Genomic DNA, 72,089 nt, shown 5'->3' on the forward strand with positions numbered 1-72,089 from the left:
TCTAATGTTTTAAGTACTTCAAGCTGGAGGCAGGGTCGGTGCTAGGGTATTTGGCGCCCCCCCTGTAAACTATAAATGTGCGCCCTCCCACAAATGGGAGGGGCAGTGGGTGATAGACAGTGGGAGACTCTGAGGAGAGGTATCGGGGGAGTGGCAGTGCGTGATGCAGGGGAGAATCAGTGGGTCACAGGCAGTGGTTGATGCTGGAAAGAGCCAGAGGGGGATGCTGGGGAGAGGCAGTGGGTGACATGCAGTGGTTGATGCTGGTGAGAGGCAGTGGGTGACACTGTGGAGAGGCAGTGGACGATGCTGGGGAGAGGTAGTGGGTAATGCTGTGGAGAGGCCGTGGGTGATAGTAGGTGACGATGGGGAGAGGCAGTAGGTGACGCTGAAGAGAGGCACCAGAGCACAGGAGAGGCACGTGCAAAGGACACCAAAGCACCCAAAACCAGGAAAGCAGCAGCATGCTGGGACTTACAGTCCAACACTAGCTGGAAAGCCACACATTGCTTACTCATGCACTGCAGGCCTCCCAGCATGCTTACTCTAGTAGTTCCACCATGTCACGAACCGGTCTCTCACCTTTGCGGGTTCTGGGGTTCATCCGTTGCCAGTGCGGTTGCTCGCGGTGCTGTGCGCCCGTGTGGGGACACGGCGTGATCAATGGCACAGGTAATGCAGAGTCTGGGAACTGTGAGTGCGGGGACCAAATGGCCTAAGGCACTGCGGTGTGTCTGCTGTATAGGAGGTGGCCATGTTGGAGACCAAATAGCTAATACTGAGCACTTGTGAAAACACCTGTGGGCAGGTGTAAGCCAATCCCGTGCTTGTGCTGCCTTTAAGTAGGCTGGGATTATGTCACTCTGGGCCAGTGCTTTGTTGTATCAAAACTGTGCTCTAGCTCTGAACTCTCTCCGTGCATTCCTGTGTGATTCCCGTGGTCCAGATATCGCCTCCGTTCCCAGAGGTCCGTTTTGCAGCCTTCACTGCCAAAGATCTACCGGCTCTCCATTGTGCTATCAGTCAATTGCACACCTATTGGAAATACTTGGATTCCCAGTGTCCTGCATGAGGTTACCCTGTCTGTCTGCCTATCATACAAAGTCTGGAGGATTCCAATTCCCTCAGCTGTTCGTTTGTTCAACTCTGCATTTAACCCATTCATCACCTTGCCATCTACTACAGTTTCACAGTGATCTCCGGAACCCGCAAGTAACCCAATTCAGTACTTTTTCTATGTTGTCATTACAAGGATAATTCTTCACAGTCTCTCAGTTAACTCTTAAAACTCCATTGCAAATTCTTACAGTTAATTCTCCATGTCTGCATTAACCAGTTAAACACAATCTGCAGTTCAGCATCAAAGCCTGTTTATATTTGGACAATTCAACATTTATTCTTCAGCTTGTTTTTGCATATGTTTCCATGAACATTTCTTTTATTTATTTCTGAGTTTTCTCTTGCATATTATTTCTGTCATTCCTGCAATACTTCAGTATAATGATGATTAACAACTAGTCATTTAACTCCTTACCGAATTGTTACTTTAATAAATATATGAAACGGAACTTCCTTCGTCCTCCCTGTTTTCTTCATACCCCAGCACCTACACCTGAGGTTGGTTCCAGGTTAACGGATTCACAAAAACACCCGGACCTGACAGTAAGCACTGGCCACATGGATCCGTCAAGTGACCAATTCGCAGGAGGCGGTGCTACGTCAAATATCCTTTCCCGTCTGGAAAACCAGGAGTCTATACAGACACAAATAGTGCAGTTTATGCAAACTATGGCAGACCGTTTAGAGACTCTTCATACAGCAATTAAAACGTCTCAAGTCCAGATTCCAACTCCGGTTGTCCCAGTTACCACTACAGCTTCTCCTGTGATGCTGCCTACGTCCCGCTTGCAGTTACCCTCTCCGAGTAAGTTTGACGGAACTCCAAAACTTTGCAGGGGATTCCTGAATCAATGCGAGATCCAGTTCGAACTGATGTCCGCCAGTTTCCCATCAGCTCGTTCTAAGGTCGCATATATTATTGCCCTCCTCTCCGGTCAGGCTCTGGAGTGGGCATCACCATTATGGGAGAGAGGTGATCCTATCCTCTCTAATTACAAAGAGTTTGTATCTTCTTTCCGGAGAATCTTTGACGAACCCGGCAGGACCACCTCAGCATCTTTGGAGATTCTCCGTCTACGTCAAGGTTTACGTCCTGTCAATCAATATATTGTTCAGTTTCGCACGTTGTCTTCAGAGTTAAACTGGAATGAGGAGGCCCTGATCGCCGCGTTTTGGAATGGACTTTCTGAGAGAATCAAGGACGATTTAACTATCCGGGATGTGCCAACTAAACTGGATGAATTGATTTCTCTCTGTAACAAACTTGACCTACGCTACAGGGAGCGATGTTTAGAGAAATCCAGGGCAGAGCGATCCAGTCCACGTTATCATCCTAGGCCTCGACAAGATTCTTCATCACAGTCTCCGGTAACGACAGACGAACCTATGCAGATTGGGCGCTCTCGCCTCACAGAAGAGGAACGACTTCGTCGTCGACAGGGTAACCTCTGCATGTACTGTGGGTCCTCTGAACACTTAGTTAAATTCTGCAAACTCCGACCGGGAAACTCTCGCTCCCAGCTTATTCAAGAGAGGTTAAGCTAGGAGTTACTCTAGAATCACGTTCTGGGGAAGAGCCGACTTTGTCTATTCAATTAGAAGTTCCAAGTTCTACAGTGAAAGTTTCAGCTCTCCTAGATTCTGGGGCAGCCGAGAACTTCATCTCCTCAGCCTTTGTCATGCGGTCTAAAGTTCAAACCATGCCTCTGGAAGCAGCAGTTGCCGTTACAGCAGTGGATGGAAGTCGAATTCCAGATGGTATAATTACTCATCGAACCGTATGTCTCAAGATGAAAGTTGGTGTGCTCCATTCCGAATACCTCTCCTTCTACGTGATTCCCAAAGCCTCTCAAGATGTGATACTTGGTTTACCTTGGCTGCAGAAACATAACCCTCAACTTAATTGGCAAACCATGGAAGTCCTTTCATGGGGTAAATCTTGTACCAAGGACTGTTTAGCCTCAATTGTACCTCTCCGGTCAATCAGCCTTCCCGACCTACCTCCGGTGTATCAATCCTTTGCGGATGTTTTCAGTAAACAAGCAGCAGACTCTCTACCTCCTCATCGCGAATGGGACTGCCCAATTGTCCTGGTTCCGGGTAAAACACCTCCTAGGGGACGAATTTATCCGCTATCCATCCCAGAGACGCAAGCTATGTCTGATTATATACAAGAAAATCTAACCAAAGGATTTATCAGACCATCTTCTTCACCTGCAGGAGCCGGATTCTTTTTCGTTAAGAAGAAGGACGGTGGGTTACGACCATGCATAGATTACCGTGGACTCAATGAGATCACTGTGAAAAACAAGTATCCATTACCCTTAATTCCAGAATTATTTGACCGGGTAAAAGGAGCTACTGTGTTTACAAAACTGGATCTCCGAGGGGCCTACAATTTAATCCGCATCCGAGAAGGGGACGAGTGGAAAACTGCTTTTAATACCCGGGATGGGCATTACGAATACCTTGTAATGCCTTTCGGTCTTTGTAATGCACCTGCAGTTTTTCAAAGCTATGTGAATGAACTTTTTCGTGATCTTCTCTACAAGTGTCTAGTAGTGTACCTGGATGATATCCTAATATTCTCTAGGGATATAAAGTCTCACCGTCACCAAGTTAAAGAGGTACTGACACGTCTGAGGAAAAATCAACTTTATTGTAAGTTAGAGAAGTGCACTTTTGAAGTATCTTCCATACCGTTCCTTGGTTACATCATTTCTGGATCAGAGCTATGTATGGATCCCGGTAAGGTACAAGCTATCCGAGATTGGTCCACTCCTACAACTCTCAAGGGGATTCAGCGATTTCTCGGCTTTGCTAATTTCTATAGGAGATTCATTAAGAATTATTCTACGTTAGCTGCTCCCATCACAGCCCTAACTCGTAAGGGAGCAAATCCTACGAACTGGTCTTCAGAAGCAATCAAAGCCTTCTCTGATTTAAAGCAAGCCTTTGTGTCAGCCCCCATTCTTCGACAGCCTGATCTGAATCGTCCCTTTCTACTAGAGGTGGATGCATCTACAGAAGCAGTAGGAGCTGTGTTGTCACAAGTCTTTGAAGATAAAAAGGTCCATCCCTGCGGATATTTCTCCCGTAAGTTCCTCCCGGCAGAACGTAATTATGCAATCGGTGAGCAAGAGTTACTTGCCATCAAGTTGGCATTTGAGGAGTGGAGATACCTTCTAGAAGGAGCTCAACATCGCATTACAGTTTATACTGATCATAAGAATCTTCTGTATCTGCAGTCAGCTCAGTGTTTGAATCCACGACAAGCTCGATGGGCGCTTTTCTTCTCACGATTTGATTTCAAACTCACCTATCGTCCAGGGTCTCAGAACAAAAAGGCAGATGCCCTTTCCCGGTCCTTTGCTTCTTCTCAATTAAATGATGCTACCACGAATCAAGCCATTGTGAATCCTAGGTCCTTTTTAATGACTCGAACCTCTCCAGTTCCTCCGCCTGGCAAGACCTTTGTCGCCACAAGTCTTCGAAAACGGCTGCTTACCTGGGCTCACTCCTCTTCCTTCATGGGTCATCCTGGGGTTCTAAAGACTCTCAAGTTTATTCAACAGTCTTATTGGTGGCCACGTCTCAAAGCCGATGTCCAAGAGTTTATAGCAGCATGTCCTAAATGTGCCCAACATAAGAGTCCAAGAAGTTCTCCACCAGGTTTGTTACATCCACTATCCATACCCAAACAACCATGGACTCATATCTCAATGGATTTCGTGACCGATCTACCTCCATCAAAAGGGCGAAATACCATTTGGGTGATAGTGGATCGATTTTCGAAAATGGCACATTTCATTCCATTAACTGGGTTACCATCAGCCCCTTTACTAGCCAGATTGTTCATCTCTGAAATCTTCAAGTTGCATGGCCTTCCTCGAGAAATTGTTTCTGATCGGGGAACACAGTTTGTGGCCAAGTTTTGGAGGTCGCTTTGTTCATCTTTAAATGTCAAGTTGAACTTTTCTTCTGCATATCATCCTCAGACAGATGGACAAACTGAGGGAGTCAACCAAGACCTTGAAACATTTCTCCGGCTATATATATCGTCCTCACAGGATGACTGGGTTGACTACCTTCCATTGGCAGAATTTGCTCATAATAATCTCTTCCATTCATCTTCAGAATCTACGCCCTTTTATATTAACTTCGGCTTTCATCCTCGTGTGCCAGAGTTTCATCCATTGCCAGCCCTAGAGGTCCCAGCGGCAGATCAAGAGCTTCAACGTCTATCTAGCATCTGGAGTTGTGTACGTAAGTCCTTGGTCAAAACTTCCGCTCGTTATAAATCTTTTGCAGATAGAAAACGTAAAGCTGTACCGAATTACAAAGTGGGAGACCAAGTTTGGATTTCTACGCGCAATCTCAAGTTCAAAGTTCCTTCTAAGAAATTTGCTCCCAGGTTTATTGGTCCATTTCCCATTGTAAAGGTACTCAACCCTGTGTCATACAAAGTCAAGCTGCCACCGTCTTTGAGAATTCCTAACGCCTTTCATACATCTTTACTGAAGCCTTTGATTCTCAATAAGTTCCGTACTACCCAGTCCAAATCTCCTAAAGTTCACTCTTTGCAGAATGAGGAATTTGAAGTTAAAGAGATTGTGGACTCACGTTCCCGATATGGACGTTTACAGTTTCTGGTCGACTGGAAGGGTTACGGCCCGGAGGAGAGATCCTGGGTTTTCTCTGAAGATGTTCATGCTCCAAGACTGGTACAGAAATACTTCTCCAAAAATCCTGACAAGGTTCAAAGGTGTTCGGAGACCACCCGTAGAAGAGGGGGTACTGTCACGAACCGGTCTCTCACCTTTGCGGGTTCTGGGGTTCATCCGTTGCCAGTGCGGTTGCTCGCGGTGCTGTGCGCCCGTGTGGGGACACGGCGTGATCAATGGCACAGGTAATGCAGAGTCTGGGAACTGTGAGTGCGGGGACCAAATGGCCTAAGGCACTGCGGTGTGTCTGCTGTATAGGAGGTGGCCATGTTGGAGACCAAATAGCTAATACTGAGCACTTGTGAAAACACCTGTGGGCAGGTGTAAGCCAATCCCGTGCTTGTGCTGCCTTTAAGTAGGCTGGGATTATGTCACTCTGGGCCAGTGCTTTGTTGTATCAAAGCTGTGCTCTAGCTCTGAACTCTCTCCGTGCATTCCTGTGTGATTCCCGTGGTCCAGATATCGCCTCCGTTCCCAGAGGTCCGTTTTGCAGCCTTCACTGCCAAAGATCTACCGGCTCTCCATTGTGCTATCAGTCAATTGCACACCTATTGGAAATACTTGGATTCCCAGTGTCCTGCATGAGGTTACCCTGTCTGTCTGCCTATCATACAAAGTCTGGAGGATTCCAATTCCCTCAGCTGTTCGTTTGTTCAACTCTGCATTTAACCCATTCATCACCTTGCCATCTACTACAGTTTCACAGTGATCTCCGGAACCCGCAAGTAACCCAATTCAGTACTTTTTCTATGTTGTCATTACAAGGATAATTCTTCACAGTCTCTCAGTTAACTCTTAAAACTCCATTGCAAATTCTTACAGTTAATTCTCCATGTCTGCATTAACCAGTTAAACACAATCTGCAGTTCAGCATCAAAGCCTGTTTATATTTGGACAATTCAACATTTATTCTTCAGCTTGTTTTTGCATATGTTTCCATGAACATTTCTTTTATTTATTTCTGAGTTTTCTCTTGCATATTATTTCTGTCATTCCTGCAATACTTCAGTATAATGATGATTAACAACTAGTCATTTAACTCCTTACCGAATTGTTACTTTAATAAATATATGAAACGGAACTTCCTTCGTCCTCCCTGTTTTCTTCATACCCCAGCACCTACACCTGAGGTTGGTTCCAGGTTAACGGATTCACAAAAACACCCGGACCTGACACACCAAAGCTGCAGGGTCATGGGTGTATTACTCTACACTGGAAGGAAGGGAAAGGGGTCGCAAACACAAGAGTACCGCTGAGAGGAGGGCCTGGCTTAGGGAAAACATCCTGCTCTTTGTTCTGCAACCTGGCCCCGTCAACGGTGTGCCCTTGAATGGGTTAAAACCTGGTTGCAGGATAGGAAACAGACAGTTGTACTAACAGGAGTGCAGTCTAAGAAGAGAAAGGGTACCAGTGGAGTACCCCAGGGATCTGTGCGCGGACCAGTGCTCTTTAATCTCTTTATTGGTGACATTGTAAATGGTATTGAAGGGAAAGTATGCATTTTTGCAGATGACACAAAGGTATGCAACAGGATAGACACACTTGGAGGGGTAAAACAAATGATTGATCTAGGATGGCTTGAGGAATGGTTATGAACGTGACAAGTACATTTTAACGCTAAAAAATGCAAAATCATGCACTTGGGTCTCAAAACCCAAATGTCAGCTCTTTGCTTGTGTCTGTTCCCTGAGGGGACACTAGTGGGTCAGTGGTGGTGCGATGGAGGAAACGAGGCTGAAGTAAGTTCCTGCGCATGTGCACAAATGGTATTTATTAAATGTACACAGGAAATATAGATAACTAGAGCAATATAAATGCAAATGTATGATTCAGCATAGAAGCTGATAGTCTCTGGATTAAACAGTCACTTAGAAATAATTTGGTTTTGGAACCAATGGTAACTGGGAGCAACCGATGTTCAGCCTGGAAACCGATGGTGACTTTGAACAACTGATGATCGGCCTGGAAACTGATGATGACTTGGAACAAATGATGATCGGCCTGAAAACAGATGGAGACTTGGAACAATCCATGATCAGTCTGGGAATCGATGGAAACTTGGAACTACCGATGATCGGTCTGGGAACTGATGGTGATTTTGAACGGAACTATCCAGGCAGTTAATGTATTAACAGCAACAGAACCAGGTTTGGTTTTAGAAGGAGACAGCTGAAACCTAGAGGGTCACTTCTCTCTGCTCATCCTTCTGGACCTCTATGCTGCCTTTGACACCGTGTATCATCCTCTCCTCCTCCGCACACTCCAAAACGTTGGCCTCTCTAGCACCGTCCTTGACTGGTTTACCTCTTACCTCACTAACCGCTCCTTCTCTGTGTCTGCCTCCGGAACCACCTCGCGCCCTTCCATCCTTTCTGTTGGTTTCTCACAGAGTTCTGTCCTAGGCCCCCTTCTGTTATCCCTGTACACCTCTTCCCTGGGTGTGCTCATTAACTCCTTTGGCCTTCAGTACCACCTCTATGCTGATGACACACAACTCTACCTCTCCTTTCCTGGTCTGTCCTCTCTCAGGTCTCCAGCTGTCTCTCCGCCATCTCCTCCTGGATGTCTGAGCGCTCTCTGAAGCTTAACATGGACAAAACGGAACTCATTCTCTTTCCCCCAGCCAGAGCAACACCCCCTACAAATATCTCTATCACTGTTGACAACACAATCATCTCCCCCGTTCCTCAACTCCGCTGCCTGGGTGTCACTCTTGACTCCTCCCTCTCCTTTGCACCCTACATCCAAGCTCTGGCGCTATTTTGTCGGTTCCAGCTACGCAACATTGCTCGCATCAGGCCATATCTCTCCCAGAGTGCAACTAAACTTATCATCCACTCACTGGTCATCTCACGACTCGACTACTGCAATGTTCTCCTCACTGGCCTCACTAGCTGCCATCTCACTCCCCTCCAATCTGTACTCCACTCCGCAGTTATGCTCATCTTCCTCTCCAGCCGCTCCACTTCTGCCACTCCCCTTCGACAAAATCTACACTGGCTCCCATTCCCCTACAGAATCCTCTTCAAACTCCTCACCCCACATACAAGGCCATCTCTTAATTCCACTGCTCCCTACATCTCCAACCTCCTGTCCCTTCATACTCCCTCCTGCCCACTACGGTTGGCCGATGACCGTCGCCTCTCCTCTACCTTGGTCACTGCTTCCCATGCACGAGTTCAAGATTTTGCCTGGCATGCACTCCTTCAGTGGAACACGCTCTCCCGCTCCATTAGACTCTCCCCGACCTTGCAAAGCTTCAAACGGGCACTGATAGCCCACCTATTTATCAAAGCATACCCCTCCGATGCATAACCTAGTCCTTAGGCTGCTCCTCCATCCCCCTGCCCCATACCTTGAACATCTCTGCTTTGCTTGCATACTGCCATCAGGCTTCCTTCCACTTGCTTGCAGCTCATGTCATCTGTCGCCCCTCCCCACTAGATTGTTAGCTCTTCAGAGCAGGGCCCTCTTTTCTCTTGTTGTCTAAGCCCTCTTCTCGACACATTTCACTCAGCGACCATATTTACCTGCTTTTTCTCCTACTGGTAAAGGCTCCTCTCTATGTCCACCAGATTCAAGTAGTACAATGATTACTCCCTTGCTACTTACATCTAAGCTGTATTATGGGGGTCATTCCAAGTTGATCGTAGCTGTGCTAAATTTAGCACCGCTACGATCATTCACACTGAATGCGGGGGGACGCCCAGCACAGGGCTAACCCGCCCCGCATGTCAGCCTGGCCCCCCCCTCGCAGAAGTGCAAAGGCATGGCACAGCGGCGATGGCTTTGCACTTCAAAAGTAGCTCCCGGCCAGCGCAGCTTTAGCATGCTGGCCGGGAGCTACTCATCACTCCCTGGCCCGCAGCAACTGCGTGTGACGTCGCGCAGCCGCTGCGGCCCACCCCCCGTTCGGTCCGGCCACACCTGCGTTGGCCGGACCAAACCCACGAAACGGCGGGCAAACGCCTCCGTTCCGCCCCCTCCCGCCCAGCGATCGCCTTTGCCTGTCAATCGGGCAGAGGCGATCGTATCCCTGCTACGGCCTTTGGCCGTCTGGCATGCGCCGGCGGGACCCGTTCGCTCTGCTGCCTTAAAACGCAGCGAGCGAACGGGTCAGAATGACCCCCTATGTTTTGAGAATTGTGGTGGTCTTTGTTACCTGTACTCTATTTTTGTTATTTATTTACTGTAATGCTAAGTGAGAATTGTAATGCAGCACCTGGAGAGAGTCTTTAACTGCAAGTGGTTGTAGAAGCTTAATGTAAGTGAAGCTGTAACCAAACTGGATTGCTGATGCCTCTTCCACGGAAGAGCTAACATAGGGAAGTCTCAGGAGACTGGAGCCAGGAGATGCTATGCACTGGATGCGGCACGTTGTTCAAGGCAATGATACTCAACCAGAACTCTTGCCTATATACCCCCTGGTCAGCAGCCATTGGATGAGTTAGTCATGTGTGCAGACACAGCGCAGGATTGGATGATACTAAATCAGCTGACCACCAGTGTCATGGCGGCACCCATGCAGTGCAGATGGCGGGGTACACGCCATGGGGAATTCAAGGGTGCAGAGTTCTGTGCCCCGCGGACAGGCCGCACACGCATCAGGCTGAAACGTAACCTCCGGAGGCCAGCGCACCAGCGTGCTGGTGAGATACTGCTGAACACTGATTCCTGACACCGAAGGTTGAATATAGTATCAAGGGTACTATAGACGAAACTACTGAGACTGGAGGGAAGTTCAGGGGAAATTTAAGGAAAAATTACTTCACAGTAAGGGTAGTGGACAAGTGGAATAGCCTCCCATAAGAGGTGGTAGAGGCTAAGACAGTAGAACAATTTAAACATGCATGGGATAGATATAAGGATATCCTTACAAAGACCTAAGGCTCAAATGGGGTTTGAGGTGACAATATGGTTAAAAAAGGGGAAGACTAGATCGGCCAAGTGGTTTTTATCTGCCATCAAATTCTATGTTGTTTGGTGGCGGCAGCTGTGGTGGTGGCTGCGGCGACTGCGCTCCTGTTCTCGCACGTGGCAATGGCCGACATATCCAGGTGTCTCCGGATCTGTACGACAGGGTCAGCAGCGGATAGCCTGAGGCGGCACCCGGGAGCCTGAAACGGGTGCTTCCAGGGCGTGACCCGCCTCAGGCCCCTCTCCGCTGCTGTTTCCAACCCAGCATATTGCCGGGTTGGTGACTTCGGCGGGGGCGGCACTTAAAGATCACATTATCTCCAAGCGCCGTCCGTCTACAAAGAGTGAACGGGAAACGGGTCGCTCCTCAGCTCCCATTAGCACAGCAAGCCGGGTTGAACACGTGTTCAATCCTGCTCGCCACCTGAGTTGGAATACCGGGCCCGCTCGACTCGGATTATTCCAACTGGGCCCTGTCAGACCGCACAGCAACACTGGTTATGCGCGCTCATGTGCAATAACCCATTTTAGAAGCTGGCGGTCTGAAAGTGGTATTACTCAACACTACACATAAGTAGCAACACTTTGTAATATACCTCTGAGCTATTACAGAAAAGTGGCAGTATTATTATCATTTTATGCAGCTGGGTACATTGGTTTCCACAGGGAAACATCGGGGGTGTAGAGTGGATCTGGATCCAGAGGCACCAACAGGTAAAGCTTTAGCTGTCCCAGGATGCACAGGGGCCTCCTCTATAACCCCGGCTCCAGTCACTGTGAGCTCAGTTTTTGAGTTGGTGCCTGTAGCAGCAGGTCACTGGCTGAAAGCTTTTCCTATGAAAGAATTTGTCTATGCTAACTGAGCTGGCTGCACTGTAAGTGTGACATTCAGTGCGGCAGCTCCATCACCTCCCAAGCGGCGCCGCACACTCCCATTGGCCTGGTACCTGCAGCGGAGGCGTCCCGGCACGGTTGCATACTGCTCTCCTGGATCACGTGGCTGCTACAGGGAGGAGGTAAGAGGGTCTCTTACGCGGGACCCGCCATTAAACCGAGATCCGTCTGGGTGAGACGGACCGCGGCACTGGTGTGGACAATGTCACTGGGCAGGGACCCCACTAGACCACCAGGGCATACGGAGCGCAGGTCACGTGTATTAACACCAGTTTAATGAGGCTCCATAGTACCTGGGGTGGAAGACCACCATAGGGGAGGCGGCGTTAGACCTGTAGCTTCTCCCCTGGCCCAGGGCGCCATCTCCTGCAGACTTCCCGCACTGGAGCTGCCTCACTCTCCCTCACAGAGACTCTTGGCACCATCATAGCAGTAGCAGGTCTTCGGGATTGCTGGGCAAGGTCTCCCATGTAAAGCCACCTGTGTACAGCGCTGTCTTTACATTCACTTGAGTATCCTACATATCTTAGAGATAGCATTTGTTGAAAAAATGTGCACATTGCAGAGTATATTGAGGGTCATTCCAAGTTGATCGCTAGCTGCCGTTGTTTGCTGCTTAGCGATCAGTGGCCCTCATTCCGAGTTGTTCGCTCGTTAGTTTTTTTCGCAACGGAGCGATTAGTCGCAAACTGCGCATGCGCAATGTTCGCAGTGCGCCTGCGCCAAGTAAATTTGCTAAAAAGTTTGGTATTTCTCTGACGTCCTAGTGGATGCTGGGTACTCCGTAAGGACCATGGGAATAGACGGGCTCCGCAGGAGACTGGGCACTCTAAAGAAAAGATTAGGTACTACATCTGGTGTGCACTGGCTCCTCCCTCTATGCCCCTCCTCCAGACCTCAGTTAGAATCTGTGCCCGGCCAGAGCTGGTTGCACACTAGGGGCTCTCCTGAGCTTCCTAGAAAGAAAAGTATTTGTTAGGTTTTTTATTTTCAGTGAGATCTGCTGGCAACAGACTCACTGCTACGTGGGATTTAGGGGAGAGAAGCAAACCTACCTGCTTGCAGCTAGCTTGTGCTTCTAGGCTACTGGACACCATTAGCTCCAGAGGGATCGAACACAGGGCCCGACCTCGATCGTCCGTTCCCGGAGCCACGCCGCCGTCCCCCTTGCAGAGCCAGAAGACGGAAGAAACCGGAGGAAATCGGCGGCTGAAGACTTCGGTCTTCATTAAGGTAGCGCACAGCACTGCAGCTGTGCGCCATTGCTCCTTATGCACACCACACACTCCGGTCACTGTAGGGTGCAGGGCGCTGGGGGGGGGGGGGGGGGGGGGCGCCCTGGGCAGCAATTAGAGTACCTTACATGGCAAAAAGCACATAATACAGTCTAATAAACTGTATATGTGCATAATCCCCCGCCATAAAAGTATATAAAAAAGCGGGAGAAGTCCGCCGAGAAGGGGGCGGGGCTATCTCCCTCAGCACACCGGCGCCATTTTCTCTTCACAGCTCCGCTGGAAGACAGCTCCCCAGGAAGACAGCTTCCCAGGCTCTCCCCTGCAGTTTCCAGGCTCAAAGGGTAAAAAAGAGGGGGGGGGGGCACTAAATTTAGGCGCAAACTGAGTATATTAAGCAGCTATAGGGAAAAATCACTTTTGTTAGTGTAAATCCCTGTTTATATAGCGCTGTGGTGTGTGCTGGCATACTCTCTCTCTGTCTCCCCAAAGGACTTTGTGGGGTCCTGTCCTCATTTAGAGCATTCCCTGTGTGTGCGCGGTGTGTCGGTACGGCTGTGTCGACATGTTTGATGAGGACGCTTACGTGGAGGCGGAGCAGGTGCCGATAAGTGTGATGTCGCCCCCTGCGGGGCCGACACCTGAGTGGATGGATATGTGGAAGGTACGCCCGCTACCTCAGATGGCTGACACAGATGTCGACACGGAGTCTGACCCCAGTGTCGACGAGGATGAGACAAATATACAATCCACTAGGGCCATCCGATGTATGATTACGGCAATGAAAAATGTGTTGCACATTTCTCTTTCATCCATCTGGGGGACGCTGCGCCATTACTTGTGGGTTAGAGGTGTGTGGTTGTGGAGTTTGGCACAGAACTATTAAAACCTGACTCCTCCCCCCTCTAACCCCTCCCATCTCCTTCCTGCCTAGCCAGTACCTCCGTTTTTGTTTTGTGCCTGTGGAGTACAGACACAGATTTTTTTCTCTGAAGATTTTAGTTAGGTTTTTTTCTTATTTTATGATTTGAGTGCCTAGTCCCTGTATACAGGTGACAGGTACTACTAGAGTGGGGTTAGATAGAAGTCCCACTCTATAATCTGCCGCTGGAGGTCACCATACTTCGGTCACTGGGGCTGGATTCCTATTTCTAAGAAGTCGGCAGTGAGAAGGTACAGGATAGACACAATCTGTCTCTGACAGTATTGGTCTATCCTTCCCTATATCTTTCTATATTGATAAAGCTAAATATTTTTCTTATATAATACCCTTTATGAGGTCTAAGAACACTGTACGCTAACTACGTATGAAGTACCGTAAGGGTACGCACGTTGCGTAACAATCGCTTAGCCGTGGTCGAGACGCTCAAGCGTTACGTTCGCTCACGGCCAAGAGATCACTGGCAGGCACGCTATTGGCTGCCGAATACCGTAATGATTCGCTACAGCGATGCGACCGCTCGAGACCACGAGGAGATCACCAGAGGCGCATACGCTCACAATGTAAAACCTTTATATCTAAACCATAAACAGTGTATTATGCAGTAAACCCTTTGTGTAGTGATATGGTGTAACTGCAACACAGTATAACCTTACTAGCTTAAAAGCAGTTTGAGCGTCACCGACGCTCTGAGAATACTTAACTCTATAAGAAATACACAGATACCTGGGCTTAGGGTCCAACGCCTAATATATATATATTTTCTCTAACGTCCTAGTGGATGCTGGGACTCCGTCAGGACCATGGGGAATAGCGGGCTCCGCAGGAGACAGGGCACATCTAAATAAAGCTTTTAGGATCACATGGTGCGTACTGGCTCCTCCCCCTATGACCCTCCTCCAAGCCTCAGTTAGGTTTTTGTGCCCGTCCGAGAAGGGTGCAATCTAGGTGGCTCTCCTAAAGAGCTGCTTAGACAAAGTTTTTTTAGGTTTAAATCTCAGTGAGTCCTGCTGGCAACAGGCTCACTGCATCGAGCGACTTAGGGGAGAGATTTCCAACTCACCTGCGTGCAGGATGGATTGGAGTCTTAGGCTACTGGACACTTAGCTCCAGAGGGAGTCGGAACACAGGTCATCCTGGGGTTCGTCCCGGAGCCGCGCCGCCGACCCCCCTTACAGATGCTGAAGATCGGAGGTCCGGAAGCAGGCGGCAGAAGACTCCTCAGTCTTCATGAAGGTAGCGCACAGCACTGCAGCTGTGCGCCATTGTTGCTACACTTCTCACTGTTCAGTCACGGAGGGTGCAGGGCGCTGCTGGGGGCGCCCTGGGCAGCAATATTAAATACCTTTAGTGGCGAAAAATACATCACATATAGCCATTAAGGCTATATGTATGTATTTAACCCAGGCCAGTTTTCTTAAAACCCGGGAGAAAAGCCCGCCGAAAAGGGGGCGGAGCTTATTCTCCTCAGCACTCAGCGCCATTTTCCTGCTCAGCTCCGCTGGTGAGGAAGGCTCCCAGGACTCTCCCCTGCACTGCACTACAGAAACAGGGTAACAAAGAGAAGGGGGGCATAAATTGGCGATATTTATATATATTAAAAGCGCTTATAACAAAAACAACACCTTTTAGGGTTGTTTATATACATTTATAGCGCTTTTGGTGTGTGCTGGCAAACTCTCCCTCTGTCTCCCCAAAGGGCTAAGAGGGTCCTGTCTTCGATTAGAGCATTCCCTGTGTGGCTGCTGTGTGTCGGTACGTGTGTGTCGACATGTATGAGGACGATGTTGGTGTGGAGGCAGAGCAATTGCCGGTAATGGTGATGTCACCCCCTAGGGAGTCGACACCGGAATGGATGGCTTTAGTTATGGAATTACGTGATAATGTTAGCACATTACAAAAGCGAAATGAGACGGCCGGAAAACCAGTTAGTACCGGCTCAGGCGTCTCAGACACCGTCAGGGGCTGTAAAACGTCCCTTACCTCAGTCAGTCGACACGGGTACCGACACAGATGAATCTAGTGTCGACGGTGAAGAAACAAACGTATTTTCCAATAGGGCCACACGTTATATGATCACGGCAATGAAGGAGGCTTTGCAGATCTCTGATACTGCTGGTACCTCAAAAAGGGGTATTATGTGGGGGGTGAAAAAACTACCTGTAGCTTTTCCAGAATCAGAGAAATTGAATGACGTGTGTGATGAAGCGTGGGTTAACCCAGATAGAAAACTGCTAATTTCCAAGAAGTTATTGGCATTATACCCTTTCCCACCAGAGGTAAGGGCGCGCTGGGAAACACCCCCTAGGGTGGATAAGGCGCTCACACGTTTATCAAAGCAAGTGGCGTTGCCGTCTCCTGATACGGCCGCCCTCAAGGATCCAGCGGATAGGAGGCTGGAAACTACCCTAAAAAGTATATACACTCATACTGGTGTTATACTGCGACCGGCAATAGCCTCAGCCTGGATGTGCAGTGCTGGGGTAGTGTGGTTGGATTCCCTGACTGAAAATATTGATACCCTGGATAGGGACAGTATTTTATTGACTCTAGAGCAATTAAAGGATGCGTTTCTTTATATGCGAGATGCTCAAAGGGATATTTGTACTCTAGCATCAAGAGTAAGTGCGATGTCCATATCTGCCAGAAGAAGTTTATGGACGCGACAGTGGTCAGGTGATGCGGATTCCAAAAGGCATATGGAAGTATTGCCATATAAAGGAGAGGAATTATTTGGGGTCGGTCTTTCGGACCTGGTGGCCACGGCAACTGCCGGCAAATCCACTTTTTTACCTCAGACCCCCTCCCAACAGAAAAAGACACCGTCTTTTCAGCCGCAGTCCTTTCGCTCCTATAAAAACAAGCGAGCAAAAGGACAGTCTTATCTGCCGCGAGGCAGAGGAAAGGGTAAGAGAGGGCAGCAAGCAGCCCCTGCCCAGGACCAGAAGCCCGCCCCGGGTTCTACAAAGCCATCAGCATGACGCTGGGGCTTTACAAGCGGACTCAGGAGCGGTGGGGGGTCGACTCAAGATTTTCAGCAATCAGTGGGCTCGCTCACAGGTGGACCCGTGGATCCTGCAGATAGTATCTCAGGGTTACATGTTGGAGTTCGAAAGGTCTCCCCCTCGCCGGTTCCTAAAGTCTGCTTTACCAACGTCTCCCTCAGAAAGGACGACGGTATTGGAAGCCATTCACAAGCTGTATTCTCAGCAGGTGATAGTCAAGGTACCCCTCCTACAACAGGGAAAGGGGTATTATTCCACACTATTTGTGGTACCGAAGCCGGACGGTTCGGTAAGACCTATTCTAAACCTGAAATCCTTGAACCTGTACATACAGAAATTCAAGTTCAAGATGGAGTCACTCAGAGCAGTGATAGCGAATCTGGAAGAAGGGGACTTCATGGTGTCCCTGGACATAAAAGATGCTTATCTGCATGTCCCAATTTACCCCTCACACCAAGGGTATCTCAGGTTCGTGATACAAGACTGTCATTATCAGTTTCAAACGCTGCCGTTTGGTTTGTCCACGGCCCCTCGGGTCTTTACCAAGGTAATGACCGAAATGATGGTTCTTCTACGAAGAAAAGGCGTATTAATTATCCCTTACTTGGACGATCTCCTGATAAGGGCAAAGTCCAGAGAACAGCTGGAAGTCGGTGTAGCACTAACCCAGGTAGTGCTTCAGCAACACGGGTGGATTCTGAATCTTCCAAAATCTCAATTGACCCCGACAACACGTCTGCTGTTCCTGGGAATGATTCTGGACACGGTTCAGAAAAAGGTGTTTCTCCCGGAGGAGAAAGCAAGGGAGTTATCCGAACTTGTCAGGAACCTCCTAAAACCAGGAACTGTGTCAGTACATCAATGCACAAGAGTCCTGGGAAAGATGGTGGCTTCTTACGAAGCAATTCCTTTCGGCAGATTCCATGCACGAACATTTCAGTGGGATCTGCTGAACAAATGGTCCGGATCGCATCTGCACATGCATCAGCGGATAACACTGTCACCAAGAACAAGGTTGTCTCTCCTGTGGTGGTTGCAGAGTGCCCATCTGTTAGAGGGCCGCAGATTCGGCATACAGGACTGGGTCCTGGTGACTACGGATGCCAGCCTACGTGGCTGGGGAGCAGTCACACAGGGAAGAAACTTCCAGGGCGTGTGGTCAAACCTGGAGACGTCCCTTCACATAAATATACTGGAGCTAAGAGCGATCTACAATGCTCTAAGCCTGGCAAAACCGCTGCTTCAGGGTCAGCCGGTGTTGATCCAGTCGGACAACATCACGGCAGTCGCCCACGTAAACCGACAAGGCGGCACGAGAAGCAGAAGAGCAATGACAGAGGCTGCAAGGATTCTGCGCTGGGCGGAAAATCATGTCATAGCACTGTCAGCAGTGTTCATCCCGGGAGTGGACAACTGGGAAGCAGACTTCCTCAGCAGACACGACCTTCACCCGGGAGAGTGGGGACTTCATCCAGAAGTTTTCCACATGATTGTGAACCGTTGGGAAAAACCAAAGGTGGACATGATGGCGTCTCGCCTCAACAAAAAATTGGACAGATATTGCGCCAGGTCAAGAGACCCTCAGGCAATAGCTGTGGACGCTCTGGTAACACCGTGGGTGTACCAGTCAGTGTATGTGTTCCCTCCTCTGCCTCTCATACCAAAGGTACTGAGAATTATACGGAAAAGGGGAGTAAGAACAATACTAGTGGCTCCGGACTGGCCAAGAAGAACTTGGTATCCGGAACTTCAAGAGATGCTCACGGAGGATCCGTGGCCTCTACCTCTAAGAAGGGATCTGCTTCAGCAGGTACCTTGTATGTTCCAAGACTTACCGCGTCTGCGTTTGACGGCATGGCGGTTGAACGCCGGATTCTAAAAGAAAAGGGCATTCCAGAGGAAGTTATTCCTACCTTGATTAAGGCTAGAAAGGAAGTGACTGTACAACATTATCACCGCATTTGGCGAAAATATGTTGCGTGGTGTGAGGCCAAGAAGGCCCCAACGGAAGAATTTCAATTGGGTCGATTCTTACATTTCCTACAAGCAGGATTGTCTATGGGCCTAAAATTGGGGTCCATTAAAGTTCAAATTTCGGCCTTATCAATCTTCTTCCAGAAGGAATTGGCGTCAGTGCCTGAAGTACAAACTTTTGTCAAAGGTGTACTACATATACAACCCCCAATTGTGCCTCCAGTGGCACCGTGGGATTTGAACGTAGTTTTGAATTTTCTCAAATCTCATTGGTTTGAGCCTCTAAAATCGGTAGATTTAAAATACCTTACATGGAAGGTAACCATGCTATTGGCCCTGGCTTCAGCCAGGAGAGTTTCAGAGTTGGCGGCTTTATCGTACAAAAGCCCATATCTGATTTTCCATACGGACAGGGCAGAACTGCGGACACGTCCTCATTTTCTCCCTAAGGTGGTTACGGCTTTTCACTTGAACCAGCCTATTGTGGTGCCTGCGGCTACTAGCGACTTGGAGGACTCCAAGTTACTGGACGTTGTCAGAGCATTAAAAATATATATTTCAAGGACAGCTGAAGTCAGAAAATCTGACTCATTGTTTATATTGTATGCACCCAACAAGATGGGTGCTCCTGCGTCTAAACAGACGATTGCACGTTGGATCTGTAGCACAATCCAACTTGCACATTCTGTGGCAGGCCTGCCACAGCCTAAATCTGTAAAGGCCCACTCCACAAGGAAAGTGGGCTCATCTTGGGCGGCTGCCCGAGGGGTCTCGGCATTACAACTCTGCCGAGCAGCTACGTGGTCAGGGGAGAACACGTTTGTAAAATTTTACAAATTTGATACTCTGGCTAAGGAGGACCTGGAGTTCTCTCATTCGGTGCTGCAGAGTCATCCGCACTCTCCCGCCCGTTTGGGAGCTTTGGTATAATCCCCATGGTCCTGACGGAGTCCCAGCATCCACTAGGACGTTAGAGAAAATAAGAATTTACTTACCGATAATTCTATTTCTCATAGTCCGTAGTGGATGCTGGGCGCCCATCCCAAGTGCGGATTGTCTGCAATGTTTGTACATAGTTATTGTTACAAAAATCGGGTTATTACTATTGTTGTGAGCCATCTTTTCAGAGGCTACTTCGTGTTTGTTATCATACTGTTAACTGGGTTCAGATCACAAGTTGTACGGTGTGATTGGTGTGGCTGGTATGAGTCTTACCCGGGATTCAAGATCCTTCCTTATTGTGTACGCTCGTCCGGACACAGTACCTAACTGAGGCTTGGAGGAGGGTCATAGGGGGAGGAGCCAGTACGCACCATGTGATCCTAAAAGCTTTATTTAGATGTGCCCTGTCTCCTGCGGAGCCCGCTATTCCCCATGGTCCTGACGGAGTCCCAGCATCCACTACGGACTATGAGAAATAGAATTATCGGTAAGTAAATTCTTATTTTGAATGATATACTTGCAAAAGAATTAATACAAATACAAATCATACACTACAATATAACATAGACTAACTAACCAGGTAACTACACAGTAAATACAATACAATTAAGTTTAAGAGAAAAATGAGAGAAAGAGAAGAGAGAGAGAGATATGGCCCATAATAACAAGAGAGAAACAGTATGATTACGGAGAAAAACTTACGCACAAAGGAAACGATCGCATGCGCCTCTGGACATCCAGCTCCCGATTTTCAGCAATGATAACCGTTGAAGAGTGAGAGCTGGATGTGATCGGCCTTTCTATTTATGCCCCACACACAATGCAATTCAATGGTCCCTACAATCTCATTGTTCATTGGACACAGGAATTCCTCCTCGCATTATAACAAAAGGTCATAGGTTGATTCATACAGGTGGGCTGTGACTATTTCCAACAGCTCAGGTGGGAGGGAAACTGGGTTTCCCGCCGCATGGGTAATAAAGTGCAAATAAAGTAAATGTTCATAAACTTCTTATGTCCATAACTATTCGCACGAGCGATTGATCTGCTTCAAACCAACACCGGAATATTTCTAATTAAATATTCTTCCGATGGATACTAAACACCACTGTATTACTCCTGTCTGACCCTTCGTATCAAACAAAGAGGGATTTCTCTGTTCATGAACATTCTATATTAACCAAACTTTCAGAATCTATCAAAGGGACCATGATCTAAAAAATACATTATATAGTGAAAATATGTAATGATTGAGTCGCACGCTACGATCACATAAACTCTACCGTAAATACGCATACCGTGCGCCTGCGGGTGCCCGCGACTGTGAGTATGCGCACGTACGGGAGAGCGTACGCATGCGCAGCACGGACCTGTGTGAGGTGCAAATATGGTAGTGTGCATAGAGATATTTTTCTGACTTTGACAGTCCACCCTTTGGCAGTCAACAATAACTGCCACTTCCTGAAAACATTTCAAAAAGAGAAAAATATATGTTAGGGGTTAATACATTTACATGGTTGGGTAAGGGAGGAGAGGAGATGGTAGGAAAAGGGTATGACCTAGTGAGATAGCAGAAGCATGTGTGTATGAATCCGTGCTTGGGGGTCATGTATCATTGTGCCGTACGTGTTTTAAATCAAGCTTCGAGGTATTGCGAAGTATACATTTGAATTCCTTCTTATCCCGTGGTACGGGTCTGTGGATGGGCTGTCAAACTTTACCGAGCTCTTTTCGGCTTTGGTTGTAACAAAATGGGGGAGCACATTTTAGTTGATGATACATGAATGGGGGAGATATGTGATTGCTGATATCTGTGCCTGTATTCCCTATCGACTATGTGTGTCATTACCTGAGGGTTGTAGAAATGAAGAAAAGACATAATTACGGTAAATGCGGTGGTATTCTATGTCAGGTAAATGTACATTCGTCGATTGAGGTCTTGTTTGGTGTCTGTTGAATGCAGTCTTCTTTGTGCTTTTGCTCATAAGGTGCGAGCAAAGCTGTCAATGTCCATAGATTTACAAAAGTGTTGGGCTAGCGTAATTTTAAAATTTCTAGGGAAACTGGGGATCCATGGCATAGTTCATCAAAATCTGTGTTTCAGGTTGTCAAAACTTCTTCTTTAATCCATCTGTTGTCTGTATATCGGCTCATCAAATTCCTCGTCCAAGTGGGTCTTTTTACCTTGGAGGAAACGGAAAAACAGGTGAAAGAAACGGACCGTAGAAATCGCATTTTCATCACATCATTGTTTCTACATTTGGGTCATAAATCAAGTCCATTGGAATTACAGTTTCCTCACTCCTTAAACTCATTACCCTAGTACGATGATTGCACCTCATTAAAGCCTGACCGCATCTAAATATCAAACCAATCGTTATGATAACACCTAAGATACATAGGAGAAACTTCCCAACATCCATTATAACTCCTTGGGCCCATTCTCCTAAACCGGAGAACCAATTTCGCGGGTTCAACCATGACACCCAACCAGTCAGCTCATTACCTACAGCAGCAAGAGTGAGATTGTGTCTCCTGCGAAATTCCCACTTCAATTGGAGAATATCGTCCATCTTTTGGTCTATGACCTCGACCGGGTCCTCGGTGCTATTCGTAATATATGTGCAACATTTCACGCCGTATTGTGTTGCCAGTGTGACACAATATCCGCCTGTTACTGCTGTGAGGTAATTAAGAACCATTCCTATGCTGGACTAGTTCTGTTTTGTAAGCCTGAAGTTCCCTTCCAGTATACCTAAACGTGTCATCATACATTTCAGTGATATTATCTAACAAATTTGCGAGCGCCGATATGTATTTATAATTCAGCACTCCTCTAGCGGTGCGGGTGAAATCTAACGCGATTAAGAATTGAATCCCGGTGGATTCACTTATCAGATCAGAGGCCGGATGCTCTGTCTTCTCTATCAGGTGCCTTTTAACAACGTGCTCGTAATGGGTGTGAGTATAAGGAGCTTGGGCACCACGGTGTATGTCTTTCATTTTGTCATGTGATACAGTCATTACTTCGGGCAGTACTTTTCCAATATAACACAATCCTTCAGAGTTTGGGGCAAGCCACTTGTACGCCTTTCTCCCGCATATGAAATATGCATCATCGGGGAGAACATATGGGACGGAGTAGGACATAACCATATTACACACCTTCCATGTGAAATCTCCTAACCCTAATTCTTCCATCTGCTTAGTACACGTATCAGGTTGTATGATATGTGCACAGTATCCTGGTGATACCTCTCCAACTCTCGTAATCCTATTTCCTAAGGTATACCTATACCGGAAAGTTTTTCCTCTACTGGCTATGTGGCGTACAAGCTCTGTATCTGTAGGCATTCTATCTGCTCTATGCGAAAAGGTCATGGTTTGGTTACTCCATGACACTTCCCAATTTCCCGGCTTTCGGGGATTGGAGATGTTGAAACATAATAGGGACCTATCCACATGGTATTGGTGGAGCTTCAAACTAGGAGGACTGGAGATATTAAACCTCCTGTCCACCGGTCTCCCACCACTTAACTCAAGTACCTCCCCTATCGTTAAAGGAAATGGTACTAGCCCTGATTTGCTATGACCTTGAGGTACTTGAGAGCATACCCAACAATCTGTTTTATTTAACACATTACCCACTAAGGAGTGATAGTCACTCAATGGATGCCGGTCCATATGGATATTAAAACTGGATTGGCATTTCTTTATGCACCCATCCTCAATGACATTGTTACAGAGCCGACAGATACAGTTTTCTTCAGCTAACAATCCTTCACAATTCCTTCTATGGTCAATGCTATCGGATCGTTTTCTGATACTCGCCTTTACTTGTTGGTTAAGTTATTCTTGGAAAACTACGCTTCCATCTTTATCATCAGAACCCATTCCAGAACCTCTCTCGACCTCCATGGTACTCTCGCCGGAACAGACTGCTCTGGTCAACATCATGGTCAACAGGAAAATCCGGATCACAGTCTCTTGGGGCAAGTCCATCTTGTAGGAGGAAACGGAGAAGAATGAGAAAAGGGGAAAAAAAATAATTTGAGGGAGAGGGGATGGGAAGTTGGAGAAAAACAATAAAAGGGAACAGGGGATCGACAACTGCTTTTGGTCTTGTGATTTTCAATGCTCAGGTGCCGCCTCAATCTTCCTGGAACAGACACTCCAGTGATACAACCTCTACCGTCTGTTCCTTATCACGGGACCTCTCTGGATCAGCAACTTTTTTACAGTGGGACGAATGAACCCAAGTCTCTCTCTCAGCAACCTTCAATGCTGTAGTGCTAGTCAATAAGACCTGGTATGGTCCTTCCCATCTGTCAATAAGGCAACCTGAGCGTAGAAAATTCCGTATCATTACATAATCCCCAGGTTCAATGTCATGACAATTACTATCTGGTAAATCAGGAATCACTAACTTCAGATTATCATTTTGATTCCTTAACTGTTTACTCATGTTAATCAAGTATTTTACAGTCACTTCATTGTTACATTTCAAATCATCCTGAGGGTTAATCATGACATGCGGTTGTCGACCAAACAAGATTTCAAAGGGAGACAGATTAAGAGGGGACCTGGGAGTGGTTCTGATGCTGTACAGTACAATGGGTAAAGCTTCTGGCCATGTCAATCCTGTCTCTGCCATCACTTTACTCAGTTTATTTTTAATAGTGCTGTTCACTCTTTCCACTTTCGCACTCGCCTGTGGACGGTATGGAGTGTGCAGCTTGCTATCAATTCCCATCAATTTACACATTCCTTGAAAGACATCACCTGTAAAATGGGTACCCCTATCACTTTCGATAATTCTAGGGATACCATATCTACATACAAATTCCTGCACAATTTTCTTAGCAGTAAACATAGCGGTATTTGTGGCCGCCGGAAATGCTTCGACCCAATTTGAGAAAACATCTATACAAACAAGTACATATTTCAAATTTCGACAAGGGGGTAATTGAATGAAGTCAATCTGTATTACCTGGAAAGGGCCGCCGGCAGGTGGGATATGGGATGGTTCTGTAGGTATTGCCTTTCCAATATTCTTTCTCAAACAGGTAAGGCATGACATGGCTCTTTTACTCGCATGAGAGGAGAATCCTGGGGCGCACCAATATGCTCTTACCAACTTGCACATCCCTTCCTTGCCTAGATGAGTCAGCCCGTGAGCTGCTTCAGCCAAACATGGAAGGTATGCTCTGGGGGCCACCGGTTTACCTTGTCCATCCGTCCAGAGTCCTGAGGACTCCTGGCCATATCCCTTTGCCCTCCAGACTGCCTTTTCCTGTGTGGAACACAAATTTTGCATCTCACACAACTTCTGTGTGTTGATGGTATTAAATACCATCAGTTGTGTGGTGTCTGTCTGTCTGGGGGTAGCAGCTGCTAACTTAGCTGCTTCGTCTGCTCGGCTGTTACCAAGCGATACTGGGTCTTGGCTATATGTATGTGCTTTACATTTGATAACAGCCACTCTGTCGGGTTCCTGTATCGCTGTTAGAAGCCTTTTTATGTGAGCTGCATGCGCTACCGGTGTACCAGCTGCCGTCATGAAATTTCTGAGGCGCCATAGGGCTCCGAAATCATGGACTACCCCGAATGCGTATCTAGAATCGGTGTAGATATTGGCTGATTTGCCCTTAGCCAATTCACATGCTCTGGTTAGAGCGACCAGTTCAGCAACCTGGGCTGAGTGAGGTGGGCCTAGCGGTTCCGCTTCTATGGTGCCTTGGTCATCTACGACTGCGTACCCAGTACACAAGTCTCCCGAGTCTGACTGTCTATGACAACTACCGTCCGTGTAGAACGTAAGTTCTGCATCTTCCAGTGGGTTGTCACTGATGTCAGGCCTTGCGGTAAAATTTTGGGTCAAATATTCCATACAATCATGAGTGTCTTCCTTTGTATTAAATCCTCCTTCCCCACCACTCTCATCTTCCACCCTTTGTGCCTGTCCAGGCACACCTGGGAGATATGTTGCAGGGTTTAATGCACTGCATCTCCTTATGGTGATGTTTACGGGGGCCATTAGTGCCAATTCCCATCTTGTAAACCGCGCTGATGAGACATGTCTGGTTTGGGCAGAATTTAACAAGGCTGACACTGCATGTGGTGTATGAATTGTGAGGTTGTGACCTAGCACGACGTCTTCGCTTTTCGTTACTAGCAATGCTATCGCAGCAACGCTTCGCAAGCATGTGGGGAGGGATCGCGCTACCGTGTCTAGCTGAGCGCTGTAATATGCTACTGGCCTGCTGGCATCACCGTGCTTTTGGGTTAGTACACCTGCCGCGCAACCAGCACTTTCTGTTCCGTATAGTTCAAAGGGTTTCCCATAGTCCGGCATACCTAATGCTGGTGCCTGCGTTAGGCACTGTTTAAGTCTCTCAAATGCTGCCTCAGACTCGTCTGTATGCGAAATCCGATCAGGTTTGTTTGAGGAGACCATCTCCTGCAAAGGTAACGCTAAAATGGAAAACCCTGGGATCCAATTACGGCAATACCCACACATTCCTAAAAATGTTCTGATCTGTTGCTGGGTTTGTGGCAGAGTCATGTCTCTAATTGCTTGAATTCTATCAGCGGTCAGGTGTCTCAGTCCTTGTGTTAAACAGTGTCCCAAATATTTTACCTTAGTTTGGCATAATTGCAACTTGTCTTTGGAAACCTTGTGTCCTGTGTCTGAAAGATGAAACAGGAGCTGTTTCGTATCCTTCAGGGATGCTTCCAATGAATCGGAACACAGTAGTAGATCATCCACGTACTGTATTAATACTGATCCACTCACTGGTTGGAAAGACTGTAAACAATCATGCAAAGCCTGAGAAAATATACTTGGACTATCTATGAATCCTTGTGGTAATCGAGTCCATGTGTATTGGACTCCTCTGTATGTGAATGCAAACAAATATTGACTGTCAGGGTGCAGAGGTACCGAAAAGAAAGCGGAGCAGAGGTCAATAACAGTGAAAAATTTCGCAGTGGGAGGGATTTGCATTAGGATGACAGCTGGATTTGGCACTACGGGGAACTGACTCTCAACTATTTTGTTAATCCCCCTTAGATCCTGCACTAGCCGGTAACCCCTCCCCCCACTCTTTTTAACAGGGAAGATGGGACTATTGGCAGTGCTGGACGTTCTTACCAGAATGCCCTGTTGTAGCAAGCGCTCTATTACGGGATAAACTCCTAACTCCACCTCTGGCTTCAGAGGGTACTGTGGGATTTTTGGAGCTATCCTACCATCTTTTACTTGTACAACTACCGGAGCTACGTTTGCCATTAATCCAGTGTCCTGTCCATCTTTTATCCAAAGTGACTCTGGTATCTGAGATGTCATTTCTTCTACTTGGGAGGGAGTCCTATTTGTCATAGTGGTATGTGACATTAATTTTGACGGGGAGTCTAACATGTCTCGTACTTCCTGAGCGTGATTCTCAGGTATGTCCAAGAATACACCTTCAGGAGTACAATAAATGACGCACCCCATTTTACACAGTAAGTCTCTTCCCAGGAGATTGGTCGGTGCCGATGCAGCCAGCAAAAAGGAATGCTTGGTATGTAACGGCCCTACTGTAATCTCGGCTGGTTTGCTAACAGGGTAGTGCTGGACTACTCCCGTTACCCCTATGGCTGGAATTGTCTTACCAGTGGTTCTCATGCCCACTGTCGAATTTATCACTGATTTGGCCGCCCCTGTGTCTACAAGAAAGTTTAATGATTTACCAGCTACATCGATTGCAATTTCTGGTTCACTTCCAAGGCTTGCAATCAATTTTACTGGCTGCAGATTACAGGTATGGCCACACCCCTATTGGGTATGGTGACCTACCTGAATTCCGCTGGCAGCAACTACCTGTGAAGGGGTTAAATGGGAACTCCCAGAGGCCTGCCAATCTCTGTTTGGGGGGTATCTTTTTGTTTCCCCTGCATGTGGCTCATAACTCCGTTTCTGCGGACCCTGCTCCCAATGTCGTGTGTCGTGTCGTTGTCTAGGGGGTTGATAAGATTTTTGTACATTTCTCGATCTACAGTCTCGTGCAAAGTGTCCCTGTTTGTGACAAAAATAACATGTTACCACATTTGACTTACCCACAGGGTTTGGTGATGTTAACACAGGCTGTTTTGTGGTCAGGGCCTGTATACTTACTGCCATTAACTTATCACTTTGTTGTTCCCTGTGTCTGGTGATGTTCCTATCGTGATCAATAGCAGCCTCTCTCAAAGTAGCCACAGACAGACCTCGCCAACATGGTTGTGTGGTCTGTACCCTAGTCTTTAATGATTCTTTTAAACCATCCATCAGTACCGATACTGCTACTTCTCGATGGTTTATGTTTGTTTTAATGTCCTCTATGCCTGTGTATTTTGCCATTTCTGATAATGCTCTGTGAAAATACTCTGCAGCTGTCTCTGACTCCTTCTGTTTAATGGAGAATATCTTGTTCCATCTGACTACCGCTGGGAAATACTCTTTTAACTGTAAGCTTATTCTTTTTACATTATCTTTGTTGTACACATCTGTAAGAGGTACATCCTGATCTAATCCGCAATCAGCTAAAAATTGAGTTGCGTCAACATTGGAGGGTAAACATGCTCTCAGCAATATCTGCCAGTCTTTATTGTTGGGCTCTACAGTGTTACCTAAGTCTCTGATGTATTTTTGACTGGCAACTAAGTCTTTTCTAGGGTCAGGGAATTCAGACACTATGGTCCTTAATTCCATTCTGGAAAATGGGCTATACATGGCAATGTTCCTCACAGGGGTGACTCCTGATGTGTCAGTTTTCCCATTTGGAACAGCTATTACCCTAACAGGATTAACTCTAACAACATCACTCTGTGTGGGTTCTACAGCCTGTGGTGAAATGGCTTCAGCATAGTGTATGGTGCCGTACTTACCTGTAGATACGACCTCACCTATCCCTCCGCTAGGGGCCCTTGTTACTAATCTCGTGGGTGGAGCTGTGCCTACTGTGGTCTCTGCTATGGTGGCTGCTAGAGAGAGCGCTGAAATTGTTGCCGATTCGTCTTCTTGATCACACTCCTGAGGAAAGTTCAAAACAGGGTACAACTTGCACGGGTTAATACTTGCATTGGTTAATTGGTTAACATTATCTTTAACATTTACACAGTTGCTAAGTGTTTGTGTGTTACACCTTAGTGCGTCATTCTCCGCAACCAATTTCTCTCCCGATATATATGGTGGCGGTGGGGCCGTGGCTATCAGTTTTCTGATTGAGCCAGATCCCGCCGCCTGAGCCAATCCTCTCTGTATGTCACCCTCCTGTTGCCACAACTGCAAATAATCATAATGCTTGATTCGTCTCTTTGCTGATTTAATGAGACATATCCTTCTCCTTAAATTCGTTAACACTTCTGTGCTGAAGCTACCTACTCTTGGGAATTTCTCCCCGTCATGTACTGTCATTCTCTCCCATTCATCACATAAAGCTTCTGTGTGACTTCTGTATTTCTCACACATTACATACCTTGCCGACCCAATTGGTCGGTTCACTGAATCAACCCGAACCGAGGTTGATCGCCCCCTACCTGAACAAGTGGCCCCCATAGTTCGAAAGTGTTGCTTTATCCAGCCAACCCTTACGCAAACCAAATGTCCAAAATAGGCTGACGGTGGCGGTTTACCGAGTACCCCACTCACTCGCCCACGCCGACCAATACGACCTGATCACACCGATATGGTGCTGGCGTACTCGACCTAGGGCCCCTGCGACCTGAACCTCTATTTACTGGAACCTGTGAGGGTGATCCGAAGAACACTTACTCTTTCCAGTAACTATTGGTTGCTGGATAGTTCCTGAGTGAGCAGCGAACTTCCCTTAAAATAAAAAAAATTACACAAATCACGTTAGAATGTACAAATAGCGTTTATGACCTTCGTGCACAAATAGTACCGGTCAGGTTTACTAATGTACACAATTACGTGCGGTACAATCGTTCAGCACATAAGCAACTAATCTTATGTACGGAGCGACCAGTGGAATCGAAAATTGCGGCTGCGAATTCCTTCAGCCAGAGCTTGTATGGCCTATATGGGTGTTGCACCAACCCTTTCTTGGTGTTGTGCCTGTGGACTGTATAGCGGACTTCCTTGTCTGCTGTACCTGAACCTGTTGGTCTGCTATGACCTCCTGGTCTGTTACAGTATGACCTCCTGGTCTGCTACACTCTAATGCTCAAATTGTATGTTTTAACCAGGGATGCCTCCCTAGCCACCATGTACGTCACTTACACGCATGTACCTCACGAGAACTCGACTTTTCTTGTGGTTCAACCTGTAAAATTGTATACACCACACTCACTCACCACATGTACACTTTTGTTTCTATTTCTATTTCTGCGCAGAAATTTCTCTTTAGACCAGATGTGTTACAAATTAGGAGAAGGATCTATTAATTTAAATTTCGAATTTAAAAAAAAAATAGATTTGCGCGATTTATCGCCTGGCGTTATTTACCGCGTGGCGCTACTTATCGCGTTGAGAGGAGAGAGAAAAAAAAACTTATGATTTGAGTTACGTGGGCGTACCCGTACGCTCCGTTGCGTATTATACACTGCGTGCGTCGGCCCTTGGATTGCGTACGCAAGTCTCAGTCTTTTGTTAGAGACACGTGTACGCAAAGCAAAGATCCACCGTAACACAATTTATACGTTTATCAATGTAGATGATCCTTTATCATCTACCACGCACCACACTGACTTCGCCTTGTCTCTCAGGCACAGCTGTGTGTTTGTCTATACTTTAACTATATTACCTTTACTCTTAAACTATGAAATAGTGACAAATCTCTCTAAGCACGTTTATCAACTATAGAACTGGCAAACAGGAGAGTGACATACGAAAATACACCAATGAAAAGGAAATGCAGATATATATGTGTGCGTGCGTGTGTACGCAAGACAGAAAAATAAACAGTTTTAAAAAGACACTATTGTTTTGTTCTTACCTCCGGTTCCCGGATTCCTTCAGCACCCTTTACTAAGAGAAGCAGACGCTTATCCAAACAGCACTACGAGGAATATGATCTCCCGCCCTTTGCTGCTGGATAATGTCTGCTGAAATTACCTAGTGTAGATATGTGAAGGACAGGACGAGCCCGCAATTGATAAAGCTAAATATTTTTCTTATATAATACCCTTTATGAGGTCTAAGAACACTGTACGCTAACTACGTATGAAGTACCGTAAGGGTACGCACGTTGAGTAACAATCGCTTAGCCGTGGTTGAGACGCTCAAGCGTTACGTTCGCTCACGGCCAAGAGATCACTGGCAGGCACGCTATTGGCTGCCGAATACCGTAATGATTCGCTACAGCGATGCGACCGCTCGAGACCACGAGGAGATCACCAGAGGCGCATACGCTCACAATGTAAAACCTTTATATCTAAACCATAAACAGTGTATTATGCAGTAAACCCTTTGTGTAGTGATATGGTGTAACTGCAACACAGTATAACCTTACTAGCTTAAAAGCAGTTTGAGCGTCACCGACGCTCTGAGAATACTTAACTCTATAAGAAATACACAGATACCTGGGCTTAGGGTCCAACGCCTAATATATATATATTTTGAATGATATACTTGCAAAAGAATTAATACAAATACAAATCATACACTACAATATAACATAGACTAACTAACCAGGTAACTACACAGTAAATACAATACAATTAAGTTTAAGAGAAAAATGAGAGAAAGAGAAGAGAGAGAGAGATATGGCCCATAATAACAAGAGAGAAACAGTATGATTACGGAGAAAAACTTACGCACAAAGGAAACGATCGCATGCGCCTCTGGACATCCAGCTCCCGATTTTCAGCAATGATAACCGTTGAAGAGTGAGAGCTGGATGTGATCGGCCTTTCTATTTATGCCCCACACACAATGCAATTCAATGGTCCCTACAATCTCATTGTTCATTGGACACAGGAATTCCTCCTCGCATTATAACAAAAGGTCATAGGTTGATTCATACAGGTGGGCTGTGACTATTTCCAACAGCTCAGGTGGGAGGGAAACTGGGTTTCCCGCCGCATGGGTAATAAAGTGCAAATAAAGTAAATGTTCATAAACTTCTTATGTCCATAACTATTCGCACGAGCGATTGATCTGCTTCAAACCAACACCGGAATATTTCTAATTAAATATTCTTCCGATGGATACTAAACACCACTGTATTACTCCTGTCTGACCCTTCGTATCAAACAAAGAGGGATTTCTCTGTTCATGAACATTCTATATTAACCAAACTTTCAGAATCTATCAAAGGGACCATGATCTAAAAAATACATTATATAGTGAAAATATGTAATGATTGAGTCGCACGCTACGATCACATAAACTCTACCGTAAATACGCATACCGTGCGCCTGCGGGTGCCCGCGACTGTGAGTATGCGCACGTACGGGAGAGCGTACGCATGCGCAGCACGGACCTGTGTGAGGTGCAAATATGGTAGTGTGCATAGAGATATTTTTCTGACTTTGACAATATTTTTCATATAGATATATATATTTGATTTTATTTTTATTACTTGTGTCCCCCCTCCATCCCTCCCCCCCCCCCCCCTCCCCAACCTCCCGCACAAGCATTTATTTATTTCTGCTACAGGGGGGGTCACCTCTGAGTAGCCCGGGAGAGTGGTGAGTCACTCCCTGGGGGTTAACTAGATGCTGCCGAACAGAGCCGCTGTAAGTAGCGGCGCGCGGGAGCCACTACCGATCAAGCCGCTGTACATAGCGGCGTGCGGGAGCCACTGTTAGAACAACAGATGCTGTAGGTAACGGCACCCGGGAGCCGCTTCCCGAAGAGACACGCTGTATGTAGCGGTGCGCGGGAGCCGCTACCCGAACACAGAATCTGCAGACTTCCGGTTATAGCGCGCCTATGCTGAGCTACCCGGCGCTTACTTGCTTCAAAGAAGGGATTCCCGCCCTGCACTACCTCACACACTCTGATCCACGGGCGCCATTTTCTCCAGAGGCAGTACGGGGGACGCGGTGCAGCACACAGCACACAACTTGGAAAATGTTTCAGTACTACTCACCCTGTTTATTCAGGGGGATCACCTAACAGCAAGTATACTTTGGGGGCATTGTGTTATTCTATACAGAGATCTGTGGTATAGAGGGACCTGGGTTCAATCCTAGTGTCACCTAGAGGATTTCTATTAAAGTTAACAGTATTTGTTTCAATATAAATTACACAGTATGCTTCACAATACTGTCCACTACTCTACTGTGTTTATAGTTCTTTGGTAGTGCATTTGTTTAAAAAAAAAAAAAGACAGATCTACAAGGGGGAAGACACCCTCGGGGGTTTAAATTGCCTGCGTACAATGTGAACGGACATGTTCTGGTGCATCTGGGGTGGTCCAACAGGGAAGTTCTGCGGACCTGTCTCTGTGGACTCAAAAAATATGGGCACATGTATTACTAATTTAACTCAATCCCTAAACAAGTTTATAAACTCTGCCGGCAGTTTTTCTGATACAACACGGCCACAACCGTTGCCCGCTATAACTTTATGGGGGAGGAGTTGGAGTCATTTCCATGGGAAAATGGGGACGTAGACCCAGAGTGGGACGAAGTTTCGGTCTGGGAAAGTGATTGGTCTAATAGCTCAGGTGTTAGAGTGCTGATAGACACCATCCGTCAGACTATTACTAACAGGGATATTTTAAAGGAGCCCTAACTTAAGCCAGTTTCTCGTTCCCAAGTCCCTCAGAAGTTAAAATTTCTATATTCTTTTACAGAAAACAGCCCCAAAGGTAGACGCTTCCATTTCCCATTTAGCAGGAGCTACGGCTATTCCTTCGGTACAGTCGGTGACATTGAAAGATCCTACAGATAGGACGATGGCAGCAATGCCTAAATCTATTTTCTTCATCACGATTCTAGCTGGCGCTTGGTTCCTCAGGGCCGCGGATGACTGACTAACACAGGTCATATCTGGAATGCAGTCTGACGATCCATCAGAAGACATTCAATTAGTAGAACAAATTTCGGCTTACTTATGTGGGTGAGACCTTGATTGATTCTACTACGCGGCGCTCCCGTATTTCTGCCTTGACAGTGTCAGCAAGACGGTCTCTTTGGCTTCGGGTTTGGAATGCCGATTGTGACTCCAAACAGACCTTGGCGGCGGTACCCTTTGAAGGTGAGTTCTCTTTGGGTCGGAATCAAAGAAGATTATTTCAGCTACTACAGAAGGGCAGGAGCCCCTTTCTTCTGGCGGTTCCTCCGAAACCGAATACTACAAGGGATCATTCCTTTCATGTACAGGACAGCGGTAGTTCCATTCCTTTCGTGCTGTCTCCACATATCCATGAAAAGAGTTTCAGAGGTGGAAGTAAACCTTCCGACAGACCTACTGCATGACGCCGGAGGGAGCAGTGACGGTTGGGACTCGGTTACTACAGTTCAACGAAGGGTGGCTCCTGTCGAAACCAGATAGGTGGGTGACGAAGGTCATATCCAAAGGATATACGTTAGATCTCGAGGAACCAGTCCCATATCGTGTGTTCTTCTCTTCCAAACGGTCCCTCCAGATGTCGAGCTTTTCATCATGCAACAGCCACTCTTCTACGAAATGAAGTAAAATTTTTCTAGTTCCCACTCCGCAGAGAGGTCGGGTATTGTACTCGTGGACAAACTAGACTGTTAGTTTCAACAAAAGCTCAGAATGGACTCCATCCACTCGATTATCATCGCCATGGAACCAGGGGGATATTTGGCTTCATTAGACATAAGACGCCTATCTGCTTGTTCCTATTGATACTCTTCCCTTTGGCTTATCCACGGCTTCTCCGGTATTCACAAAGATCATGGACCATGCGGTGGCAGTGTCAGGAAGTCAACATTACTCTGTATTTGGATGATCTGTTACTCAGGATACCGTCAGAGTTGATTCTTCAACAGAACTTGCGTTTCACAATAGAGACTCTACAGCCATTCGGTTCAATAATAAATTGTCCAAAAGTCGTCTTGGCTTCCTTCTCAGAAAATAATTTTCTGGGACTCTTATTCGATACCAACAACCAGAAAGTATTTCTTCCTCAGTCAGGACATACAGTCCCGAATTTGAACACTGCGGCATTTACAGGTGGTTTCGGTTCTCCGATACATGCAGGTGTTAGACGAGATGGTGGCAACCTTCGAGGCAGTTCCATATACCAGGTTCATGCTCGACTCCTTCAGGCGCAGATTCTCATCCGTTGGACTCGTACAGGAACTTATCTCCACTTACAGCTGTTCCGCTTGTCGGTACAGACTTGTCAGTTGCTTTGCTGGTGGCTTTACAGCTCCAATTTAACAAAAGTTCAGTTCACATTTTGGCCTTGGGTGATGGTCACTACTGATGTCAACCTCATAGGTTGGAGTACGGCTTTTCAGACTCTTCAATTTCAGGGGTTCTGGGTCAGTCAAAGAGTAGAAGTTGCAGATCAACATCTTGGAGTTGAGGACAATCCGGTAGACACTACTGCAGATTCAAACCAGAGTACAGGGTCATCCAGTGCGGAATCAGTCCGACACCACCACGGCAGTTACTTACATAAACAAGCAAGGAGACACTCGAAGCTGATCTGCCTTGACACGATCAGATTCTCCTATGGTCGGAACATTGGGTTCCGGCCAGACCCGCGATTCACATGCCAGGACTCGAGACCTGAAAAGTGGATTTCTTAAGCCGTCACACGGTGCATCCGGGAGAGTGGGAACTTCACCGGGTGGGGTTTCTGACTCTAGTAGCCCGGTCGGGGATGCCCGATGTAGATCTGATGGCGTCTCGTCTCAACAATAAATTTCATCTCTACGGGTCGTGTACTCAGGACCCTCAAGCAATTTTAATCGGCGCACTGATGGCGCTGTGGCACTTTCAACTGAGATATGTGCCACCACTTCCACTGATCCCAAGTCTGCTTCAACGCATTCAGAGAGACGGTCTTCCAATCATTCGGGTGGCCCCAGATTGGCCAAACTGACAGTGGTACGCTCTTCTGCGCACTGTGGTCATCAGGGAACCATTCCGACTCCCTCTGCATCCACATCTTATGATTCAAGGAACATCTCACCACCCAGGTTGGATCGGCTGGTTTTCTTAAAGTTTTATTCCCGTCCTGTTGTGTAAATTATGATTCATGCCGGTGGCTTCTGGAATTACCACAGACTGTGGCATATTTACATTGCTTGGTGTAAAAAGCGTGGTTTACTACCGGATTTGTTTAGAGTTCCTTGTCTGTTATTCTTCATTTAGGAGGGTCTCAATAAGGGTCTGAGACTTTCTTCACAAATGGGTCAGGCTTCTGCCTTGTCGGTTCTTTTTCAAAAGAGACTGGCTATCATTCCAGACGTTCTCACGTTCCATCAGGGATTTCTGCGGATTTAACCACTTTTTGTTCCTCCGGTTATTCCCTGGGACTTTAACTTAGTCCTTACGGATCTACATTGAGCCTTTGGCGAACGTTCCGCTGTTGTCTTTCTATTAAAAATTGCCTCCGCAAGATGAGTATCTGTATTGGAAGCTATGGTCTTGCAGACCACCCTTGTTGGTTTTTCAGGAAAATCGGGTGGTTCTGCGAAAAACAAAACAAAAAAACCTTCCTTCCGAAGGTTGTGTCAGCGTTTCATCTAATCAGGACAATCGTCCCTTCAGCGTTTACTTCTTCATCGTCCCTCTAGCGTTTACTCCCTTTCCTTCCAGGGAGGATTCCCAGTTGACTTGTAGATGTCCTTAGGGCCTTACGGATTTCTTTATCTCGTGCGGATTCTATCCATCAAACGGATGCTTTGTTGGTTTTTGATTGATGCGTCCAAAACGAGATTGGACAACTTCCAAGTACACTATGGCTCGTTGGGTAACTTCGGTCAGCAAACAGTCTTCTGATGTTTCAATTCCTAAATCGAGCTCCTTCGCCTCGAGCTGTTGGAGTTTTCTTGGGCTGTTCGCGGGGTTACATCTATAGAGCAGCTGTGTCGGGCGGCGACCTGCTCGTCTGTGCATACGTTTAAACAGTTTTACAGTTTTCAGACTTTCGGTTTGTAGACTGCCTTTGTTGGGCGTCACTTTTTGCGGACGGCTATGCCGTCCCCGTCTCCCTCCTCTTATTAGCTTGCTTTGGGAAATCCCACAAGTAATGGCGCAGCGTCCCCCAGATGGATGAAAGAGAAAAGGTGATTTTTGTTACTTACCGTAAAATCTCTTTCTCTGATTCCATCTGGGGGACGCTGCGATCCCTCCCAGATGTTTGTCTGGTTTAACCAGTTAATTTTCTTTGATCTATCTCCTTTGGCTTGGCTAAACGTTAACTGAGGTACTGGCTAGGCAGGAAGGAGATGGGAGGGGTTAGAGGGGGGAGGAGTCAGGTTTTAATAGTTCTGTGCCAAACTCCACAACCACACACCTCTAACCCACAAGTAATGGCGCAGCGTCCCCCAGATGGAATCAGAGAAAGAGATTTTACGGTAAGTAACAAAAATCACCTTTTCTGACATTAACCCGGTTACCACAAAAAAGCAGCCAGTGACTTTTCCCCCATCTGATGAGTTAAACGAATTGTGTGAAGAAGCGTGGGGTTCCCCAGATAAGAAACTAGTAATTTCTAAGCGGTTACTAATGGCGTACCCTTTCCCGCCAACGGATAGGTTACGCTGGGAGACATCCCCTAAGGTGGACAAAGCGCTCACACGCTTATCAAAAAAGGTGGCACTGCCGTCTCAGGATACGGCCGCCTTAAAGGAGCCTGCAGATAGAAAGCAGGAGGCTATCCTGAAGTCTGTGTATACACACTCAGGTACTATACTGAGACCTGCTATTGCTTCAGCATGGATGTGCAGTGCTGCAGCAGCGTGGTCTGATTCCCTGTCTGATAACATTGATTCCCTTGACAGGGACACTATATTGCTAACCATAGAGCATATTAAAGACGTAGTCTTATATATGAGAGATGCACAGAGGGACATTTGCCGGCTGGCATCTAGAATTAATGCGATGTCCATTTCTGCCAGGAGAGTATTATGGACTCGGCAGTGGACGGGTGATGCTGATTCTAAAAGGCACATGGAAATTTTGCCTTATAAGGGTGAGGAATTGTTTGGGGACGGTCTTTCGGACCTCGTATCCACAGCAACAGCTGGGAAGTCGACTTTTTTACCTCAGGTTCCCTCACAGCCTAAGAAAGCACCGTATTATCAAGTACAGTCCTTTCGGCCTCAGGAAGGCAAGCGGGTTAGAGGCGCGTCCTTTCTGCCCAGAGGCAGGGGTAGAGGGAAAAAGCTGCACCATACAGCCAGTTCCCAAGAACAAAAATCCTCCCCTGCTTCCACTAAGTCCACCGCATGACGCTGGGGCTCCACATGTGGAGCCAGGTGCGGTGGGGGCCCATCTCCGGAACTTCAGTGACCAGTGGGTTCGCTCACAGGTGGATCTCTGGGTTCTACAAGTGGTATCTCGGATACAAGCTGGAATTCGAGACGTCTCCCCCTCGCCGTTACCTCAAATCAGCCTTGCCAGCTACTCCCCAGGACAGGGAGGTAGTACTGGCGGCAATTCACAAGCTGTACCTCCAGCAGGTGATAATAAAAGTTCCCCTCCTTCAACAGGGACGGGGTTACTATTCCACAATGTTTGTGGTACCGAAACCAGACGGTTCGGTGAGACCCATTCTAAATTTGAAATCCTTGAACACTTATATAAGGAAGTTCAAGTTCAAAATGGAATCGCTCAGGGCGGTAATTGCACGCCTGGAAGAGGGGGATTACATGGTATCACTGGACACCGTGGGTATTTACCAAAGTAATGGCCGAAATGATGATACTCCTTCGAAAGAAGGGAGTTAGAATTATCCCATACTTGGACGATCTCCTTATAAAGGCGAGGTCCAGGGAGCAGTTGTTGGTCGGAGTAGCACTATCTCAGGAAGTGCTACAACAGCACGGCTGGATTCTGAATATCCCGAAGTCGCAGCTGGTTCCTACGACGCGTCTGCTGTTCCTGGGTATGATTCTGGACACAGAACAGAAGAAGGTGTTTCTCCCGGAGGAGAAGGCCAAGGAGTTGTCATCTCTGGTCAGAGACCTCCTAAAACCAAAACAGGTGTCTGTGCATCACTGCACGCGAGTCCTGGGAAAGATGGTAGCTTCTTACGAGGCAATTCCATTCGGCAGGTTCCATGCACGGATCTTTCAGTGGGATCTGTTAGACAAGTGGTCCAGATCGCATCTTCAGATGCATCGGCTGATCACCCTGTCCCTGAGGGCCAGGGTGTCTCTGCTGTGGTGGCTGCAGAGTGCTCATCTTCTCGAGGGCCGCAGATTCGGCATACAGGACTGGATCCTGGTGACCACGGATGCAAGCCTCCGAGGTTGGGGAGCAGTCACTCAGGGAAGAAACTTCCAAGGACAATGGTCGAGTCAGGAAGCTTCCCTACACATAAATATTCTGGAACTAAGGGCCATTTACAATGCCCTAAGTCAGGCAAGACCCCTGCTTCAAAACCAGCCGGTGCTGATTCAGTCAGACAACATCACGGCGGTCGCCCATGTAAACCGACAGGGCGGCACAAGAAGCAGGATGGCGATGGCAGAAACCACAAGGATTCTCCGATGGGCGGAAAATCACGTGATAGCACTGTCAGCAGTGTTCATTCCGGGAGTGGACAACTGGGAAGCAGACTTCCTCAGCAGGCACGACCTCCACCCGGGAAAGTGGGGACTTCATCCAGAAGTCTTCCAGCTGATCTTAAATCGTTGGGAAAGGCCACAGGTGGACATGATGGCGTCCCGCCTCAACAAAAAACTAAAAAGATATTGCGCCAGGTCAAGGGACCCTCAGGCGATAGCTGTGGACGCTCTAGTGACACCGTGGGTGTACCAGTCGGTTTATGTGTTCCCTCCTCTTCCTCTCATACCAAAGGTACTGAGGATAATAAGAAAGAGAGGAGTAAGAACTATACTCTTCGTTCCGGATTGGCCAAGAAGGACTTGGTACCCGGAACTACAAGAAATGATCTCAGAGGACCCTTGGCCTCTGCCTCTCAGACAGGACCTGCTACAGCAGGGGCCCTGTCTGTTCCAAGACTTACCGCGGCTGCGTTTGACGGCATGGCGGTTGAACGCCGGATCCTGATGGAAAAGGGCATTCCGGTTGAAGTCATTCCTACGCTGATAAAAGCTAGGAAGGATGTGACAGCAAAACATTATCACCGCATATGGCGAAAATATGTTGCTTGGTGTGAGGCTATGAAGGCCCCAACAGAAGAATTTCAGCTGGGTCGATTTCTGCACTTCCTACAGTCAGGAGTGACTATGGGCCTAAAATTGGGATCCATTAAAGTCCAGATTTCGGCCCTGTCTATTTTTTTTAAATTCAATAATTTTTATTGGTTTTTCATTTTGCATTGTAAACAATAAAACAAAAACCACTAAACAAAAAAGGGATGAAAGCAAAAAACTAAATTCCACGCAAGGGAATACGCAGATTCCCAATTCAAAAACAATACAGACAATATAAGTGCGATGTGCAGGCTTATCTCTTTAAACATACATTTGTAGATCAGGACAAAATGACACATATCAAGACAATTATCCAAATATAGTAGTCAAGTACTTCTCAGATATCCAACCAGCTAACTACAAATATACAACCCCTATCTACGAGTGCGGGCAAATGGGGGGCCGGTCGCGGGTCCCAAGGGCAATGTATAAGAGGAGAAATCACTGCTGCTAGTATAAACCCTTCTTACATAACTCTACATGTTCACCACGGAACGTGTCCCATCTCTCCAGCACCCCCCCATATTAGTCACACAATGGTGAGTATCAGTTATTCTGGTTCGTTGAGTCAGGAGAGCTGAACCATCTGCCCCACAAGTCATAGTACTTGTTCCTTGCTTTTCTGGCCATATATACATATTTCTCGTGAGCGGACGTTTCATTAACAAGCGAAACCCAGGACTGTACTGTGGGAGCATCTTTAGCTAGCCATAGTCTAGCGACACACACCTTAGCCAGGGCACACAGATTAATCGGATATCGTTTGCTAGGGGCGTCTAGGGCATCGTCCTCCAAGGCCGACAGCACACACACCGCCGGGGTACACACAACCGATGGAATTCCAGTAGACACTATGATATTAATAATACCAGACCAGAATGTTGCTATCCTAGGGCAAAGCCATATAACGTGCCAGTAATCAGCATCCAAACTGCCACATTTAGGACATCTGGTAGAATGAGTACCGCCTATGCGGGCCAATCTCACCGGTGTCATATACACTCTATGTATAATAAACAATTGGATTTGCTGATATCTAGTGGTGGTGGTAGACAACCGTGGAGAGCATAAAGCTCCCTCCCATATCTCGTCTGAAATTGGTCCCAGGTCGGATTCCCATTTATTTCTAAGAGAGGACAACGGGTCAGAGTAGTGAGATTGAAGCATACTTGTATATATATTGGAAACCAAATGCCCGTCCCCCAGACTCAGCAAGAGTGATTTAATTGGGGAGTCTAGAATCATCGGAGGGGTATTAGAAAACTGTACATGGGCCCTCATTCCGAGTTGTTCGCTCGGTAAAAATCTTCGCATCGCAGCGATTTTCCGCTTAATGCGCATGCGCAATGTCCGCACTGCGACTGCGCCAAGTAAATTTGCTATGCACTTAGTAATTTTACTCACGGCTTTTTCATCGTTCTGGCAAACGTAATGTGATTGACAGGAAATGGGTGTTACTGGGCGGAAACAGGCCGTTTTATGGGCGTGTGGGAAAAAACGCTACCGTTTCCGGAAAAAACGCAGGAGTGGCTGGAGAAACGGAGGAGTGTCTGGGCGAACGCTGGGTGTGTTTGTGACGTCAAACCAGGAACGACAAGCACTGAACTGATCGCAGATGCTGAGTAAGTCTGAAGCTACTCAGAAACTGCTACGAGGTGTGTAATCGCAATATTGCGATTACTTCGTTCGCAATTTTAAGATGCTAAGATTCACTCCCAGTAGGCGGCGGCTTAGCGTGAGCAACTCTGCTAAAATCGCCTTGCGAGCGAACAACTCGGAATGACCTCCATTGATCGCATGTCTCAGTTGTAAATACCGATAGAAGTAAGAAGAGGGTACATTATAGTCCTGTTGGAGCTGTTGAAAGGACTTCAAGATATCACCATTGTACAAGTGCCCCAAGGAAGTTACCCCACACCGCCCTAACGTGGAGCGAGGCTAATTCTGGGAAACCAAGGACATTATCTAATGGAGTGTCTGGGTCTATACCCTGGCCCCTCATGGCAGCATGTACCTGTTTCCATACAAGAGTGGCCTGTCTTATTATAGGGACCTTAGATAGTTTAACATTCCCACAGAGTAGCAACTGTAATGGCGTGCCATCACGATACTCCTGCAGAAACATTTGGGAGTGTACAGTGAGACTACCGGAGTCCGTCACCCATTCCCAAACATGTGCTAACTGTGCTGCGTAATAGTAAAATTTAAAAATAGGGAGGGCTAAGCCCCCTACCGATCTTGGTCTAGACAAGGTATCAAGCTTCAACCGTGCTCTTCTGCTAGCCCAAATCAAGGAAGACAGTAAGCTGTCAATTTGCCTGAATATTTTTAAACCAATATATATAGGTGACTGCTGAAGGACATAGAGGAGCTTAGGTAGATACACCATTTTCACCAAGTTGAACCTACCAGTAGTAGTCAGAGGCAAAGTCCCCCAAACCTTAACTTTCGAACGGAGATAATCAACCAGCGGCATAATGTTAAGAGAGACATAAGTACAAGGGTCGTTCGATACCCATATACCCAGATATTTGAAAGAGTCTACCCACCTAAGCGGAATATGGATCAAAGGGGCTACTGGGATTGGGCCCTTAAGTGGAGTGATAGTGGATTTGTCCCAATTTATTCTGAGCCCGGAGAAGTGTCCATAGGTATTTATCATATCCAGAATTATGGGCATAGAGGAGACATAATCATCAACGAATAGCAAGAGATCGTCAGCATATAATGCTATTCTATCTTCCCTTGCGCCCACCCTAATACCCAGAATATCTCGACTAGCTCTAATCAAACATGCCAATGGTTCAATAGCAACGGCAAACAAGGTGGGGGACAAAGGGCAGCCTTGTATCGTTCCCCTGGACAGGGGGAAGGAACGTGATACATATCCGTTCACTGAGACCCTGGCCATGGGCAGAGAATAAAGCAATTTAACATATTTTATAAAATTGGGACCCATGCCAAATCTACTCATAGTTTCCCATAGTAAGGCCCACTCCACCGAATCAAAGGCCTTTGCGGCATCCAAAGAGGCTACAACAGAAGAACAGGCCTCCCCATGCGAAACCTGAAAATGAGTGAACAAGCGCCTTAAATTAACGGCCGTGGACTTACCAGGCATAAAGCCTGTTTGGTCCGGGTGAATGATTTGGGTTATAACCTGATTGAGTCTGGAATTCAGGACCTTGGCCAGGATTTTAACATCCGTGGGTAATAGAGAGATAGGACGATATGACTCGACTCTCTCAGGGTCCTTATCCGGCTTTGGAATCACTATGATCAATGCCTCCGCCATAGAAGGGGGGAGCATATTTTGCGCAAATATAGTGTTAAATAAATTAAGCAATTGAGGGGCGAAAAATTTAGCGTGTTTCTTATACAACTCCGATGGAATACCATCAAGGCCAGAGGCCTTACCATCCGGAGACGCGGTGATGGCTGCCTCTACCTCCTCCAACGATACAGGAGCATCTAGAAGATCTCTAGCCTCACTAGAAATACAAGGCAACTGGATTCGATCTAAATATTTACACAGTTCTAGTGGGGAACATGTTAGTTTGGAGCTATTTAGCGCCTGATAATATAATACGAATTCCGTGACAATTTGGGCGGTGCGATCCAACACTGTTCTGGCCGAATTCACCACCTTTACCACCGTGTGAGAGGAATGGTCCCCTCTTGCAAGATTAGCCAAATACGAGCCCGGTCTAACCCCTGTAGCGTATTGAACATGGGAGGAGAATAGAAGCCTATGCTGGGTTTTCCCCCATAGATACTCCTGTCATTCTTTCTGAGCATGGAGCCAGTCTGATTTGGAGGTGTCCAAGCCATCCTGTATGTATACCATCTCAGAATCAATAACCCGAGCCTCCAGTTCAGCCTCACGTTTCCTAAAAGAGGATTTAAGACAACCCACTCTCCCGATCAGAGTCCCCCTCAGGAAGGCTTTAAAGGTATCCCACAGTAAGGAGATATCGGTAGTATCTGCATGAGAATCAAAGAATTCTAACCAGCTAGCTTCCAATTCGGATCCCTCACCCATATGCGTGAGCCAGAAAGGGTTAAGTTTCCATACTGCCTGGCCCCTCTGACACCTTAAGTCAATATGTACCGATACAGGGGAGTGATCCGAAATACCCCTAGTCTCATATTTAACACTATGAACCATAGGCAGGAGCTCCCGAGTGAGGAGAGCCAAGTCTATCCTAGAGAAAGAAGAGTGGGAGTGTGAGAAACACGAATACAGCCTCAGATCAGGATATTTCAATCTCCAGGGATCGACCAAGCCCAGCTCAGAGACAGTATCTGCAAATGGAGAACGCCTTGGCTGCGGGTTGGAGGATGCCGTAGACAGCCTATCCAGCTCATGATTCAAAACATTATTAAAGTCACCCATACATATAGCAGCCACCCCCGGGGACGCAGCCAAGAAAGTAGATGCCTTTTTAAGCACGTCAGACGAGTATGGAGGGGGCACATACACAGCTAGCAACAGTAAAGGAACGGAGTTAATTTTACATTTAAGAAACACATACCTCCCCCACTGATCTGTTTGTACACTATCATGCAAGAAGGGAACAGATTTTCTGATCAAGATCAACACTCCCCGGGACGCTGCGGTATGCATGGAATGGAAAGCCCACCCCACCCATGGCTTTTTGAGGGACATAATTCTAGTACCCACCAAGTGGGTCTCCATTAAACAGATTACATCCGAAGCATAGTGTTTGATCTGTCTAAGGACCAGGGAACGCTTGATCTTGTCATTGATCCCCCTCACGTTCCAGGACAGAACCTAACCAAAGCCATAGCAAAGCAGCGTGATAATGAAACCGATGACCCGCGACCAGCCACCCCCAGCACCTATCCAGCAAACTATACCCATGATTAGCTGTAACAGAAGCACATCAGAAACAAACACATTGCACATCAGAAAGTAAAAACAAAACAATAAATTCTTAACAAAACCCCCACCCCCACCCCGTATACCACTAAGAACTTGCAGCATACCTGATTCCCTAACAAACAACGCTCCCAAAGAGCAATCCCTAAAAACGAAGGCAAGAAATACCTTTACACATTCTACAAAGTCAAAAAGAAACAAAAAAGGGGGGCCAAGAATTCAGTGACCTCAAGGCAGGAGAAGCTTCCAGCTAAATTCAAGTTCGCCCCCCCCCCCCAAGGCCGTCAGAACAACCCCATCTAAATAACCATTCGGGACCATACAACGGGACAAACATATCCAGGCGGCCCCGAAGATAACATATAGAACTGAACAAGGATATTAGCCTGAGGCATCAGGAGACAGATATACCAATAGAAGTGAGCACCGTAACATCATATTATAAGCATAACAACAGGCCTTAAGATTTTCCCATCATTCCCCCCCCCCCCCCCCCCCCCCCCCGCCAACAGTGACTGTATATCTCTCCCAAAAAACAGCAGGCAGAAGAGAAACAGTATACTAGCAAATAGAGAAAGCGTGAGTTCAGTCAGCGGCCAGCGCCCGCCGTGCCGGAAAGCGTCTGTCCAGCCACACTGATGCCTCACGGGGAGACGTGAAGAATTTAGTTTCTCCATCAGAAACAACCCGCAGTTTAGACGGAAAAAGCATGGCATAGGGGATGTTCAGTTCACGCAGCCTGCGTTTCACGGGGGCAAACTGAGCTCTATCCTTCTGAACGTCTATAGCAAAATCCGGAAAGACTGAGATCGGAGAACTGTTCCACTTCAGGGGGCCCTTAGTACGGGCCAATTTCAGAATCACATCTCTATCCCGGTAGTGAAGCAGCTTGGCAATGAACGTACGGGGAGGTGCCCCTGGTGGTAATGGACGCATCGGAACCCTGTGAGCGCGCTCCACCGCAAAGTGTGAGGTGAACTCCTCCGCTCCAAACGTATCCAGCAGCCACTTCTCTTGAAATTTTTCGGGGGAGGCACCCTCCTCTTTCTCAGGGAGTCCAACGAAGCGGACATTATTCCGTCTCAATCTTCCCTCCATATCCGTCATCTTTTTTTGTACCTCCGACATCTGTGACTCCAGAGCAGAAGCACGTCACCGAGTGGTGTAACCGCGTCCTCCAGAGTGGATGTGCGTGTCTCAACTTCACCGACTTTCTCTCGCACTCGCTGGAGGTCTTGGTGTATAATAGATAAGTCCGCCTGGACCTGACCGATCCTGCCGGCCAAGCGGGCCTCGCTGGCCGTGACCGCATCCTGCACCCTCTGCAAAGCGGCATCTGTAGCCTCCACAGAGGAGCCAGCTGACGGAGAAGGCGGCAACGAGGTCGACTGTACCTCCCCCCCTTGATGAGACCGTGTCGGTGGGTTTCTGGCAAATTTCTCTAACTTCGCCGCAGCAGATTGTTGTGGTTTGACCATTATGGCCAAGCTGATGGTAGAGAGCAGGGAATTATAGTATATCAAAACTGTCCAGCTGCTACGTGTGAATTATATAGTATATCAAACAGTCCAGCTGCTGCTTCGACAAATAGTATATCAAAACTGTACAGAGGTTGCCGGTAGGGAAGGCAGTATATCAAATCTGTCCAGCTGCAGCCTGTCTAGACTCTGGCCGCAATAACATCTGCAAAGGGCCACCAGGATAAGGTGAAGGTCGACCTGCACTGTGGTACAGTCTATACAATGGCAGGGTAACAGGCCAGCCCCACATAGGAGCTATACGCAGCCTGTATATAATATGTGCATCACCCTTTATGCAGGGAAGCTCCCCCAGGGTGCGCTCTGCCCCCCCTGCAGTATAAATATGTCCCCAAGATGCAGGCAGGGAAGCAGGAGCCGTGGCTTTAGAGCAGGGGAGCGGCGGCGGGACCCGCGGCAGCGCCGCAGCAGGGATTTTCCCGGAGTCAAGCAGGGTCAGGCCGAGCGTACACAGCGTCCCCGGCTCCACGCAGCGGGAGCGTACACAGGTAGTGTGTAGGGCGGCAGCGTGGGGAGAGAGGAGAGCGGCTTCTCACGTGGTGCAGCAGGCCCCGGCGCCCCGCTCACTCAAACAGTCCAGCTGCAGCGGGAGTGTAACACTCGGCTCCCGAACCGACACAGGGGTCCCTCTACAGCTTCACAGAGGTATTGGGGCTATCTTCGGACCCAGGGGGGGACACAGGATGTAATATACGGATATTATTGCCGGAGAGCCACACAACCTGTGTGCTACTCCATGTCCGCCGTAGCCACGCCCCCCGGCCCTGTCTGTTTTCTTTCAAAAAGAACTGGTTTCACTGCCTGAAGTTCAGTCGTTTGTTAAGGGAGTGCTGCATATTCAGCCCCCTTTTGTGCCCCCAGTGGCACCTTGGGATCTCAACGTTGTGTTGGATTTCCTAAAATCACATTGGTTTGAGCCACTTCAGACCGTGGAGTTGAAATATCTCACGTGGAAAGTGGTCATGCTTTTGGCCTTGGCTTCGGCTAGGCGTGTGTCAGAATTGGCGGCTTTGTCATGTAAAAGCCCCTATCTGATCTTCCATATGGACAGGGCACAATTGAGGACTCGTCCCCAATTTCTCCCTAAGGTGGTATCAGCGTTTCATTTGAACCAACCTATTGTGGTGCCTGCGGCTACTCAGGACTTGGAGGCTTCCAAGTTGCTGGACGTAGTTTGGGCCCTGAAAATCTATGTTTCCAGGACGGCTAGAGTCAGAAAAACTGACTCGCTGTTTATCCTGCATGCACCCAACAAGCTGGGTGCTCCTGCTTCTAAGCAGACTATTGCTCGCTGGAACTGTTGCACGATTCAACTTGCACATTCTGCGGCTGGACTGCCGCATCCTAAATCAGTCAAAGCCCATTCCACGAGGAAGGTGGGCTCTTCTTGGGCGGCTGCCCGAGGGGTCTCGGCTTTACAACTTTGCCGAGCTGCTACCTGGTCGGGATCAAACACGTTTGCAAAATTCTACAAGTTTGATACCCTGGCTGAGGAGGACCTTGAGTTTGCTCATTCGGTGCTGCAGAGTCATCCGCACTCTCCCGCCCGTTTGGGAGCTTTGGTATAATCCCCATGGTCCTTACGTAGTACCCAGCATCCACTAGGACGTCAGAGAAAATAAGATTTTACTCACCGGTAAATCTATTTCTCGTAGTCCGTAGTGGATGCTGGGAGCCCGTCCCAAGTGCGGAATTCTGCAATACTTGTATATAGTTATTGCTTAACTATAGGGTTTTTTGTTCTGAGCCATCAGTTTAATGAGGCTCAGTTGTTGTTCATACTGTTAACTGGGTATAATTATCACAAGTTGTACGGTGTGATTGGTGTGGCTGGTATGAGTCTTACCCTGGATTCCAAATCCTTTCCTAGTAATGTCAGCTCTTCCGGGCACAGTTTCCCTAACTGAGGTCTGGAGGAGGGGCATAGAGGGAGGAGCCAGTGCACACCAGATATAGTACCTAATCTTTTCTTTAGAGTGCCCAGTCTCTTGCGGAGCCCGTCTATTCCCATGGTCCTTACGGAGTACCCAGCATCCATTACGGACTACGAGAAATAGATTTACCGGTGAGTAAAATCTTATTTTTACTCACGGCGTAACAAAGAAATTTCATCGTTCTGGTGATCGGAGTGTGATTGACAGGAAGTGGGTGTTTCTGGGCGGAAACTGTCCGTTTTATGGGTGTGTGCGAAAAAACCCTTGCGTTTCTGGGAAAAACGCGGGAGTGTCTGGAGAAACGGGGGAGTGTCTGGGCGAACGCAGGGTGTGTTTGTGACGTCAAACCAGGAACGAAACTGACTGAACTGATCGCTATTTGTAAGTCTAGAGCTACTCAGAAACTGCTAAGAAATTTCTATTTGCAGTTCTGCTAATCTTTCGTTCGCAATTCTGCTATGCTAAGATACACCCCCAGAGGGCGGCGGCTTAGTGTGTGCAATACTGCTAAAAGCAGCTAGCGAGCGAACAACTCGGAATGAGGGCCAGTGTAAAAAAGGCAAACCTGGCATACTCCCTCTGGGTCTCTCTCTCTCTCTGGGCTTCACTGTAGGCTGTCACGAACCGGTTTCTCACCTCTGCGGGTTCTGGGATTCATCCGTTGTCAGTGCGGTTGCTCGCGGTGCTGTGCGCCCGTGTGGGGACGCGGCGTGATCAGTGGCACAGGTAATGCAGAGTCTGGGAACTGGGAGTGCGGGGACCAAATGGCCTAAGGCACTGCGGTGTGTCTGCTGTATAGGAGGTGGCCATGTTGGAGACCAAATAGGTAATACAGAGCACTTGTGAAAACACCTGTGGGCAGGTGTAAGCCAATCCCGTGCTTGTGCTGCCTTTAAGTAGGCTGGGATCATGTTACTCTGGGCCAGTGCTTTGTTGTATCAACGCTGTGCTCTAGCTCTGAGCTCTCTCCGTGCATTCCTGTGTGATTCCCGTGGTCCAGATATCGCCTCCGTTCCCAGAGGTCCGTCTGCAGCCTTCACTGCTGAAAGATCCACCGGCTCTCTGCTGTGCTGTCAGTTAATTGCACACCTACTGGAAACTGTTGAATTCCCAGAGTCTTGTATGAGGTTACCTTGTCTGTCTGCCATACAAAGTTTGGAGGATTCCATTTCCCTCAGCTGTTCGTTTGTTCAACTCTGCATTTAACCCATTCATCACCTTGTGGTCTACTACAGTTTCACAGTGATCTCCAGAACCCGCAAGTAACCCAATTCAGTACTTTATATTTGCTATGTTGTTATAACAAGGATAATTCTTCACAGTCTCTCAGTTAACTCTCAAAACTCCATTGCAAATCCTTACAGTTATTTCTTCATGTCTGCATTATCCAGTTAATCACATTCTGCAGTTCAGCATCAAAGCTTGTTTATATTTGGACAATTCAACATTTATTCATCAGCTTGTTTTTGCATACAGTACCATGAACATTTCTTTTATTTGTCTTTGAGATTTATCCTGCATATTATTTCTGCCATTCCTGCAATACTTCAGTATGATATGATGATTAACAAACTTGTCATTTAACTCTTTACTGGAATTGTTAATTTCAATAAATATATAGAACGGAACTTTCTTCGTCCTCCCTGCTTTCTTCATACCCCAGCACCTACACCTGTGGTTGGTCCCGGGTTAACGGATTCACAAAAACACCCGGACCTGACATAGGCCTGTCCCCTAGCTGAGACGTTCTGAGTGTGAGTCGCTGTGTCGATTGAACGTGTTGACATGTCTGAGGCTGAATGTGATTCACCGGAGGAGGTTGTGGGGGGTGCAGTTGTGGGTCTGGATTTGGGTCTGTCGGCGCAGCCGACACCTGATTTACTCACGTTATTAAGTACAATCCATTCGAATGTAGCTTCTTTATCAAAGAGGTTCGATAAGTCTGAGTCACAGACGCAGGTGTGGAAATAGTCCATAGAGGAGGCTTTGTCTCAGGTACAGACCCCATCGGGCTCGCAAAAGCGGCCGTTTACTCAATTGGTAGATACTGATACCGACACGGACTCTGATTCTGAGGTCGATTTTTCTGAGGCGGCTTTGCATCCGCGTTTAGTGATGAGTATTCAGTACATGATTGTGGTTATAAAGGATATTTTACACATTTCTGATGAACCTGCGGTGCAGGAAACAAGGATTTGTTTGTTCAAAGGGAAAAAACCTGAAGTGAAATTTCCCCCCTCTCATGAAATGAATACTCTTTGTGAAAAGGCTTGGGAGTCGCCGGATAAGAGGTGGCAGATTCCCAAGAGGTTTTACATGGCGTATCCTTTCCCCTCTGATGACAGGGAAATATGGGAGTCGTCTCCGAATGTTGACAAAGCTCTATCTCATTTGTCTAAGAAGGTGGCGCTTCCGTCTCCGGACACGGCAGCTCTCAAGGATCCAGCGGATCGCAAGCTGGAGACGTCACTGAAGTCCATTTTCGCTAATACAGGCACATTGCTCAGACCTGCAGTGGCGTCGGTGTGGGTGAGTAGTGCTATTGCTAAATGGGCCGAGAATTTAGCTGCTGATATGGATACCCTTGATAAAGATAATGTTCTTCTGACTCTTGGTTATATCAAGGACGCTGCAGATTACCTGAAGGATGCGGCGAGGGATGTTTGTCTCTTGGGATCAAGAGCCAATGCCATGTCAATATCGGCAAGGAGGGCGTTGTGGATCCATCAATGGAATGCTGATGCCGACTCCAAGAGAGCTATGGAAGCTTTGCCCTTCAAAGGTAATGTCTTGTTTGGGGACGGCTTGGCGGACCTGGTCTATACCGCGACGGCGGGTAAGTCCTCTTTTCTTCCTTATGTTCCCACACAGCACAAAAAGGCACCACATCAGCAGATGCAGTCCTTTCGTCCTAATAAATACAGGCGTGGAAAGGGTTTGTCCTTCCTCGCTTCAAAGGGTAAAGGAAGGGGTAGGAAGTCGCCTGCCGTGTCGGGCGCCCAGGACCAAAAGTCCTCCCCTGCCTCTACCAAGTCCACCGCATGATGTTGGGGCTTCCCTGGGGGAGTCCGGACCGGTGAGGGGCCGTCTCCGAGTCTTCAGTCAGGTCTGGATTCTTTCAGGCCTCGATCCTTGGGTCCTGTAGATTGTATCTCAGGGATACAAGCTGGAGTTTCGGGAGGTGCCCCCTCACCGGTTTTTCGTTTCGCCCTTACCAGCGTCTCTGCCGGACAGGGAGCTGGTGTTGGCAGCGATACAAAAATTGTGTCAACAGAAGGTCATTGTTCCAGTTCCTCCGTCACAACGGGGGGAGGGGTTCTACTCGAGCCTATATGTGGTGCCGAAACCGGACGGTTCGGTCAGAACGATTCTGAATCTAAAATCCCTCAATCCATACTTGAAAGTTTTCAAGTTCAAGATGAAATCTCTTCGAGCTGTGATTTCCAGCCTAGAAGGGGGGGGATTGTATGGCGTCAGTCGACATAAAGGATGCCTACTTACACGTCCCGATATTTCCTTCGCATCAGGCCTTCCTCAGGTTTGCGATACAGGACTCTCAGTACCAAATTCAGACGTTGCCGTTTGGCCTTTCCATGGCCCCGAGGGTTTTCACCAAGGTCATGGCAGAAATGATGGTTCTCCTTCGCAAGCAGGGGGTTTCAATTATCCCGTACTTGGACGATCTCCTGATAAAGGCGAGGTCCAAGGAAAGGTTGCTAAGGAGTATAGATTTGGTGCTGTCGGTGCTTCGACAGCACGGTTGGGTGCTAAATTTACCAAAATCTCAGTTGATTCCGACCACCCGGCTGTCTTTTCTGGGCATGATTCTGGACACGGAGTTACAGAGAGTTTTTCTTCCACAAGAAAAGGCTCTAGAACTGCAGTTGTTGGTCAGGGAACTTCTGAGGCCGAAGACTGTGTCCATCCATCAATGTACGCGCGTTCTGGGGAAGATGGTGGCGGCGTACGAAGCCATTCCGTTCGGCAGCTTTCATGCCCGGGTGTTTCAGTGGGACTTGCTGAGCAAATGGTCCGGGTCTCACCTGCACATGCACCGGAAGATAAGTCTATCTCCCAGGGCCAGAATATCCCTCCTGTGGTGGCTACAAGGGTCTCACCTCCTAGAGGGACGCCGGTTCGGTATCCTGGATTGGGTACTTCTGACGACAGATGCGAGTCTCCGGGGCTGGGGTGCAGTCACCCAAGGCAGGAACTTCCAGGGGAGATGGTCGTTCCAGGAAGCTGGTCTCCACATAAATGTTCTCGAGTTAAAAGCCATCTACAACGGCCTGCTACAGGCAAGAAGCCTTCTTCAGGGTCGACCTGTCCTCGTACAGTCAGACAACATCACAGCGGTGGCACATATCAACCGTCAAGGCGGCACAAGGAGCAGAGCGGCAATGGCGGAGGCCACAAGAATCCTTCGCTGGGCGGAACAGCACCTGAGCGCCCTGTCAGCAGTCTTCCTTCCGGGAGTAGACAACTGGGAAGCATACTTCCTCAGCAGACACGATCTCCATCCGGGAGAGTGGGCTCTTCATCAAGAAGTGTTTGCAGAAGTGACAAAGCGTTGGGGACTCCCTCTGATAGACATGATGGTGTCTCATCTCAACAAGAAGCTTCCGAGGTATTGTTCCAGGTCAAGGGACCCCCAAGCCAGTGCGGTCGATGCCCTGGTGTCTCCGTGGGTGTTCAAGTCGGTGTATGTGTTCCCTCCACTTCCTCTCATTCCAAAGGTACTGGGGATCATTCGGCGAGCAAAAGTTCAGGCGATTCTCGCAGTTCCAGATTGGCCAAGAAGGGCCTGGTATCCGGATCTTCAGGAATTACTAGTGGAAGATCCTTGGCCGCTTCCTCTAAGAGAGGACCTGTTGTTGCAGGGTCCATGCGTGTTTCCCGACTTACCGCGGCTGCGTTTGACGGCATGGAAGTTGAGCGCCAAATCTTAGCTCGTAAAGGTATTCCAGGAGAGGTCATACCTAGTCTCCTCAAGGCTAGGAAGGAGGTTACGGCGAAGCATTATCACCGTATTTGGAAGAAGTATGTTTCCTGGTGTGAGTTTAAGAGGGCTCCTGCGGAAGAATTTAATTTGGGGCGTTTTCTCCATTTTTTGCAGGCTGGGGTGGATGCAGGCCTGAAGTTGGGCTCCATCAAGGTGCAGATTTCAGCATTATCTATTTTCTTTCAAAGAGAATTGGCTGCCCTCCCAGAGGTTCAGACGTTTGTGAAAGGAGATTTGCATATCAATCCTCCGTTTGTGCCTCCTGTGGCCCCATGGGATCTGGACGTGGTCTTACAGTTTCTCATGTCTTCCTCGTTTGAGCCTTTGCGTAAGGTTGAGTTGAAGTTTCTCACCTGGAAGGTAGTCATGTTGTTGATGCTGGCTTCTGCCAGGCGGGTGTCTGAGTTGGCGGCCTTATCTCATAAAAGCCCGTACTTGGGCCCTCATTCCGAGTTGTTCGCTCGCAAGCTGCTTTTAGCAGCATTGCACACGCTAAGCCGCCGCCTACTGGGAGTGAATCTTAGCTTAGCAAAATTGCGAACGAAAGATTCTGAAAATTGCGAATAGAAATTTCTAAGCAGTTTCTGAGTAGCTCGAGACTTACTCTGCCACTGCGATCAGTTCAGTCAGTTTCGTTCCTGGTTTGACGTCACAAACACACCCAGCGTTCGCCCAGACACTCCTCCGTTTCTCCAGCCACTCCCGCGTTTTTCCCAGAAACGGCAGCGTTTTTTCACGCACTCCCATAAAACGGCCAGTTTCCGCCCAGAAACACCCACTTCCTGTCAATCACACAACGATCACCAGAATGAAGAAAAAACCTCGTACTGCCGTGAGTAAAATACCAAACTTCTTAGCAAATTTACTTGGCGCAGTCGCAGTGCGAACATTGCGCATGCGCAGTTTGCGGAAAATCGCTGCGATGCGAAGAAAATTATCGAGCGAACAACTCGGAATGAGGGCCTTGGTCTTTCATTCGGATAGGGCAGAATTGAGGACTCGTCACAATTTTTACCGAAGGTGGTCTCCTCGTTTCACATTAATCAACATATTGTGGTACCGGTGGCCAGGGATGCTGGGGCAGTTCCAAGGTCTCTGGATGTAGTGAGGGCTTTGAAGATCTACGTCGCCCGTACGGCGGTTGCCAGGAAAACTGAGGCGCTGTTTGTCCTGTACGCTTCCAACAAAATTGGTCATCCTGCTTCAAAACAGACTATTGCACGCTGGATTTGTAGTACGATTCAGCAGGCTCATTCTTCGGCCGGATTACCGGTGCCGAAGTCGGTGAAAGCCCATTCTACCAGGAAGGTGGGCTCGTCTTGGGCGGCTGCCCGGGGCGTCTCGGCTTTACAGCTCTGCCGAGCGGCTACTTGGTCGGGTTCAAACACTTTTGCCAAGTTCTATACGTTTGATACCCTGGCTGATGAGGACCTTGCGTTTGCTCAGTCGGTGCTGCAGAGTTGTCCGCACTCTCCCGCCCGGTCTGGAGCTTTGGTATAAACCCCATGGTCTTTTTGGAATCCCCAGCATCCTCTAGGACGTAAGAGAAAATAGGATTTTGGTACTTACCGGTAAATCCTTTTCTCCTAGTACGTAGAGGATGCTGGGCGCCCGTCCCAGTGCGGACTATTTTCTTGCAGTGTTCTCTTGTGGGTTCGCTTAGTTTATACACGGGTTGTGTATTTCTGTTTTCAGCTTGTTGCTGTAGTTTTTTTCATACTGTTATCTGGTTTCTTGTTACTCCGGTTGTACGGTATGGTTGAGGTGTGGGCCGGTATGTCTGTAGCCCTTAGTTTACACAAAAATCCTTTCCTCGAAATGTCCGTCTCTCCTGGGCACAGTTCCTATAACTGAGGTCTGGAGGAGGGGCATAGAGGGAGGAGCCAGTTCACACCCAGTCTTAAGTCTTTTCAGTGTGCCCAAGCTCCTGCGGATCCCGTCAATACCCCATGGTCCTTTTGGAGTCCCCAGCATCCTCTACGGACTAGGAGAAAAGGATTTACCGGTAAGTACCAAAATCCTATTTTCTCGTATTCCATAGAGGATGCTGGGCGCCCGCCCAGCGCTTTGTTATCCTGCAGTGGTTACTTGATTCAGTACTGCTTTGTTCTTTAAGTACTGTGTTATTACTTGGTTCAGTACTGTTGTTCAGCTGTTGCTGAGTTTCCAGGCTAGTTAGCTTGGTTTGCCTTGTGTGTGAGCTTGTATGAATCTCGCCACTCTGTAATATTCTTCTCTCGAAGTTGTCCGTCTCCTCAGGCACAGTTTCTACACTGAGTCTGATAGGAGGGGCATAGAGGGAGGAGCCAGCCCACACTATTAAACTCTTAAAGTGCCAGTGGCTCCTAGTGGACCCGTCTATACCCCATGGTACTAATGTGGACCCCCAGCATCCTCTACGGACTACGAGAAAAGGATTTACAGGTAGGTAATTAAAATCCTATTTTTTATAGTACTGGATTGTGAATGTCGGAATTTGCATTATTGATGTATTGTGATCTTCCAATAAATACATCTTTTAAAAAAAAACCTGTATTACCTCATTCTGATCATTTAGTGGACATCAGACTGGAACCCTGGTCTAATCCAAGGAAGAAATTCCCTATTCCCAAACGGGCTTTGGCCCGCTGCCCTCTCCCTGCAGAGTTGTGTAACAAATGGGAGACTCCGCCACCAGTAGATTCTCATGTCACCCGCCTCATGGTGTCATCCACTCTGCCTGTCACCACTGTCACCTCAATGAGGGAGCCAACAGATAAGCGTGTTGAGGGATGCCTAAAATCTATTTACTCCCTTACAGGGGCTATTCATAGACCCACTATAGCTGCCTTTTAGGCTGCAAAAGGTATTGAGGCATGGGTTCAGGCGTTAGAGGAAGAGCTGCTCGAGGATATATCTTACAATGCCAGACAATACATGTCTCATATTACCACGACTTATTATTATATTCAAGAAGCGTCCTATGAGGCAGGAGTTTTGTCGGCCAAGGCGTCTGCTACGTCTGTCCTGGCGCGCCGCATACTGTGGTTGAGGTCATGGAAAGTGGACTAGGACTCAATGAAGACTTTGGAAGTCCTTCCTTTTGACTGGAAACATTTTGTTTGGGGAAGACCTACATAAATTTGTGTCTGAACTGGCAGCTGCTAAGACCGCTTTTCTCCCCACTACTAATCCTTCTCAGATGGCAAAAAGTACCATTTCTGCTGTGGGGTACACTGGGCTCCACAGGAAATAACATCGGGGTGTAGAGTAGGATCTTGATCCGAGGCACCAACAGGCTAAAAGATTTGACTGTTCCCAGAATGCATAGCGCCGCCTCTTCGTTTGGGCGCCATTACCTCAAGCTGAGCAGATCCTGGGACTGTTTGGGCAAATCCTCCTCTGTAAAGCCGCCTGCATGTCAGCGCTGTTCATTTTACAGGACACTTAAGTATTCTACATGTCTGCTGACAGTGTTAGTTAAAAAACAGTGCATTTAGTCAGGGTTATTTAGTACAAGTACCCTGTGATATACATCCAGTCTTTACTGTGTATTGTTATATCTATTGATTATATAGCTGTACTTAGTATTACTTTGTACTGCTAGTCTAGTGCAGTTTTATTGCATGTCATAATTTCTGCATTGTACATGTGACTCTGTGTGTGTGCATATAGCTGCTGCGTGACTTCCATTTCGTGAATCTCACTCAGTTTGCTATCCCTATATTCTGTAACCTGAGGGGGCTAAGTGCGTCACGGTTATTGTTTAATATAGGTGTTTCACAGGATATACTTACTGTTTATTTTTCTCAGTGATTTTCAGTCATTAGTGGGTAATTCTGAGTTGATCGCAGCAGGAATTTTGTTAGCAATTGGGCAAAACCATGTGCACTGCAGGGGAGGCAGATATAACATGTGCAGAGAGAGTTAGATTTGGGTTGGGTGTGTTCAATCTGCAATCTATATTGCTGTGTAAAAATAAAGCAGCCAGTATTTACCCTGCACAGAAACAAAATAACCCACCCAAATCTAACTCTCTCTGCACGTGTTATATCTGCCTCCCCTGCAGTGCACATGGTTTTGCCCAATTGCTAACAAAATTCCTGCTGCGATCAACTCAGAATTACCCCCTATATACCTCTTTAATTCTCTGTTTGTGCTCATACACTGCACAGGGGGTTCTTGTTAAGGTATTAGGCTGCTGATATTGTACTGGGTTGCCCGTGAATTGAGCTTTCAAACATTTCAGCTACAAGGGTCGACGGAGCTGGGGCTGATCCCATTGCGTGGTGGTGACGTGCAGACATATTAGAGGGAAACAGCAGCAGAGGGTTCAGGTTCTGGGGGTTCCTTACACCCCCAGTGGAACTGTAGCAACGGGGGTTCATAACGATCCACCTTGGGCTACTTTCTCCACGTTATTAAGTACGCTGGTGACTAGACTTGCGCCCCCTAAGGGACCTCCTGTACCGGTACAACCACTTATTGTCCCTGCGGTTAATCCGCCTTGGGCAGATCATCTGTCCGCTCAGTTACAGCAATTGAACCACTCACTGACTAAACAGACGTCTAACCCTCGCCCGCCTAAGACCAAGGGGTTCTCTAAGCGGGCCATTACTTCCTCACAATCCACCCACGTCCCAGACACCTCGTCTGATGAAGAAGGCGTATATACTGACCCCACAGACACTGATCCAGATAATTCTGATGGGTATTCGGTCTCTCAGGTGGTTGTTCCTGACTTATTGGAGGCTATAAGGCTAATTCTTCAAATTACTGATGACCCAGAGCCTGATGCTACCTCCAAGAAACCGGACAGATTTAAATGTCAGAAGGTTATTAAACAAGTTTTACCTCATTCTGACCATTTAGTTAAAATACGTCAGGAATCCTGGGAAAATCCAGGAAAGAAATTCACGCCTCACAAGAAGATGCTGGCTCGCTATCCTCTCACTGCGGAGCTAAGTAAAAATTGGGAAACACCCCCGCCAGTGGATTCTCAAGTGGCGCGGCTGGTGATGTCCTCGGCTCTGCCTGTAATTACCGTCACTTCTCTGAAAGAACTGACGGATAAGCGTGTGGAGGGTTGCTTAAAAGCGATTTACACCCTAGCAGGTGCGGTGTATCGGCCCACTATTGCAGCAACATGGGCTGCAGAGGCTATTGAATCGTGGGCTCAGGAGGTGGAAGCAGAGCTGCCATCCAACTTTTCTGATAATGCTAGACAATGTCTCTCGTATATTGGTGGTCATTCCGAGTTGATCGCTTGCTGCCGTTGTTCGCTGCGCAGCGATCAGACTAAAATCGGCACTTCTGCGTATGCGTCACATTGCGCACGCGCGACGTACTTTCACAAAAGCCGATGCAGTTTTACACAAGCTCTAGCGATGCTTTTCAGTCGCACTGCTGGCCGCAGAGTGATTGACAGAAAGGGGGTGTTTCTGGGTGGTAACTGACCGTTTTCAGGGAGTGTGTGTAAAAAGCAGGCGTGTCAGATAAAAATGCAGGAGTGGCTGGGGAAACGTAGGCGTGGCTGGGCGAACGCAGGGCGTGTTTGTGACGTCAAAACAGGAACTAAATAGTCTGCAGTGATCGCAAGCTAGGAGTGGGTCTGGAGCTACTCTGAAGCTGCACAAAATTATTTAGTGGCCGCGTTGCGATCCTTTCGTTTGCACTTCTGCTAAGCTAAGATACACTCCCAGAGGGCGGCTGCTTAGCGTTTGCACGGCTGCTAAAAGCAGCTAGCGAGCAAACAACTCAGAATGAGGGCCATTGTCACAGCATCTCATTACATTAAGGAGGCGGCTTCTGATGCCGGTATTCTGGTGGCCAAGGCTTCTACTACGTCCATTTAGGCTCGCCGGATTCTCTGGTTACTGTCCTGGTCTTTGGATCTGGACTCTTAAGAAAACCCTGGAGGTGCTCCCTTTTAAGGGAGACATTCTTCTTGGAGAGGACCTCAACAAGATAGTGGCTGACTTAGCTTCTGCTAAAACAGCGTGTCTACCTAGTACTGCTCCTTCAGTACCGAAGGCTTAGATTTCTTCCTTTCGCTCCTTTCGTCCTTCAGGTAAAGCAAAAGGTCAGGCGTACCCGAAACAGGCTCGCACTTCCAAAACCGCTAAGCCCAAACCTAAACGGGCCTGGGCTGCCTGTCAGCCTGCTTCCAAAACTGACAAGCCTGCTGCATGACGGGGCGGGTCTCCCTCTGGGGGATCCCAGGGTGGGGGGCCGACTTCTAGGATTTACCCAGGGATGGTTGAAGACCACTTCCAATGCCTGGGTATGGGAAGTCGTCACTCGAGGTTACGCCGTATACTTCAAGAATCGTCCCCCTCATCGATTTTGCCTGACAGACGTCCCTTCGGATCAGGTGAAGACAAAAACTCTCATTCGGTGGTACAGTCCCTCCTGGACACAGGAATGGTAGTACAGGTGCCTCTGGCTCAGAGAGGCAAGGGGTACTATTCACCTCTATTCCTAGTCCCAAAACCGAATGGGTCCTCTCGGCCCATTCTCAACCTTAAATCCTTGAACAAATTTGTGAGAGTCTCCAAGTTTTGTATGGAAACCCTTCGCTCTATTGTTCTGGCTTTGGAACCAGGGGATTATATGGTCTCCCTGGACATACAGGATGCTTACCTGCATATTCCTATTGCAATGTCGCATCAGCAATATCTGAGATTCGCTGTTGGCATCCTCCATTACCAATTTCGGGCGTTACCTTTTGGATTGACCACTGCCCGGCGAGTCTTCACCAAGGATATGGCGGGAATGACGGCTCTACTCCGCCGTCAAGGGGTCAGGATCCTCCCGTATCTGGATGACTTGTTGATCCTGGCGAATTCCCCTGAAATTCTCCTACGCCATCTGGATCTGACGCTCCAGTTTCTGCAAGCCCACGGGTGGCTCATCAACTGGAGGAAATCTTCCCTGGTCCCTGCGCAGAGCATGGTGCACCTGGGGGCGTTGTTAGACACTCACAACCAATGGTTGTTCTTGTCTCCTATATCGTCCGCAATTGTCGATACATTCGGCAATGCAAGTGCTAGGTCTCATGGTGTCGGCATTCGACATGGTGGAGTACGCTCAATTGCATTCCCGTCCTCTACAGAAATTGATTCTTTCCAAGTGGGATGGCCTGCCTCACCGGATCAGGTCTCACATGATCTCCTTGTCTCCGGAGGTGCATCTGTCAATGAGCTGGTGGCTGCAGGACCAACGATTGAGCAGGGGTCGTCCCTTCTGGATCTCCAACTGGGCCTGACAACGGATGCCAGTCTGAGAGGTTGGGGCGCGGTGTTGGAGCAACACTCCTTTCAGAGTCGGTGGACCAAGGAGGAGTCTCTCCTCCCGATAAACATTCTGGAACTGCGGGCGGTGTTCAATGCTCTGAACTTGGCCCAGCATTTAATACAGAACAGACCGGCACTCGAAGCCACATGGCAATGAGGGAAGTATCCAGAATTCTTCAGTGGGCAGAACGCCATCTGCCAGCCATATCGGCAGTGTTCATGCCAGGAGTTCTAAACTGGGAAGCGGATTTCCTCAGTCGTCAGGACGTACACGCCGGAGAATGGAGCCTCCATCCAGAAGTATTTCAACTCCTAGTGGACATGTGGGGCCTCTCAGATGTGGACCTGATGGCGTCTCTGACACAATCACAAGGATCCGGTCTTCGGAGCAAGGACAAGGGATCCTGAAGCAGCATTCATGGGCACTCTGGCAGTTCCATGGAACTTTCGGCTGCCGTATGTGTTCCCTCCGGTGTCACTCCTGCCCAGAGTAATAAGGAAGTTCAAGCAAGAAGGAGGAATCCTACTTCTGATCGCTCCAGCGTGGCCCAGACGGCATTGGTTCTCATACCTCCAGGGTCTCTCGTTGGAGCGTCCTCTTCCGCCATCTCTTTTATCGTGACGGATTGCACCTGACTGAGGAGGGAGCAGCGGTGCTGGGGGGAAGGATGGTTAGAAGGTTGGAGGAGATTTTAAACTAGGAGCCTGGGGGGAGGGTTTAGCTAGAAACTACGGGCCATGCAGTGAGAATAGTGGGGATGGCGGTAGTAAACGAAATGGGGGAGAAGTTGGGGGGAGGGTAAGAGCAGGCGGTAAGGTTACTAACATGGGTACTAAAAGGGATTTCTCTATCGTCCTAAGTGGATGCTGGGGTTCCTGAAAGGACCATGGGGGAATAGCGGCTCCGCAGGAGACAGGGCACAAAAGTAAAGCTTTTACAGGTCAGGTGGTGTGTACTGGCTCCTCCCCCTATGACCCTCCTCCAGACTCCAGTTAGATTTTTGTGCCCGGCCGAGAAGGGTGCAATTCTAGGTGGCTCTCATAAAGAGCTGCTTAGAGAGTTTAGCTTAGGTTTTTTATTTTACAGTGATTCCTGCTGGCAACAGGATCACTGCAACGAGGGACAGAGGGGAGAAGAAGTGAACTCACCTGCGTGCAGGATGGATTGGCTTCTTGGCTACTGGACATGAAGCTCCAGAGGGACGATCACAGGTACAGCCTGGATGGTCACCGGAGCCACGCCGCCGGCCCCCTCACAGATGCTGAAGCAAGAAGAGGTCCAGAATCGGCGGCTGAAGACTCCTGCAGTCTTCTTAAGGTAGCGCACAGCACTGCAGCTGTGCGCCATTTTCCTCTCAGCACACTTCACACGGCAGTCACTGAGGGTGCAGGGCGCTGGGAGGGGGGCGCCCTGGGAGGCAAATGAAAACCTTTAAAAAGGCTAAAAATACCTCACATATAGCCCCAGAGGCTATATGGAGATATTTACCCCTGCCTAAATGTACTAAATAGCGGGAGACGAGCCCGCCGGAAAAGGGGCGGGGCCTATCTCCTCAGCACACGGCGCCATTTTCTGTCACAGCTCCGCTGGTCAGGAAGGCTCCCAGGTCTCTCCCCTGCACTGCACTACAGAAACAGGGTATAACAGAGAGGGGGGGCAAAATAAATGGCAATATATCAATATAAAAGCAGCTATAAGGGAGCACTTAATCATAAGGCTATCCCTGTCATATATAGCGTTTTTTGGTGTGTGCTGGCAGACTCTCCCTCTGTCTCCCCAAAGGGCTAGTGGGTCCTGTCTTCGTATAGAGCATTCCCTGTGTGTCTGCTGTGTGTCGGTACGTGTGTGTCGACATGTATGAGGACGTTATTGGTGTGGAGGCGGAGCAATTGCCAAATATGAGGATGTCACCTCCTAGGGGGTCGACACCAGAATGGATGCCTTTATTTGTGGAATTACGGGATAGCGTCAACTCGCTTAAGCAGTCGTTTGCCGACATGAGGCGGCCGGACACTCAATTAGTGCTTGTCCAGGCGCCTCAAACACCGTCAGGGGCTGTAAAACGCCCCTTGCCTCAGTCGGTCGACACAGACACAGGCACTGATTCCGGTGGTGAAGGTGACGAATCAACCGTATTTTCCAGTAGGGCCACACGTTATATGATTTTGGCAATAAAGGAGATGTTACATTTAGCTGATACTACAGGTACCACTAAACAGGGTATTATGTGGGGTGTGAAAAAACTACCAGTAGTTTTTACCGAATCAGAAGAATTAAATGACGTGTGTGATGAAGCGTGGGGTGCCCCGATAAAAAACTGCTAATTTCAAAGAAGTTATTGGCTTTATACCCTTTCCCGCCAGAGGTTAGGGAGCGCTGGGAAACACCTCCTAGGGTGGACAAAGCGCTAACACGCTTATCAAAACAAGTGGCGTTACCCTCTCCTGAGACGGCCGCACTTAAAGATCCATCAGATAGGAGGATGGAAAATATCCAAAAAGGTATATACACACATGCAGGTGTTATACTACGACCAGCTATTGCGACTGCCTGGATGTGCAGTGCTGGGGTAGTTTGGTCAGAGTCCCTGATCGAAAATATTGATACCCTGGACGGGGACAATATTTTACTGTCGTTAGAACAAATAAAGGATGCATTTCTTTATATGCGTGATGCACAGAGAGATATCTGCACACTGGCATCACGGGTAAGTGCTATGTCCATTTCGGCCAGAAGAGCTTTATGGTCACGACAGTGGACAGGCGATGCGTAGAGGAGTTATTTGGGGTCGGTCTATCGGATTTGGTGGCCACGGCTACGGCCGGGAAATCCACCTTTCTACCTCAAGTCACTCCCCAACAGAAAAAGGCACCGATTTTTCAACCGCAGCCTTTTCGTTCCTTTAAAAATAAGAGAGCAAAGGGCTATTCATATCTGCCACGAGGCAGAGGACGAGGGAAGAGACAGCAACAGGCAGCTCCTTCCCAGGAACAGAAGCCCTCCCCGGCTTCTACAAAAGCCTCAGCATGACGCTGGGGCTTCGCAAGCGGACTTGGGGGCGGTAGGCGGTCGTCTCAAAAATTACAGCGCGCAGTGGGCTCACTCGCAGGTAAATCCCTGGATCCTGCAGATAATATCTCAGGGGTACAGGTTGAAATTAGAGACAGAGCCACCTCGCCGTTTCCTGAAGTCGGCTTTACCAACGTCCCCCTCAGAAAGGGAGACGGTTTTGGAAGCCATTCACAAGCTGTATTCTCAGCAGGTGATAGTCAAGGTACCTCTTCTACAACAAGGGAAGGGGTATTATTCCACTCTTTTTGTGGTACCGAAGCCGGATGGCTCGGTAAGGCCTATTCTAAATCTGAAGTCCTTGAACCTGTACATAAAGAAGTTCAAGTTCAAGATGGAGTCACTCAGAGCAGTGATAGCGAACCTGGAAGAAGGGGACTTTATGGTATCCTTGGACATCAAGGATGCGTATCTCCACGTTCCAATTACCCCTCACACCAGGGGTACCTCAGGTTCGTTGTACAAAACTGTCACTATCAGTTTCAGACGCTGCCGTTTGGTTTGTCCACGGCACCTCGGGTCTTTACAAAGGTAATGGCCGAGATAATATTTCTTCTTCGAAGAAAAGGCGTATTAATTATCCCATACTTGGACGATCTCCTAATAAGGACAAGGTCCAGAGAACAGCTAGAGATGGGTTTAGCACTATCTCAAGAGGTGCTAAAGCAGCACGGATGGATTCTGAATATTCCAAAATCCCAATTAATGCCGACAACTCGTCTGCTGTTCCTGGGGATGATTCTGGACACAGTTCAGAAAAAGGTTTTTCTTCCCGAAGAAAAAGCCAAGGAGTTATCTGACCTGGTCAGGAACCTCCTAAAACCAGGAAAGGTGTCTGTACATCAATGCACAAGAGTCCTGGGAAAAAATGGTAGCTTCTTACGAAGCAATCCCTTTCGGCAGATTCCATGCAAAGGGATTTGTTGGACAAATGGTCAGGGTCGCATCTTCAGATGCACCTGCGGATAACCCTGTCGCCGAGGACAAGGGTATCCCTTCTGTGGTGGTTGCAGGAGGCTCATCTATTGGAGGGCCGCAGATTCGGCATGCAGGATTGGATCCTGGTGACCACGGATGCCAGCCTGAGAGGCTGGGGAGCAGTCACACAGGGAAGAAATTTCCAGGGAGTGTGGTCGAGCCTGAAAAAGTCTCTTCACATAAGCATTCTGGAACTAAGAGCAATCTACAATGCTCTAAGCCAGGCGGAACCTCTGCTTCAAGGAAGACCGGTGTTGATCCAGTCGGACAACATCACGGCAGTCGCCCATGTAAACAGACAGGGCGGCACAAGAAACAGAATGGCAGAAGCTGCCAGGATCCTTCGCTGGGCGGAGAATCACGTGATAGCACTGTCAGCAGTATTCATCCCGGGCGTGGACAACTGGGAAGCAGACTTCCTCAGCAGACACGACCTTCACCCGGGAGAGTGGGTACTTCATCCAGAAGTTTTCCACATGCTATTAAACCGTTGGGTAAAACCAATGGTGGACATGATGGCGTCTTGCCTCAACAAGACACTGGACAGTTATTGCGCCAGGTCAAGAGATCCGCAGGCAATAGCTGTGGACGCGTTGGTAACACTTTGGGTGTACCAGTCCGTATATGTGTTTCCTCCTCTGCCTCTCATACCAAAGGTATTGAGGATTATACGGCAAAGAGGAGTAAGACTAGTGGCTCCGGATTGGCCAAGAAGGACTTGGTACCCGGAACTTCAAGAGATGGTCACGGACGATCCGTGGCCTCTACTTCTGAGAAGGGACCTGCTTCAGCAGGGTCCTTGTCTTTTTCAAGACTTACCGCGGCTGCGTTTGACGGCATGGCGTTTGAATGCCAGATCCTAAAAGGAAAAGGCATTCCAGAAGAAGTCATTCCTACCTTGATAAAGGCAAGGAAGGAAGTCACCGCGAAGCATTATCGCCGTATTTGGCGAAAATATGTTGCGTGGTGCGAGCAGCGGAGTGCTCCGATGGAGGAATTTCAACTGGGTCGTTTTCCTACATTTCCTGCAATCAGGATTGTCTATGGGTCTCAAATTGGGATCTATTAAGGTTCAAATTTCGGCCCTATCAATATTCTTCCAAAAAGAATTGGCCTCAGTCCCTGAGGTCCAGATTTTTATCAAAGGAGTACTGCATATACAGCCTCCTGTGGTGCCTAAGGTGGCACCGTGGGATCTAAATGTAGTTTTAGATTTCCTCAAATCCAATTGGTTTGAACCACTAAAGAATGTGGATTTGAAATATCTCACATGGAAAGTGACTATGTTACTGGCCCTGGCTTCGGCCGGGAGAGTATCTGAACTGGCGGCTTTGTTTTATAAAAGCCCTTATTTAATTTTCCATTCGACATAGGGCAGAGCTGCGGACGCGTCCGCATTTTCTCCCTAAGGTGGTATCAGCGTTTCACCTGAACCAGCCTATTGTAGTGCCTGCGGCTACAGACGACTTGAAGGACTCCAAGTTGTTGGACGTTGTCAGAGCCTTAAAAATATACATTTAAAGGACGGCTGGAGTCAGAAAATCTGACTCGCTGTTTATACTGTATGCACCCAACAAGTTGGGTGCACCTGCTTCTAAGCAGTCGATTGCTCGTTGGATTTGTAACAAAATTCAACTTGTACATTCTGTGGCAGGCCTGCCACAGCCTAAATCTGTTAAGGCCCATTCCGCAAGGAAGGTGGGCTCATCTTGGGCGGCTGCCCGAGGGGTCTCGGCATTACAACTCTGCCGAGCAGCTACGTGGTCAGGGGAGAACACGTTTGTAAATTTTTACAAATTTGATACCCTGGCAAAGGAGGACCTGGAGTTCTCTCATTCGGTGCTGCAGAGTCATCCGCACTCTCCCGCCCGTTTGGGAGCTTTGGTATAATCCCCATGGTCCTTTCAGGAACCCCAGCATCCACTTAGGACGATAGAGAAAATAAGAATTTACTTACCGATAATTCTATTTCTCGGAGTCCGTAGTGGATGCTGGGCGCCCATCCCAAGTGCGGATTATCTGCAATACTTGTACATAGTTATTGTTAACTAATTCGGGTTATTGTTTAGGAAGCCATCTTTCAGAGGCTCCTCTGTTATCATACTGTTAACCTGGTTTAGATCACAAGTTGTACGGTGTGATTGGTGTGGCTGGTATGAGTCTTACCCGGGATTCAAAATCCTCCCTTATTGTGTACGCTCGTCCGGGCACAGTACCTAACTGGAGTCTGGAGGAGGGTCATAGGGGGAGGAGCCAGTACACACCACCTGACCTGTAAAAGCTTTACTTTTGTGCCCTGTCTCCTGCGGAGCCGCTATTCCCCCATGGTCCTTTCAGGAACCCCAGCATCCACTACGGACTCCGAGAAATAGAATTATCGGTAAGTAAATTCTTATTTTTACCAAAGCACTAACCAATGACGATTACAGGTCATCCTTGCTACATAAGGTCAAATATGTCCCTAACGCAAGGGAAAATACTTATCTTAGTTGTTTGTATGTAAACGCCAGAAGCATTACTGGTAAAAAGGGTGAACTAGAAATACTTGCAGCAAGCAAACAGTATGATATTATAGGCATTACTGAAACTTGGTGGGATGAATCTCATGATTGGACAGTCAATCTAGAGGGCTATACACTGTTTAGGAGAGACAGACTAAATAAAAAGGGTGGAGGGGTGTGTCTTTACGTAAAGCCGTTTTTAAAACCTAATATATGGGAAGATATTCAGGAGGGGACTGTAGACACTGTCGAGACATTATGGGTAGAAATTGCATGCGGGGAAAAAGGAATAAAAAAGTTAGTATTGGGTGTATGCTATAGGCCGCCTGGTATCAACGCATCTGATGATGAATTGTTACTAAAGCAAATTGAAAGAGCAGCAGGAGTAGGAGACATAGTAGTGATGGGAGATTTTAACTATCCAGAGATAAACTGGAAAAACGATTCATGTGATACTGCTAGGGGCAATATGTTTTTAAACACACTTAATGATAACTACTTAGTCCAACTAATTGAGGAACCAACTAGGTACAATGCAATCTTAGACCTGGTATTAACAAACAATGGGGATTTGGTATCCGGTATTATAGTAGGGGAACCCATAGGAAACAGCGACCACAATATGGTCAGATTCAATATCAGTTTCTATAAACAGCCCTATACTGGCTCAACTAGGACTTTAAACTTTAGCAAAGCAAATTTTGAAAAGATGAGGGTATTTTTCAGGGATATTGAATGGGAAGGTTTGTTTTTAGGAAAAAATACTACGGAGAAATGGGAGGTACTAAAATTCCTGCTAGCTAAAAATACACTCAAATGTATTCCTATGAGTAGCAAAAAAAGGAATAAAAATCATAAACCGATGTGGCTTAACAAAAAGATTAAGGAACTTATGGGCAAGAAAAGGCGAGCATTTAAAAAATACAAATCTGACGGGGAAGCAGTCATTTCAGCACTATAAGGAATGTAACAAAATTTGCAAAAAGGAAATAAGAGCGGCTAAAGTAGAAACTGAAAAACTAGTAGCAAAGGAAAGCAAAGCGAATCCCAAAAAATTCTTTAAATACATTAATAGCAAGAGATTAAAGAAGGAGAGTATAGGCCCTTTAAAAGACAAGTTGGGAGTCTTAAGCAAAAATTATAATGACATAGCGGACACACTAAATGAGTTTTTTTCAACAGTATTCACTCGTGAGGACCCAATTCAGGGACTAACGCACAATCTCAATAATGAGAATATCACACTGATAGGTACTTATTTAAGCGAGGAAGTAGTCTGTGACCGATTAAAACATTTAAAGATTAATAAATCACCAGGGCCCGATGGTATTCATCCAAGGGTTCTAATGGAGCTTCACTCTGAACTGGCAAAACCGCTATCTTTGATCTTTAAGGATTCAGTTATATCAGGTATGGTTCCCAAAGACTGGCGTATAGCGGAAGTAGTGCCTATATTCAAAAAGGGAAGTAAAGCTGAACCAGGTAATTATAGACCAGTTAGTCTTACATCTATAGTGGGGAAAGTATTTGAAGGTATTCTAAGAGATAGTATTCAGAAGTTCCTTGAAACCAATAAGGTCATTAAAAGGAATCAACATGGGTTTATGATGGACAGATCCTGTCAAACCAACTTACTTGGCTTTTATGAAACAGTAAGCGCAAACCTAGATCAGGGTAAAGACGTGGATGTAATCTTTTTAGACTTTGCCAAAGCGTTCGATACTGTACCACACATGAGACTTATCTACAAGCTACAAGAATCAGTGCTAGGAAGCACGATATGCACTTGGGTCAAAAACTGGTTAGATAATAGGAAGCAGCGCGTTGTGGTTAATGGATCTTTTTCAACTTGGACTGAAGTGCTAAGTGGTGTGCCGCAAGGCTCAGTATTAGGACCGCTATTGTTCAATATTTTCATTAACGACCTAACAGAAGGTCTAGAGAGCATGGTGTCAATTTTTGCAGATGATACCAAATTGTGTAAGTCTATAAATACAGAGGAGGATGCCGAGTCTCTTCAGAACGACTTAGTTAAATTAGAAGCATGGGCAGCCAAATGGAGAATGCGCTTCAACACAGACAAGTGTAAGGTAATGCACTGTGGTAACAAGAACAAAAATTACACCTACCTACTAAATGGGGTAAAATTAGGGGATTCTGTACTGGAAAAGGACTTAGGTGTCCTCATAGATAGCAAGTAGTACCCAAAGTAGGACTGCAGCAAAGAAGGCTAATAAGATATTAGCATGCATAAAACGGAGTATTGATGCTAGGGACGAGAGTATTATACTCCCGTTATATAAATCACTAGTGAGGCTACACCTTGAATACTGTGTACAATTCTGGGCACCGTACTACAAAAAGGATATCCTGGAGCTTGAAAAGGTACAGAGGAGGGCAACCAAACTAATTAAGGGCATGGAGACGATGGAATACAAGGAAAGGCTTGAAAGACTAGGTATGTTTACATTGGAAAAGCAGAGACTAAGAGGGGATATGATCAACATCTACAAATATATAAGGGGACAATGCACAGAGCTTGCGCGGGACCTGTTTTTGGTTAGATCAACACAGAGGACTTGTGGACACTCGCTCAGGTTAGAGGAGAGGAGATTCCGCACAATACGGCGTAAAGGCTTTTTCACGGTAAGGACAATACATGTTTGGAATTCCCTGCCCAAGGGAGTTGTAATGGCGGAATCTGTCAACACCTTTAAGAATGGGTTAGATAAATTCCTAATGGATAAGGAAATCCAGGGGTATGGTGCATAGTCATGCATTATAGTTACTATAAATAGGGATGAAATGTAACGGCTGACAGCAGCATCAGTCAGAAATTTTAGTCAAATCATCATGCATAGGAGACCACAAATAGGTTGAACTCGATGGACAATTGTCTTTTCTCTAACGTCCTAAGTGGATGCTGGGGACTCCGTCAGGACCATGGGGTTTAGCGGCTCCGCAGGAGACAGGGCACAATAATAAAAGCTTTAGGATCAGGTGGTGTGCACTGGCTCCTCCCCCTATGACCCTCCTCCAAGCCTCAGTTAGATTTTTGTGCCCGGCCGAGAAGGGTGCAATCTAGGTGGCTCTCCTGAGCTGCTTAGAATAAAAGTTTAAGTTAGGTTTTTTATTTTCAGTGAGTCCTGCTGGCAACAGGCTCACTGCTACGAGGGACTTAGGGGAGAGAAGTAAACTCACCTGCGTGCAGGATGGATTTGCTTCTTAGGCTACTGGACACCATTAGCTCCAGAGGGAGTCGGAACACAGGTCTCACCCTGGGGTTCGTCCCGGAGCCGTGCCGCCGACCCCCCTTGCAGATGCCGAAGTTGAAGAGGTCCAGAAACAGGCGGCAGAAGACTTTCAGTCTTCATAAGGTAGCGCACAGCACTGCAGCTGTGCGCCATTGTTGTCAGCACACTTCATACCAGCGGTCACTGAGGGTGCAGGGCGCTGGGGGGGACGCCCTGGGCAGCAATGTATTATACCTTTTTTATGGCTAAAATACATCACATATAGCCCTTGAGGCTATATGGATGTATTTAACCCCTGCCAGATCTCACAAACTCCGGGAGAAGAGCCCGCCGTTTTAGGGGGCGGGGCCTATTCTCCTCAGCACACGGCGCCATTTTCCTGCTCAGCTCTGCTGTGAGGAAGGCTCCCAGGCTCTCCCCTGCACTGCACTACAGAAACAGGGATAAAACAGAGAGGGGGGGCACTTATTTGGCGATATGATTACATATGTGAAAATGCTATAAGGGAAAACACTTGTATAAGGGGTTGTCCCTGTATAATTATAGCGTTTTTGGTGTGTGCTGGCAAACTCTCCCTCTGTCTCCCCAAAGGGCTAGTGGGGTCCTGTCCTCTATCAGAGCATTCCCTGTGTGTGTGCTGTGTGTCGGTACGTGTGTGTCGACATGTAGAAGGACGATGTTGGTGAGGAGGCGGAGCAAATTGCCTGTATTGGTGATGTCACTCTCTAGGGAGTCGACACCGGAATGGATGGCTTATTTAGGAATTACGTGATAATGTCAACACGATGCAAGGTCGGTTGACGACATGAGACGGCCGGCAAACAAATTAGTACCTGTCCAGGCGTCTCAGACACCGTCAGGGGCTTGTAAAAACGCCCATTTACCTCAGTTGGTCGACACAGACACGGACACTGACTTCAGTGTCGACGGTGAAGAAACAAACGTATTTTCCTTTAGGGCCACACGTTACATGTTAAGGGCAATGAAGGAGGTGTTACATATTTCTGATACTACAAGTACCACAAATAAGGGTATTATGTAGGGTGGGAATAATCTACTTGTAGTTTTTCCTGAATCAGATAAATTAAAGGGTGTGATGATACGTGGGTTTCCTCCGATAGAAAATTATTGGAGGTATACCCTTTCCCGCCAGAAGTGAGGGCGAGTTGGGAAACACACCTTAGGGTGGATAAGGCGCTCACACGCTTATAAAAACAAGTGGCGTTACCGTCTCCAGATACGGCCGCCCTCAAGGAGCCAGCTGATAGGAAGCTGAAAAATATCCTAAAAAGTATATACACACATACTGGTGTTATACTACGACCAGCAATCGCCTCAGCCTGGATGTGCAGCGCTGGGGGGGCTTGGTCGGATTTCCTGACTGAAAATATTGATACCCTTGACAGGAACAATATTTTATTGACTATAGAGCATTTTAAGGATGCATTTCTATATATGCGAGATGCGCAGAGGGATATTTGCATTCTGACATCAAGAGTAGATGTGATGTCCATATCTGCCAGACGATGTTTATAGACACGACAGTGGTCAGGTGATGCAGATTCCAGACGGCACATGGAA

Source organism: Pseudophryne corroboree, chromosome 4, assembly GCF_028390025.1.
Source record: "Pseudophryne corroboree isolate aPseCor3 chromosome 4, aPseCor3.hap2, whole genome shotgun sequence".
NCBI classification, from domain to species: Eukaryota; Metazoa; Chordata; class Amphibia; order Anura; family Myobatrachidae; genus Pseudophryne; species Pseudophryne corroboree.